This window comes from Panicum virgatum, chromosome 1N (assembly GCF_016808335.1).
Source record: "Panicum virgatum strain AP13 chromosome 1N, P.virgatum_v5, whole genome shotgun sequence".
Classification (NCBI taxonomy): Eukaryota; Viridiplantae; Streptophyta; class Magnoliopsida; order Poales; family Poaceae; genus Panicum; species Panicum virgatum.
The window spans coordinates 31,313,536-31,385,624 of NC_053145.1; the positions used below are offsets into that span (position 1 = coordinate 31,313,536).

General features: G+C 46.9%; 1 protein-coding gene and 1 long non-coding RNA gene across 3 annotated transcripts; both read left to right on the forward strand.

Moving 5' to 3' along the window:
* The first annotated feature begins 25,834 nt into the window (after positions 1 to 25,834).
* On the forward strand, positions 25,835 to 32,628 carry LOC120655631. The gene is made up of 5 exons (XM_039933549.1): positions 25,835 to 26,112; positions 27,515 to 27,832; positions 29,157 to 29,358; positions 31,399 to 31,627; positions 32,157 to 32,628. The coding sequence occupies exons 1-5, from the start codon at positions 26,008 to 26,010 to the stop codon at positions 32,434 to 32,436; spliced, it is 1,134 nt and encodes a 377-aa protein (XP_039789483.1). The 5' UTR covers positions 25,835 to 26,007; the 3' UTR covers positions 32,437 to 32,628.
* Positions 32,629 to 62,482: 29,854 nt separating this feature from the next.
* LOC120654049 lies at positions 62,483 to 64,144 on the forward strand. 2 transcript variants are annotated; one of them, XR_005666956.1, is made up of 3 exons: positions 62,483 to 62,614; positions 62,782 to 62,860; positions 63,911 to 64,144. It is a non-coding gene; the product is annotated as an uncharacterized LOC120654049 (long non-coding RNA). The 2 variants fall into 2 exon arrangements; XR_005666955.1 differs by having other exon boundaries at positions 62,495 to 62,706.
* The last annotated feature ends 7,945 nt before the right edge of the window (positions 64,145 to 72,089 follow it).

Genomic DNA, 72,089 nt, shown 5'->3' on the forward strand with positions numbered 1-72,089 from the left:
CTGGTGGTCTGGCCGGAATAACAATCCGACAGTTGGCGCGCCAGGTAGGGGACTAAGGGCTCATACATCGAGTTCAATGGCAGCCAACACCGGCGTCGTCTTCTCCGCCAGCGTCACCGCCCAGATGGAGGCGATAGTCGGCTTCTCCTTCACCTTCGAGAGCTTCCCGGAGGTCACAATTCCCTGGAACCCCGCTTTCGGACCCTCGACCGTCGGGGGCAACGTCTTCGCCGGGGTTAGATCTGATCTGACCCCCCCTTTCTTTCGTCACCTCTCGGATTCCCGAATTCGAGAACTTTGACGTGACAACTACGCCAACCAGGGTGACCCGTTGCCCTGCCGAATCTACTGACGATCTGATCTTCCACATAGATCACGTTGGTAGATCTATCGCCGAGTGCATCCAACTCGGCGAACTCGTGCTTCGCCACCGAGATGATCCTAACCGAATCCTCCGCGGACTTAGCAGCACCTCCACCAAGACCAGATCCGATTTGGTCACCCCGAGATCCGTCACACCTCGAGTTCCAAAACCCGAGGCAAACTATGTGACGATCTGTAACACCCGGTTTATAAAAGAACATAAACCGAGCAATCATATACGTGCCAGGATCAAGTCACACGTATATACAACAGAATGAACAGTATATCATAGCACATATCACGTAAAAAGATATAATAAAGCGAATACGAATGTTATATATTACAATAATGACAAAATGTCTGATACAGCGGAAGCAAAGTACAAAATACGGTAAAAGCTCTCCAAAGCTGAAGCAGGGCGCCACAGGGACGTCGACTGGGAGACGAACACCTAGAAGTCCTCGTAGTCCTGGTAGCGCTGGACGAACTCCCCCGTGTCGGCAGGAACTGAGCAGCAGTAGCGTAGCCAAGAGGAAAAAGTAGAGAAGAGGCAAGAGTGAGTACACAACCGTACTCAACAAGTATAACACAAACTATGAGGCTCTAGGCTGGCTGACTCAACTGCATTAGCTTTTAAGTGTTGGCAAGATTTTATTTAAGCTATTTACTACGAGTTGATGAATTACCATTAACCCAGTTACATAGTAATTAATCAAATTTAATCATGCTACTACTGAAAACCAAACCACGACCAAGCCACCAAGGTAACCCCGAGAAGCACCTCCCTCGTCGGAAGGAGATAACTTCACTAATCAAAAGGAGGATCTGGGCCGCTCATAACCGTGAGCACGGCTAGTATACCAGTTTTACACTCTGCAGAGGTTGCACATCTTTACCCACAAGTCGTGAGCTACGCCAGTTGTTCATCACACTTCCTTAGGTGAGATGGCCAGCGACTCACTACGAGGCCTTTAGAAAGAATCTCGTTGGTAAGGCGTAACCGCGAGAGTTAGGTCGGCGACGATGGGGCCCACCTCCGGGGGTACAAGCACAGGAGCGCAATCCAAGCACAGACCAAGCCGGAGGAGCAGGGACCATTGAAGCTTACTACTCTTGCCCCGCAGGTAAGTTACTCCAAACCAAAAAGATCTAGTTATTACGCCAAGTCTATCCCATTCTAGCCTTGTGGTAGCGCTGTTGTCCCAGGTTGTCGCTCTATGAACCGGTCCTTATGGAGAGTGGCCAACCAGGCAGTAAGCACCGTGCTGGCCCCCTAAACCATGTTTCTAAAAAAACATCTTTTAACGAGAAGTGAGCCACTCAAGCCACACAGAGTGCCACTCTCAGGATTAAATTCAAGTAAACCATTAATCAAATTAATTAAAAAGGACCAGAGTGTGTTATAGCGCAGCAACCTAGCACAACTAACCAAAATGCAACCCAAAGGTATATATAAAGGATATAAAGTGGCTAGGAAATCCTTATAGGCATACAGTATTAAAATGCAGTATGAAATTGTAATTAAAGTGATAGGTTGTTCATGTTATACTTGCCTTCCTCGTACTGCTCCTGCTGCTGCTCAAACTGATCCGAAGACGGCTGCTCCGGGTACTGGTACTGAGGCTCCTCAGATGGATCAACGTCTACTCACGAACACATGGCCAAAACAATGCACAAAATAAGCATACAGGCAAACATTAACAAAAACTAAGAAACAGTACAACAATACATGAAAACAGCGCACAAAACTATTCTAGAACTATTCTACACGTTACAACGATCGCGTGGATATAAAGAACGCTAAAAACGGAGCTAAAACGCGTTTTCTAGGCTAAAAACAAGTTCTAGGGGCTTATTTGTAAGAAAACTGAAGTTCCAGGGGCTTTTCTGCTAAAACCGAGGACTAAAACGCAATAAAACACTAATTCCAGGGTCTAACTCACAAAAACTACCAGGCTGGACGGCGGGTTCAAAATTAAAGAAGCTCAGGGGCTAAGACGTAAAAGAAAGGGCGGATCTGGAATTACTTTTCACCAGCGATGGACTGCGGGTTGATTCCTAATAAACCAAGGGGCTCTTTAACAAAAGAACCAGGGTGAACCGGTACGCGCGTATTAGGACCGTCGGATCGAGATCAAAGGGCTCCGGATGAAGGGGTATGGCGATCTATTCTTACGCGTTGATTTTGGATCGGATGGACCAGATCCGATTTGGCGCGCGGGGCGGCGGCGGTGCTCGCCGGAGTCGAGCTCCGTGGCGGCGCTGCGCCGGGGATGGCCAATCTCGGCCTTCCCGGGGTCAAAAAGGGCGACATCTGGGTTGGGAGGGGACTACGCGACACGCGTAGTCCTCCTGGGGCTTTTGCGGGCCTCGGGGAGGCTGGTTGTGGGGCGCGCTGCGTCGGCGGCGGCCCTGCGCGGCGGTGCTTCGCCGGCGCGCTCGCGTTGGGCGACTCTAGGACTGGGATCCGGGTCTGTGGGTTCTGCGTGTGTGCGCAAAGCCAAAGCAGGCCAGGGCAAGGCACGGTGAGGGCTAGGCGGCGCTGCAGGGCACCCGCCACGGCGGAGCTACGGCGGCGAGGCATCGGCGTGCGGTGCCTGGGCACTGGTGTGGGTCAAGGGCTACGACAACTCATGCAATAGGAAGAGGGGGCTGGGGTGTAGCTCACCGAGCTCAGGATTGGACGAAGGCGTGACGCAGTCGAGCCGGCGGCGAGCTCGGGTGGAGGCGCACGGACGGAGTTCGCGGTCCGGTCGCTGCAGTGGTCTTCCGAGCCTCGGATCCTCTCCAATCGACGCACCAGGGTGCTGCGGCGGCGGAACAGGGTCAGGAAGGCTAGAGCATCACCGGAGGCAAGCTATTGCTCGGAGGCGGGCTTACCTGCGGCGGCGGATCTTGGCGAGGCGAGGCAGAGCGTGGTGTGGCTCTGGCTGCGCAGGTAGGGTAAGGGTGAGGCGCTGGGAAGGCTCACAGGGCAAAATAAAAGGGGGAGGCCGTGATCCTCGGCGTGGGAGCAAGGAAGGGAATCCCAGCGATCTCGGCGAGATTTGGGCGCGGGCGTTGCGCTGGGGGGGAAATAGCGGATCGCTCCAACCGCTGGGCTTGATCCGGTCCTAGGGAGGGACTTCTAGAAGGCGGAGAGGCTCTGGATGGCCGGTCAGTGGGCCTAGGGCGCGCGCACGGAGGAGCGGGCCACGGGCAGCGAGAACCAGAGCTCGCGGAGCGGAACAGAGGGGTGGTTCGGCGGGGAAGACGGGCCTGCCAAGCGGGCCCGCACGGTCAGGGAGGGTGACGCGGTGGGTCGCTGGCGGGGTGGGGTCCAGGTGGCAGCGGGGCGACGCGTTCTGTGGGCGCGAGGCGAGCGGGCGAGTGGGGGTGACGCGGGCGCAGGCCGGGATGGGCCGGCTCGGGCTGCTGCGCGAGCGGGGGTGCGGGGCTGGGCGCGTGGGCGCTGGGCTGGGCCGAGCGAACTGGGCCGCGGGGAAAGTGGGCCGGGGGAGAGGGTTGGACTGGGCTGAGGTGGGTTTGGGGTTTGCTGGGTTTGGGTTTGGGCTGGGTTAAGGGTTTGGTTTTTCTTTTTCCTACTCTTCTCCTTTCTAAATCTAATTCAAACAAGGTTTGAATTCAAATTTGAATTTGAATTCAACCCACACTCAAATAAAATTATGCACCAGCATGAATGCAACAAAAATTTAAACCTATGGCAAAATTTTAATACTTATGAAACAATAATTAGATTAAATGCCAACTAAACACAATAAACCTTAGAGAATTTAACTAAAGCCAAATTTAATTTATTAATAAATGCTGAAATTTAAATTAGGGTGTTACATACCCTACCCCCTTAAAGAAATCTCGTCCCGAGATTTAGCTGGGCTGGCTAGCAAAGAGATCTGGATATGTCTTCTTCAACTCATCTTCTCGCTCCCATGTAGCCTCAGCTTCACTGTGATGACTCCACTGAACTCTGCACATCTTGATGCGCTTGTTCCGAGTGACCCTCTCTGATGTTTCCAGAATCTTCACCGGATGCTCAGTATAAGTCAGATCCTCCTGGACATCGACTCCATCCAGGGGTGCCTGCTCCTCGGGTACTCGCAGACACCTCTTCAGCTGAGATATATGGAAAACATCATGAACTCCTGAGAGACTGAGAGGTAACTCCAGGCGATAAGCAACTTCGCCTTTCCGCTCTAGCACCTTGAATGGCCCCACATACCGAGGTGCTAACTTCCCTTTGACATTAAATCTGCGGATTCCTCTCATCGGAGACACCTTCAGATACACATAATCACCGACACTGAAAGTCAGGTCCCTCCGTTTGCCATCAGCATAGCTCTTCTGTCTGCTCTGTGCAATCCTCAGATTTTCTCGCACGGCCTGAACCATCTGCTCTGCATCATCTATGATCTCAGGGCCAAAGAGCTGCTTTTCACCAATCTGATCCCAATAGAGAGGAGTTCTACACTTTCTGCCATACAATGCCTCAAAGGGAGACTTCTTCAGACTGGCCTGGTAGCTGTTGTTATATGAGAACTCAGCATATGACAGGCACTTATCCCAACTAGTACCGTACTGAATGGCACAAGCTCTCAGCATATCCTCCAACACTTGGTTGGTTCTCTCTGTCTGCCCATCTGTCTGAGGATGATAAGCCGTACTGAAACGCAGCTTCGTATCCAACGAATCATGGAGCTGCTCCCAGAACCGAGAAGTGAACTGAGACCCTCTGTCAGATATGATCTTCTTCGGCACACCATGCAAACAGACAACCCGAGAGATGTACAACTCTGCAAGTCTAGCACCGGAGTAAGTAGTGTTCACTGGAATGAAGTGAGCAACCTTCGTCAATCGATCCACTACTACCCAAATGGAGTTGTACCCTTTCTGAGTACGAGGCAATCCAACAATGAAGTCCATAGTGATTTCCTCCCATTTCCACTCTGGAATCTTCAAGGGCTGTAACAGACCTGCTAGCCTCTGATGCTCAGCCTTGACACGCTGACAGGTGTCACAAATAGCCACGTACTCTGCCACTGAACGCATCATCCCGTACCACCAGAAACGTTCCTTCAGATCATAATACATCTTCGTGCTGCCCGGATGAATAGAGTAAGCTGTATCATGGGCCTCACTCAGAATCAACTTCCGGAGATCCTTTACATCAGGCACACAGATCCGGTTCTTGTACCACAAAGTACCCTGATCATCCTCTCTGAAATGAGGAGCCTTGCCCTTCTTGAGCAACTCACGGATCTCCTGCAGCTTCTCATCATCTTTCTGATGCTGCCTGATCTCTGCCTCTAGAGTCGGTACTGCCTCAAACGCCGCACTCGAAGTATGATGCAAGAAGCCCAGACTCAACTGCTCGAACTCCTCGCATAACTCTGGTGGCATCTGGAAAGCAACGGCCATGTTGACATAACTCCTTCTGCTCAAAGCATCTGCTACAACATTGGCCTTGCCCGGATGATAGTGAATCTCCAGATCATAGTCCTTGACCAACTCTAGCCATCTTCTCTGCCGCATATTCAGCTCATTCTGCGTGAAAATGTACTTGAGGCTCTTGTGATCAGTGTAGATATCACACCGCTGCCCATACAAGTAATGCCTCCAAATCTTCAGAGCATGCACAACTGCGGCTAACTCAAGATCATGAGTAGGATAATTCAGCTCATGCCGACGTAACTGCCGTGAAGCATAAGCAATCACTCTGCCCTCCTGCATCAGAACACACCCAAGACCATCCTTCGAAGCATCACAATATACCGTGAACCTCTTCGTCTGGTCTGGCAGAGTCAGGACTGGCGCCGTAGTCAACCTTTTCTTCAACTCATCAAAGGCCATCTGACGCTCATCAGTCCATACAAAAGCCACATTCTTCTCTAGCAAAGAAGTCAAAGGCTTCGCGATCTTGGAGAAATTCTCAATGAACCTCCGATAATATCCTGCTAAGCCCAAGAAAGATCTGACTTCTTTCACTGTCTGCGGTGTCTCCCACTCAAGCACATCCTTCACCTTGCTCGGATCAACAGCAATGCCTCCCTGAGAGATCACATGACCGAGGAATGGAACCTCGTCAATCCAGAACTCGCACTTGCTGAACTTGGCATACAACTGATGCTCTCTCAGTCTCTGCAATACGAGTCTCAGATGCTCCTCATGCTCTTCTTCTGTCTTGGAGAAGATCAGAATATCATCAATGAAAATCACCACAAAGACATCCAGATAATCCATGAAAACCATGTTCATCAGATGCATAAAGTAAGCCGGAGCATTAGTCAAGCCGAAGGACATGACTGTATACTCATATAGCCCGTACTTGCAGGTGAATGCCGTCTTCGGAATATCCCCAGGACGGATCCTCAGCTGAAAGTAGCCCGAACGAAGATCAGTCTTCGAGAATATACGAGCACCTCGAAGCAGATCGAAGAGATCCTCAATACGGGGCAGTGGATGCTTGTTCTTGATAGTGACTGCATTCAGCTCACGATAATCCACACACATCCTCTTCGAGCCACCCTTCTTATCTACCAGCAATAATGGAAAAGCCCAAGGAGAGAAGCTGCGACGGATATAGCCCTTGGCTAGCAACTCATCAATAGTCTTCTTAACTTCTTCATGCTCTATAGGTGCCATACGGTAGGGCCGCTTTGCAATAGGAGCTGTGCCAGGCAAGAGATCAATACAAAACTCAATGGCGCGTTCAGGCGGCATACCTGGCAGATCATCCGGAAAGACATCCGGGAATTCAGACACCACGCGAATACCGTCCGTGGGTCTAGCCTCCATCTGATGAAGAAATCCAGAAGGCTCTACTGCACTGATAACAACCTCTTGGCCACTGGAAGCTGATAGCAAGACTGTCCTCTGAGCACAATCTATCTGAACTCCCCATTTGGCCAGAGTCTCCATTCCCAGAATGACATCAATGCCCTTGGTGTCTAGCACCATCAGATCAGTACAGAACTCTACTCCCCTCAAAGAAACACTGACTCTCGGGCAGTAAGTGTGAGACCTCAACTGTCCTCCCGGTGAAGATACTAACAGGCACCTCTTTAATGTGCTAGTATGAATACCATGATGCTCGACAAAAGACTGAGTAATGAAGGAATGCGTAGCACCAGTATCAAAAAGCACTGTAGCTGGATATGAATTAACCATGAACGTACCAATAACCACGTTGGGAGCCTCGGCCGCTGACTCGGCCGTCACGTGGTTCACCCTGCCCTGTGCTGGCGCCCTGGGCTGAGCTGGGCGCCCCTGCTGTCCCGCCTGCGCCTTCCGGGGGCAAGCGTTGGCGTAGTGCCCCGGCTGGCCGCAGTGAAAGCAGGTGCGAGGAGGTCCCTGAGCCTGCTGTCCGGTAGGAGCTGCCGGACGTGGAGCCTGCGGTGCCGGTGGAGCTGGTGGAGCACGAGCCGGAGGTGCCGGTAACCTCGGGCCCTGACCTGCCTGCTGCTGTCGAGGCGGGTACTACTGCGGTGGCCTCTGCTGGTACTGCTGAGGAGGCCGGTACTGAGGCTGGTACTGCTGGGGCTGCTGGAGTCGAGGACGAGTGTTGCTTCCGGAAGCGACGGGGACAACCTTCCTCTTCTTGTCCTCCATCTCCAGGTGCTTACGCTCAGTGTTGAGCGCACTGTCAACCAGATGGTTGAAGTCGTCGAAGCGGAGGTTGAGCAGCGCGTACTGGAGGTAGTCCTCAAGACCCTCCATGAAGTGCTCCTGCTTCTTGCGGTCATCCGCAACCTCGGCAGGGGCGTAGCGTGCCAGCTGAAGAAAGCGATCACGATACTCCGTGACCGACATAGTCCCCTGAATTCACAAAGACAGATAGATATCGGAAGATTAACTCAAGATTCATAAGGATAGAACAAGGGGCATAAGCTCAAAAGAAAACGCTGAATGATTATACTTAAGATTACCTGCTTCAGTGCAAGGAACTCCTTCTGCTTCATCTTCATAACGCCCGCGGGGACGTTGTGGCTGCGGAAGCGCTCCCTGAACTGGAGCCAAGTGAGAGACTCGCGGTCATGGACCGGGTGGGACTCCCACCAGTCCAGAGCTGCCCCTCGCAGCTGTCCTGCTGCGTACAAGACTGCTCACGATCATCGCACTGGGCGATGTCCAGCTGACGCTCCACTGCACGGAGCCAGTCGTCAGCCTGGAGAGGGTCGGACGTGTGAGAGAACGTCGGCGGGTGACCCCTCAGGAACTCAGCACGCCTGTCGCGAGGCTGCGGCGGTGGAGGAGGCGGAGGCTGAGTGTGAGCGTGCTGGAGAGCCTGAACAGTGTTGTTCAGGGTAGCCATCATCTGCATCTGGAGCTGGAAGTACTGCTCCGGAGTCAAAGGCGGAGGCATCGGGATCCCGGTACCCTGGTTGTTCTAACCCTGCTGCTGGCCAGAACCTGAACCGGTGCTCCTGGTGTTCACCATCTGATTTGAACAAAAGATTTCACGAGTAAGGATATTGCAGGAATAAACTCAGATGGATATGATAACTCTTTGCGGAAAAAGACTCAGCCATGATAAAGTAGACAGGATAGAGTGGACTGTTTTACCCCCAACGATCTAACTCATTTTATTAATTAGTTAACTTTAACATCTGAGTGATTTTCTTTAAACAAATTTAAGCTACTAAGCTATGCAATCATTCAAAAATCCAAATCAAACATGAAGCATAATAACAAGCAGACAATTTCACGACTTAGCCGAGTTTAACATACGACTCGACTAACACAACGCGTCGCAGAACGTGCTATCGTTTTATTATAAAAGGGTCACCTAGCTAACTCATGGTGGTCAGATGACTGATTCAGGCCAAAATCTACGAAAACTATTCTTCAGAGAGAGAAATCAAGGCAAGAAGGGTAAAAGTCATAGAAGTCAAGGGGTATAATAGTAAAATAGTTTCAGCAGTCAAGGATTGGTGAGAAGAAGTCCTAAAACTCGACTAGTTCTATCTAGGCTTCGTCCTACAGTCGATACGGCTCTGATACCACTCTGTAACACCCGGTTTATAAAAGAACATAAACCGAGCAATCATATACGTGCCAGGATCAAGTCACACGTATATACAACAGAATGAACAGTATATCATAGCACATATCACGTAAAAAGATATAATAAAGCGAATACGAATGTTATATATTACAATAATGACAAAATGTCTGATACAGCGGAAGCGAAGTACAAAATACGGTAAAAGCTCTCCAAAGCTGAAGCAGGGCGCCACAGGGACGTCGACTGGGAGACGAACACCTAGAAGTCCTCGTAGTCCTGGTAGCGCTGGACGAACTCCCCCGTGTCGGCAGGAACTGAGCAGCAGTAGCGTAGCCAAGAGGAAAAAGTAGAGAAGAGGCAAGAGTGAGTACACAACCGTACTCAACAAGTATAACACAAACTATGAGGCTCTAGGCTGGCTGACTCAACTGCATTAGCTTTTAAGTGTTGGCAAGATTTTATTTAAGCTATTTACTACGAGTTGATGAATTACCATTAACCCAGTTACATAGTAATTAATCAAATTTAATCATGCTACTACTGAAAACCAAACCACGACCAAGCCACCAAGGTAACCCCGAGAAGCACCTCCCTCGTCGGAAGGAGATAACTTCACTAATCAAAAGGAGGATCTGGGCCGCTCATAACCGTGAGCACGGCTAGTATACCAGTTTTACACTCTGCAGAGGTTGCACATCTTTACCCACAAGTCGTGAGCTACGCCAGTTGTTCATCACACTTCCTTAGGTGAGATGGCCAGCGACTCACTACGAGGCCTTTAGAAAGAATCTCGTTGGTAAGGCGTAACCGCGAGAGTTAGGTCGGCGACGATGGGGCCCACCTCCGGGGGTACAAGCACAGGAGCGCAATCCAAGCACAGACCAAGCCGGAGGAGCAGGGACCATTGAAGCTTACTACTCTTGCCCCGCAGGTAAGTTACTCCAAACCAAAAAGATCTAGTTATTACGCCAAGTCTATCCCATTCTAGCCTTGTGGTAGCGCTGTTGTCCCAGGTTGTCGCTCTATGAACCGGTCCTTATGGAGAGTGGCCAACCAGGCAGTAAGCACCGTGCTGGCCCCCTAAACCATGTTTCTAAAAAAACATCTTTTAACGAGAAGTGAGCCACTCAAGCCACACAGAGTGCCACTCTCAGGATTAAATTCAAGTAAACCATTAATCAAATTAATTAAAAAGGACCAGAGTGTGTTATAGCGCAGCAACCTAGCACAACTAACCAAAATGCAACCCAAAGGTATATATAAAGGATATAAAGTGGCTAGGAAATCCTTATAGGCATACAGTATTAAAATGCAGTATGAAATTGTAATTAAAGTGATAGGTTGTTCATGTTATACTTGCCTTCCTCGTACTACTCCTGCTGCTGCTCAAACTGATCCGAAGACGGCTGCTCCGGGTACTGGTACTGAGGCTCCTCAGATGGATCAACGTCTACTCACGAACACATGGCCAAAACAATGCACAAAATAAGCATACAGGCAAACATTAACAAAAACTAAGAAACAGTACAACAATACATGAAAACAGCGCACAAAACTATTCTAGAACTATTCTACACGTTACAACGATCGCGTGGATATAAAGAACGCTAAAAACGGAGCTAAAACGCGTTTTCTAGGCTAAAAACAAGTTCTAGGGGCTTATTTGTAAGAAAACTGAAGTTCCAGGGGCTTTTCTGCTAAAACCGAGGACTAAAACGCAATAAAACACTAATTCCAGGGTCTAACTCGCAAAAACTACCAGGCTGGACGGCGGGTTCAAAATTAAAGAAGCTCAGGGGCTAAGACGTAAAAGAAAGGGCGGATCTGGAATTACTTTTCACCAGCGATGGACTGCGGGTTGATTCCTAATAAACCAAGGGGCTCTTTAACAAAAGAACCAGGGTGAACTGGTACGCGCGTATTAGGACCGTCGGATCGAGATCAAAGGGCTCCGGATGAAGGGGTATGGCGATCTATTCTTACGCGTTGATTTTGGATCGGATGGACCAGATCCGATTTGGCGCGCGGGGCGGCGGCGGTGCTCGCCGGAGTCGAGCTCCGTGGCGGCGCTGCGCCGGGGATGGCCAATCTCGGCCTTCCCGGGGTCAAAAAGGGTGACATCTGGGTTGGGAGGGGACTACGCGACACGCGTAGTCCTCCTGGGGCTTTTGCGGGCCTCGGGGAGGCTGGTTGTGGGGCGCGCTGCGTCGGCGGCGGCCCTGCGCGGCGGTGCTTCGCCGGCGCGCTCGCGTTGGGCGACTCTAGGACTGGGATCCGGGTCTGTGGGTTCTGCGTGTGTGCGCAAAGCCAAAGCAGGCCAGGGCAAGGCACGGTGAGGGCTAGGCGGCGCTGCAGGGCACCCGCCACGGCGGAGCTACGGCGGCGAGGCATCGGCGTGCGGTGCTGGGCACTGGTGTGGGTCAAGGGCTACGACAACTCATGCAATAGGAAGAGGGGGCTGGGGTGTAGCTCACCGAGCTCAGGATTGGACGAAGGCGTGACGCAGTCGAGCCGGCGGCGAGCTCGGGCGGAGGCGCACGGACGGAGTTCGCGGTCCGGTCGCTGCAGTGGTCTTCCGAGCCTCGGATCCTCTCCAATCGACGCACCAGGGTGCTGCGGCGGCGGAACAGGGTCAGGAAGGCTAGAGCATCACCGGAGGCAAGCTATTGCTCGGAGGCGGGCTTACCTGCGGCGGCGGATCTTGGCGAGGCGAGGCAGAGCGTGGTGTGGCTCTGGCTGCGCAGGTAGGGTAAGGGTGAGGCGCCGGGAAGGCTCACAGGGCAAAATAAAAGGGGGAGGCCGTGATCCTCGGCGTGGGAGCAAGGAAGGGAATCCCAGCGATCTCGGCGAGATTTGGGCGCGGGCGTTGCGCTGGGGGGGAAATAGCGGATCGCTCCAACCGCTGGGCTTGATCCGGTCCTAGGGAGGGACTTCTAGAAGGCGGAGAGGCTCTGGATGGCCGGTCAGTGGGCCTAGGGCGCGCGCGCACGGAGGAGCGGGCCACGGGCAGCGAGAACCAGAGCTCGCGGAGCGGAACAGAGGGGTGGTTCGGCGGGGAAGACGGGCCTGCCAAGCGGGCCCGCACGGTCAGGGAGGGTGACGCGGTGGGTCGCTGGCGGGGTGGGGTCCAGGTGGCAGCGGGGCGACGCGTTCTGTGGGCGCGAGGCGAGCGGGCGATTGGGGGTGACGCGGGCGCAGGCCGGGATGGGCCGGCTCGGGCTGCTGCGCGAGCGGGGGTGCGGGGCTGGGCGCGTGGGCGCTGGGCTGGGCCGAGCGAACTGGGCCGCGGGGAAAGTGGGCCGGGGGAGAGGGTTGGACTGGGCTGAGGTGGGTTTGGGGTTTGCTGGGTTTGGGTTTGGGCTGGGTTAAGGGTTTGGTTTTTCTTTTTCCTACTCTTCTCCTTTCTAAATCTAATTCAAACAAGGTTTGAATTCAAATTTGAATTTGAATTCAACCCACACTCAAATAAAATTATGCACCAGCATGAATGCAACAAAAATTTAAACCTATGGCAAAATTTTAATACTTATGAAACAATAATTAGATTAAATGCCAACTAAACACAATAAACCTTAGAGAATTTAACTAAAGCCAAATTTAATTTATTAATAAATGCTGAAATTTAAATTAGGGTGTTACACGATCACTCCTTCCAGGGCGACCCGTCGCCCTGTCGGATCTGCTGAAGATCTTACCTCCCAGATAGATCGAGTCGGCAGATCCATCGCCGAGTGCATCCAACTCGGCGAGCACGCGCTTCAACACCGCAACGACCCGGATTGGGTCCCCATCGGACTTCGCAACGCTGCCACAATGTACTCGGATCAGATCCGAGTGTAACTCTCAGAGTCGGCCATCCCAGGTCAGATCCGATCTGACTCGGCCATCCCGGGTCAGATCTGACTCAGCTTCGGGAGAGGAGCTCGGCTGCCAAGATGCTTCGTTCACCCTCCCACCCAACTGCTCATCGGCGACGGAGCATCACCGGATCTTCGTCGTCTCCGACGACTCCGACACTCGTGAAAACGAGATCGAAGAAGAGAGGGTGCAACGACTCCACCGCAACGAGGTCCGCGCCGACATGAGGCGCAACGATGCGGCGATCCGCCGATCCGAGCATGAGATGCAGGATGCCGACCGCCGCAACCCCTGGAAAAGGCGCTCACCAATTCGGTCACGCAACCTCGACGCCGACTTCATCCTCGACTACAACGGCCAAGACGTTTTCACCACGCCATCGGCCAACCTCGCCGCGGTGTTCAAGGTGCTTGAGGGCATCAAGGAGACCCCCGAGATTGTCAAGGCTTGCGCTCATCTGCATGTGGCTGCCACGCAAGCCCAGCGGCTGCACAAGGACAATTCGGCCTACTGTGCCCAGTCGAGTCACCACTCGACACGACCCCACGATGATGACGAAGAGGAGGTCAACTAGAACGACCTTCGCCTCCAGCTCAACCAAGAAGATCTGCGCCCACGCATCAACAACTGTCATCGTGAGCGCGACGCTGCTGAGCGCGAGCGACGTTACCGGTATGATGAGGAATACGGCGTCCCCAACGCCGACCACCAAAACCGCGGCCGCCGGGGCAACAACCCTCCGCAACGACCACGTCGCGACTACTAACCCGACAACGACCTTGACAGCTTCTCCGCCTTCTCCAACCGGCTCCGGGCCATCCAATGGCCCGCTACCTTCAAGCCAACCGAGATCGAGAAGTACGACGGTGAGTCGGACCCCAAGACGTGGTTGCGCACCTACTCCATCGCCGTCTGGGCCTCGTGCTACGACAATGACATCATGGCCGCCTACTTCTCGGTCATGATGGGTCATCACGCCCTCAACTGGCTCGAAGCGCTCCCAGTCGGCTCCATCAACAGCTGACAAGATCTCTACAGCACCTTCGTCCAGTACTACCAGGCATCCTGCCTGAGTCCCAAAACCAGATGGGATCTGGCCAGCTTCATCCAACAACCCGACGAGTCCCTCCGCAACTACATCAAGAGGTACTTCGCTAACCGTAATACTATTACGGAGGTTGATGATAGAGATGTTATCCACCACCTCCACCAAGGCCTCAATAGCATTGAACTATGGGGGAAGATGTTCGAGAGCAACCCCAAGACCGTTGGCGACATGATGGCAGTTGTCAATAAACACACCGACATGGAAGACGCCGAGCAAGCTCATCGTCGGCACAAGACTAAGAATGACTCCTCTGAGCACCCCTCCCAGCAGGACAACCTATCGGAACGCCGACGCAACGACCGTCCACCTCGACACGGGAAGAAGCACGACCGTGCCGAGTCGTCCAAGAACCGGGACCGCAAGCAGGCCCCCGAGAACACCATCGCCGTCACCGAGAGGTCCCAGTTCCGCTCCACCCTCAACCAAGCGGACCTGGACCGGCTCATGGATGGCAAGTGTCCTTGGCACAAGGACGCAAACCACAATGCCCCGAGCACTCTCCAACAGCGGCATCAAGGACGATGACTCCAAGCAACCCCGCCGCGACGACCGCGACAGGCCGAGTGGTTCCAGAACCACCCGGGCGCGCCCATGGAGGCGCAACTCGCCCAGGCGAGACGACAATGAGCAGAGGGAAGATTCCCCAGAGAACTTCCAAGAAAAAGACAGGGCCATCAACTTCATATTCGGCGGCCCCAGCAAGCCATCATGCTGGCGCAAGCTCAAGCTGGATGATCGCAAAGTCAACTTGGTGTTCAAACACCCGGTTGAACCACTACGGTGGTCAGAGACACCGATCATCTTCGACCGCCGCGACCACTTGGTTCACCTACCCAGGCTGGGTGCTTACCCCCTCGTGGTCAGCCCAGTTGTCAGCCAGGTCTGCCTGGCCAAAGTACTCGTCGACGGTGGCATCGCCCTCGACATCATCTTCGCCAGCATATTGTAGAGCATGGGCTACGACATGACTACCCTGGTGCCATTCGACCAGGTCTTCTATGGCATCATCCCCGGAGCCGGGTCGACTCCGGTCGGCCGGGTTTCCCTGCCGGTCACCTTCGGCACCCATGACAACTACCGCACCGAGTACATCAACTTCGAGGTCGCCGAGTTTGAGACCTCCAACCACGCCATCCTGGGAAGACCCTCCCTCGCCAAGTTCATGGTGATCCCCAACCACACGTATCATCTACTGAAGATGCTAGCTCCAAAGGGGGTCCTCTCGGTATACAGAGACCTGCAGACCTCCTACGCGTGCGAGGCCGAGAACATCAAGCTCTCCGACACCCTGGAAAGATCCAAGAACTCGGTTCTTGTTGCCCAGGCAGCAAAGAACCTCCCGGCGGACCAGCAGCAGATCCCCGCCAAGGAATCGACTTTCGAGCCGCAGCTTGCGCCAGCCGTGGCAACCAAGACCATTGTCCTCCGGGATGATGAGCCGCACAAGACCGTCATGATCGGGGCTAGCCTCGACCCGGCATGAGAAAGTGCGCTCACCTCCTTCCTCCGGGACAACTAGGACATCTTTGCATGGAAGCCATCTGACATGACGGGAGTCCCAAGGGAGGAGGCTGAGCACTCCTTAGACCTTGACCTGAAAGCAAGACCCGTCAAGCAACGGCTCCGCCGCTTCGCACAGGATCGAAAGGAGGCTATTAGGGTAGAAGCAACCCAACTCCTTGCCGCTGGTTTTATCAGAGAAGTCGCACACCCAGATTGGCTGGCAAACCCAGTCCTTGTAAAAAAGGAAAATGGTGAATGGAGAATGTGTGTTGACTATACCGACCTCAACAAACACTGCCCTAAAGACCCCTTTCCTCTACCACGCATCGACCAGGTCGTTGACTCGACGGCCGGGTGCGTTCTCCTCTCTATTCTTGACTGTTACTCAGGGTATCACCAGATAGCCCTCAAGGAGTCAGATCAGGAGAAGACGTCCTTCATCACCCCTTTCGGGGCGTACTACTACAACACCATGACGTTCGACCTCAAGAATGCCAGCGCCACATACCAGAAGGTCATTCAGAGATGCCTCCAGGGGCAGATCGGGCGCAACACCGAGGCCTATGTCGATGATGTCGTCGTCAAGAAAAAACATAATGATCAGTTCATTACGGATCTCTAAGAGACATAAGAAAATCTCAGGAAATTCAAATGGAAACTCAACCCGACCAAGTGTGTGTTCGGTGTCTCGTTCGGAAAACTACTCTGCTTCATAGTCAGTAGCCGGGGCATCGAAGCTAACCCCACCAAGGTCAACACCATCAGGTTCATGAAGCCTCCCAGGAGCAAAAAGGACCTAATGAAGCTCACAGGGTGTATGGCCGCCTTGAGCAGGTTCATAAGCCGACTCGGCGATAGAGGCCTACCCTTCTTCAAGCTTCTCTGGAAGTCCGACAAGTTCGATTGGAACGACAATGCTTCCAAAGCATTCCAGGAGCTCAAGGATTTTCTCACCTCGCCACCCGTCCTAACAGCACCATAAGACGGGGAAGTCCTCCCCCTGTACATCGCCACCACCACCAATGTGGTGAGTACCATCCTGGTCGTCGAACAAGACGAGCCGGGTCACGTCTACATGGTGCAGCGACCAGTTTACTTCATCAGCAAAGTACTCAGCGAGTCCAAGGCATGCTACCCCCAAGTGCAGAAGCTGTTGTACGCCATCCTCATCACGTCATGAAAGCTTCGGCACTACTTCTAGGCCCACAAGATCAAGGTTGCCTCCTCCTACCCACTCAGTGACATCCTGCACAACAAGGACGCCAACGACCGAGTCATCAAATGGTCAGTAGAACTCGGCGCCTTTACATTCGAGTTTACGCCACGCTCCACGATCAAATCTCAGGCCTTGGCTGACTTCATCGCTGAATGGACTGAGATCCAAGATCTTCCACCTGACACCAGATCCGAGCACTGGATCATGTACTACGACGGCTGTCGGATTGCTATTCCAGCCAGTCCACCAAGGGTGTACCCGGCGGTAGAGTTTTAGGATTGGGATCTCAAGACCAAGAGCTCAATGGTAACACGAAGGCACAGGGACTTAGACAGGTTCGGGACGCGATGTGCGTAATACCCTACGTCCTGTGTTCGGGGTTGTATTAGGGTTTGAGGAATGCTGTGAAAAGGAAGTGTCTCTATGAGTCTTCCCACACATCCTTTATATAGACTAGGAGCCGTAGGGGTACAAGGAATGATATGCTCGGGTTGTTTTATAAGTAAGGAGGTCGGTTAAGATCCCTAGATATCCAGGCTTCTAACTGGAGCCTCTCATCCTGATCCACTGGAGATCCTTTCCACGCGCAGCCGAGTCCTATACGCCGAGTAGTCGTAGCCGAGTCACCGAGCAGGGTAGTCTCCCGGATTCAGGGACTCCACTCGGCAGGGAGGTACATAGATCTACCTCCGTCAAGCCCCCGAGCGCCGGAGGGCCGAGTCGAATTGGTCATACCGAACGAAGTCCTTTGGTGCTCATGAAAAGTGTTCGTCGTTGTTGCAGATCCAGAACGGAATGCACCCCTAGGCGCACCCGTTGGGTGTAGCCCCCGAGCCTCGGAAGGTTTCGGAGAAGCATTTCAAGGGTCAAAGAACTGATCTTTAACTTCTGTCTGTCCGAATGCCTGAGCATCCAGCCAACGTTCCTATTACACCGATCCCTTGAGGGTATTAGCCCTTAGCCACCTCAAGATAGCCATAGTGATCGAACCCGACTCGGTTACCATGACCCTGAAGCCATGGGTTAAGTCGCTGAGACTTTCTGACTAGTTCCAACGTCTGGGCCCTGAGGCCCTGGCTGAGTCATGGAGACTCGCCGGGTCATACATAGCGCCCAGCCCCCGAACAGTATCGCTGGCGGAGTCATGGAGACGCGCCGAGTCACCACGGCGTCCGGGCCCTGAGCCCTGGTTGGGTCACAGAGACACACCGGGTTTTAGGTGGCGCCCAGCCCCCGAGCAGGGTCGCTGGCAGAGTCACGGAGACACGCCGAGTAGTCACGGCGTCCGGGCCCTGAGGCCCAGGATGGGTCACGGAGACACGCCGGGTCATAGGTGGCGCCCAGCCCCCGAGTAGGGTTGCTGGCAGAGTCACAGAGACGCGCCGAGTCATCACGGCGTCCGAGCCCTGAACCCCTGGCTGGGTCATAGAGACACGCCGCGTCGTTTCAAGGAATATTCGGAGCATATTCGCATTATGGTAAAAATCCAACCGTTGTATCTCTGCATGGATCTGGCACACCTGACAGAGGAGTGGGGTTGTCAGAGGCAACGGTAAAAAGAAAGTTACCATTTATCCCGCTTCATCCGCCGTAAGATTGTCGGCCCGATCTGATCCGGCCATTGATTTCGGATCTGCCCGTTGTGCGGCCTCCGATATTTAAATAGGGGAGGCGGCGCGGAGCGGCCACCCTGTTCCAGAGCACTCCAGAGCTTTCCGCCGCTTTGCTGACTCGGCGAGTTTCTAGAGCTCTCGGCTTTCTTCCTTCTTGTGATTTCCTCTCCTCACCTGAGCCTCGCCGCCATCGCCATGGCCGCCACACCTGCCGCATCGGCGTCTTTGACCTCGGGGATCTCTGGAGAGGCTCCGCCAGCGTCGTCATCCTGGCAGAAGTGTTCGCTCTAGGACAGCAATATCCAAGACATTGTGGAGCACGGCATCCTCCCGGAGAAGCAGATCTCCGGGTGGCGATACTGCTACGGGGAGGAATTCCCATCGGGGGATATGAACCAGACGGTCATGTTCAAGTCCTTCTACGAGAAGGGCTTCGCGCTGCCCATGGGGGCCTTCTTCCGCGGGCTTCTTCACCTCTACGGGCTCTAGGTAACTCATCTCAAGCCCAACTCAATTGCCTAGATCGCCATCTTCATCCACCTCTGCGAGGGGTACTTGGGGATCGCCCCCCCATTTCAACCTGTGGCGGGCTATGTACTACCTTAAGGGGCACCCGCCCTGTTGGAAATATGGCCTAGAGGCAATCATATTTCCTTGTATTCATGATTAATAAAGTATTCCTTGAATATCCATGGATGATAACTTGTATTGATTAATGCTTATGTGAAGTGTTTGTGAAACTCTTTACTTGTATGGATATTCTAAAATGTTCCTAGTCGGAGTTCATGTGAGGACACACATGAATATTAGACTAGCACATGTATTAGTTGATTGACTACGTTTCAAAAGTCATAGACATGGGGATGTCAAACTAATAATGTGGGTTCATGTGAGACATGAGACTGAACTGACCCACCACGAGGTGATGACTTCTCATTACACAATATGTACGCTGTGTCCTAAGACCTGAGATCGTCGTATGTACACAAGATGTGAACCAACTTACTTATGAGCCATCAAACGCTACACCATAACAGGGTAGTTATAAAGGTGGCTTTCAGGTCTGTCAAGAAGCATGCTGTGAGACATAGTCGGTCAAGATGGGATTTGCCCCTCTCTACAAGAGAGAGATATCTCTGGGCCCCTCGAGTGATTCGGATCAGGAAATGCATGGCCATGCTGGGGTTAAGAGTTAACCAATAATTCCGAATCACAGGATCGAGAAAGAGTGGTCGGCTTCAAGCTAGACCAAATATCGTGAGGCAAAGGGAACATCATGTATAAGATTGTGACGGCTCGACAGATATGATTCGCACGTGCTTCGAAGTTGGCACGTCTTGCTAGAGACCGCTATCAACTATTGGCCAGTAGGAGTACTGGGCCATGTCTATTCATGCATGAGCCCATAGGATCACACACTTAAGGGCCAGAAGCTTAATGAGGATGAGATCCAAATTAGACTGGGCTTTGATGCACTGATGGGCCTCGAGAGGCCCATAGATTTGGACCCTTGGTGGGGCCTAAGGCATCCCACCTAGGGGGCGCCCAAGGTGGGAGCCAGGGCAGCCCACCTAGGCGCCCAAGGTGGGGCCCATTAAGGGCCACCTAGGGGGGGCGCCCCTAGGCCTATATAAGCAAGGGGAATGGGAGGGGCGCCCCCAACCCTAGCCCCCTTAGCTGGCCGCCGCCATCTCTCCCATGCATCAAGACCTAGTTGCTCTCGCGGATCTAGCAATCCAGAGTGCGACGCTTCTTCCCGTACGTGTGGACTTCGTGGAGGTGTTGCGCTTGCTGCACAAGGACGAGCCGTTCATGAGAAGGTTCACGCAACTGCACTGCCGGCTTCCATCTGCACTACACCGACGCGCTACAGAAGTTCCGCAACCGCGCGTCTAGTGGTAATCCCGTGATCTATAACTGCAGTAATCCTGGTTTATGCGGTAGAAAAATTTTGTTTTTGCTACCCCATATTCCTATAGCGGTATCAAGAGCCAGTGCTGTCTCATTATAGATTCGGGTATGTGCATATGGAGATATGCGTAGTTTCAGATCGATCTATGACCTAGTTTCGTAAACATGCTGCAAAGGTTGTGCAATGACATACTCCTACCGGTCGGTTTTCCGCCATCGGAGTTAAGTGATGCACATAAACCCGGTCGCTGCGGTTGGAGATTAATGTGATTGGTTGAATCGAAACTTAGGGCATAAGCCAGATGCATGAGATGCATAGGGCAGTAGATTGGATCTACTGCGAATTCCGATTTATTGCAAAAGTGTGTTTTACAGTAAAACAGTCATAACTTTTGCATACGAACTCGGATTGAGGCGAATTTTGTATCGATTTGTATGTACAGAAAAAGATAGAATTGGTTCAGAACAGCAATGCTGTTTTCGTGAAATTTAGATTTGCGAACTTCGGCCCGCAAGATAGAGCTTTCGGCGATTTAAGTTCGGACGTCGAAATCGCATAACTCTGTTTTGAAGGTTTTGTGATCGGTATGGCCCCTATGTGTATGTGATGCATGTGTGTAATTGTTTCATGACCTACGTGTCGTGATTATGACAATTCGGCCAGAGCCATATGAATTGTTGCATTTGATGTAATGGCCTGCGTGCCAACCTGTGATGATCCAATTTCTGAATGTAATTTTATTTACTAGCTATTAGGTGTAATAGCATGTTCTAGTTCTTGGAGTTTTCATCACATGAAGGATGGTGCACATGTACATGGAGATGGAGATCAATATGGTGAACAAGTTCCATGGAGATGGAGATCTACATGGCGAACAAGTTCTATGGAGATAGAGATCACCATAAGAACAAGGGCCATACTGATTCATAATTATGTGCTTGCCGTTCTTAACGTTTTACAACTACGAGAGTCATAGTAGAAGTAGAATGATCCCTCACAAATTTCGAGCTATCATGCCCTACCAACTAAACCTTGCACTGTCCCATGTCTTGTACGATTGGTGGTGGGTCTATGAAATTAGGGCGCCACTGGTTTTCCTTGACTAGACAGGCTGTATCGGATACATGCACGCATAAAGGGTTGGTTAGCTTGACAAGGTCATCTTAACGGTTAAGGACCTTGGGACATAAAGGTTGGGAGCAAGACATAGAGATGTCACCCAACAATAAGAGTCATATGAGATATGATTAGCAAGAGTTGCTTACCGATCTACCTCGTCTTCTAGCGGTGATGCAAAAGCTCACTAGTGGACGTGTTAGTTGTGGGTCATGAATCACTAAGAATCAACAGAGAGATATTGATTTTAGTGGGAGTAAATTCTATTAAATTGTTTAATGTCGTTTACTCCATCATGAATACTTTTGTCTTAGTATTTTGCATTTACTTTGTTGTAGATCAATGGCTCAAAACCAACCATTTGCTTTACGTTCCGTACTTGAGAGCAACAAATTGAATGAGACAAACTACGCGGATTGGATCCGCAACCTGAGAATTGTTCTCAGGGTAGCTAACAAGGAAGATGTTCTAGATAACCCACTGCCAGATGAGCCCGCTGCAGATGCCCCTACTGCTGAGAGGAATGCTTACAGGAGAGCGGTTGATAAAGACCGTGAAGTGAGCTGTCTCATGCTAGCTTGCATGGAACCCGAGCTGCAAATGCAGTTTGAGAATAACCATGTGGCGTACGATATGATTGTGGCGCTACGGGACATGTTCCAGACTCAGGCCAGGACTGAAAGGTTCAATGTGTCCAAGGCCTTTGCTGAAACTAAGCTAGCAGCAGGAGCACCAGTAGGGCCACATGTAATCAAAATGGTTGGTTACACATAGAGGTTGGAGAAGCTGGGCTTCCCACTTTGCCAAGAGTTGGCCACTGACTTCAATCTTGCCTCTTTGCCTCCGAGCTATGGAAACTTCGTCTCAAACTACCACATGTACGGGGCTGAGAAAGGCTTGAATGAGCTGTGTGGCATGCTCAATACGGCAGAGAGTGACATTAAGAAAAGCACAAGTGGTGGCCATGTGATGGCTTTCCAGAATAAGCCTACTTTCGAGAAGAAAGGTTCTTCATGGAAGAAGAAGAAGGGCAAGGCTAAGGTTGCGAACCCCAAGCCAAACCCTACACCCAAGGCCAAACCTGGGCCAGCTGCAGACAAGGAGTGCTTTCATTGTCACCAGCCAGGACACTAGAAGAGGAACTGCAAGCTGTACCTAGCCTCATTGAAGAATCGTTCTTCCACTTCAGATACGCTTGTTGTTCATATTACAAAAATATTTCTCGCTGACTCTTATGTTAATTCGTGGGTATTTGATACCGGATCGGTTGCTCATATATGCAAATTCGATGCAAGGAATGACAAAGAGTAGAAGCGTTGAAAGGGGAGAAGTTGACTTCCGCGTCGGCAATAATGCAAGAGTTGCTGCTTTGGCCGTCAGGATGATGCAACTACACCTACCATCAGGATTTGTCTTGGAGCTTAATAATTATTATTATGTTCCTAGTTTGAGTCGAAACATTGTGTCTCCTTCATGTTTGATGAAGGATGGTTATTCTTTTTCGAGTGAAAATAATGGTTGTGTGATCTCTAAGAATAATATTTTGTGGCTTTGGCGACCATTAAAAATGGGCTATTCATTTTAAATCTTGATGATTCTCCTGTCTGTAATATAAGTGCTAAAAGGCCTCGGCTAAATAATTTGAATCCTAGCGAGAAACGCATGAAGAAGCTCCATGAGGATGGACTTCTAAGTTCGTTTGATTTTGAGTCATACGAGACATGCGAAGCTTGTTTGCTAAGCAAGATGACCAAGACGCCGTTCACAAGTTTTCCAGAGAGAGCATCGGATTTGCTGGAACTCATACATACTGATGTGTGTGGACTAATGAGCTCGACTGCTAGAGGAGGATATCAATACTTTATTACTATTATTGATGACTTAAGTAGATATGGCTATGTCTGCTTGATGAGGCATAAGTCTGAAACCTTCGAAAAGTTCAAGGAATTTCAGAATGAAGTTGAAAATTAGCGTCGCAAGACACCCAGTTTGTCTTTTCAAAAAAGCAACGTAATCGAACTCTGTTGGACATGGTTCGATCAATGATGAGCCAATCAGACTTACCATTGTCATTTTGGGGTTAGGCTCTAGAAACAACAACTTTCACACTGAACAGGGTGCCATCAAAATCCGTAGACAATACACCATATGAGATATGGACTGGCAAGACACCCAGTTTGTCTTTTCAAAAAATTTAGGGTTGTGAAGCATTTGTCAAACGACTCCAGTCTGACCAGCTTGCACCCAAATCGGATAAGTGCATATTCGTGGGATACCCAAAGGAGACCTTAGGGTATTACTTCTACAATCGATCTGAGGGCAAAGTGTTTGTCGCTCGAAACGGAGTTTTCCTAGAGAAAGAGTTTCTCAAAGGAGAGAAAAGTGGAAGAGCGATGCAACTCGAAGAAGTTCAAGATGAGCCAATAGGACAAGACTCTACAAGTGATGCTATTGTAGCTGAACAAGTTGAGATGCCTATGGCAACAGAAGCACCTCCGCAACCACGAAGGTCAGCAAGGCTCCGCGCAGCGCGGGAATTATTATTGTTGGACAATGATGAGCCTGCGACATATGCAGAGGCGATGGCAGACCCTGACTCTGAGAGATGACAAGATGCCATAAAATCCGAAGTAGAATCCATGAAGAAAAATCAAGTTTGGAACTTGTTAGACCCGCCTGATGGTGTGAGAACCATAGAGAGCAAATGACTCTATAAGAAGAAGAAAGATATGGATGGAAATGTTCACATCTATAAAGCTCGACTTCTCGCAAAAGGTTTTCGACAAGTTCAAGGAGTTGACTATGACGAGACTTTCTCACCTGTAGCGATGCTTAAATCTGTTCGGATTATTCTAGCTATTGCTGCATATTTCGAATATGAAATATGGCAGATGGATGTCAAAACAGCTTTCCTTAATGGAAACCTGACCGATGACATGTATATGATGCAGCCCGAGGGTTTTGTCGATCCGACCAATGCTGGAAAGATATGCAAGCTTCAAAAATCTATTTTTGGATTAAAGCAAGCATCTCGGAGTTGGAATATTCGTTTTGATGAAGTAGTCAAAGGTTTTGGCTTCATTAAAAACAAAGAAGAAGCTTGTGTTTACAAGAAGGAAAGTGGGAGTTCTGTTGCATTTCTAATCATGTATATAGATGACATACTGCTTATTGGAAATAATATTCCTATGTTTGAGTCCGTAAAGACTTCACTGAAAAATAGTTTTTCGATGAAAAAAAGTGGAGCGACCATGGAACTATCCAACGATCCATTCAGTGAGGCAAGGAGCACCATGTGATCTGTGGTTGCACCAATGGTTCTGGTGGGTCGAACCTTTCAGTGATGGAAGAAGCTGCTGCACCTCTGGACAACCTCTTGAGAAGCAGGACGGCATCGCCGCCGCAGGTCTTGTTGCTGCAGTTCTCGACGAGGACAGCAACAACAAGCTGTGGAAGGCGGACGGCTGACGGCTCGTGCGCCGCGCCACCTCCTTCGCCTTCTCTGCCGCGAACTGCCGCCCATCCTGCTCCTACTGCCACGCCGACTCGTTCATCTCGCCCTTCCTTGCCACGGCGTCAAAGGCCAGCGCCCACACACGCTTGTCGAACGGGCTGCATACGGGGAGCAGGAGCTCGCGGTTGCAGATGTGGCCGAGCTCCTGCAACAGGGTAGCAGGAGGCAATGGCCGCGGGAGTCAGCGAGGACCACGCCGAAGTGGCGCGGCGGCGTGTGGAGGCACGCCGCCTCCGCGCCGGCGAGCGAGGCGCCGCCAGCGGCGGCACACGGTGGCACAGCAGATTAGGAACCTGGAGCTCAAGTTCTTGCGGCAGCGGCGGCGTCGTCCGAGCTAGAGGCTGCGGCGGCATCGGGACTACGTCGAAGGGGTGGGTCGACCCGCTGACCCTTTGGTTCGATAGTTTTTGGGGCTATGATATTAGAGGGGCCCATTAGGATTATTTTGATTGGCTGTATCGGCGATCCATTGGTTTGATCTGCTCCAATGCCCATCTTTAGTTATTTAACTTTAGATGCTAATAATAAAATAAAAATGGGATCAATAGAATTTTAGAATCTCGTAAATGAGAGTAGGTCTGAGTAGGTAGTCAGCAAATCCTTCTTTTTTTTTTGCCCTTTCTCCGCAAAACCCTCGTAATTCGGAAAAGACTTTCTAGCTTCTATTCATTTCACGTCAAAAGGGTTGCGAGCCGAAGCCTCAACCCCCAATTTTTTCGTCGAAATTGGCCGTGAGATCCGCCCGGTTCGCGCTCGGATCCGGCGCCCTCCGTCGGGGTAAGGTTCCGCCTCCCTCCGACGAGATGGCGGGGAAGGGAGCCAAGGCCACGGCGGCCAAGTCGGCGGACAAGGACAAGGGGAAGAAGGCCGGCGGTTCCGTCTCGCGCTCCTCCCGTGCCGCACCTCAGGTCAGCTAGTTCCCTCCGCTCTGGTTAGCTCGTCGCTTTGCCATCCATGTGGCTTTTAGATGCAGTCGTGCCGCGCAACTTGGTGTGTGTGTGTTGTTGGGGTTGGGGGGGGGGGGGGGTCTTAGATTCATCTCTTGTTTACTCCCAATGACTCGAATATGCGATGCGGTTCTGCGGAATTTCGTGAATGTTTTCTTGTAGTTGTTGGACGCTGATCAAATGTCTTTTCCTTCTACAAGGGTTTGGTGGATCTGGAGAAGCTCGTAGTAGAAAATTTTCTATTTTTACCACTATAAATATTGAGCTTTGTGTGCCTGCCGAAACGCCACCGCGGATTGCCTGACCTCCTGCTTGCCGCAACTGCTGTGGGCCGCGATCACCAAAAGACCGCTGTGTGCCCGCAATTGCCAATAGGCTGCCAGAGCCAGAGTCGCTAGGGGCTCCAATGCCTTTTTTGTCAATCTGATACACAACCACCCGCAAGAAGTAGCTATACATTCTCTTGGCTTGAAGCACCGGACAATTTCTCCCTGGAAAAGCAGAATCACTGAGTATTTCAGCAACAATCACAATAAAACTCTGCACAAGCATTAGTTGTCGCATCCTCTTCACCAGCAAGCGCAGCTCAAGGTCCATCCAATACAGATTCAATGCAGCACGAGCGCCCCATCTGTCTCCTTCGCGCTTGACGAAGCCAACTGCAGGACTTGTTGGTGGCAGTAGCTGTGGTGGTGATGTTGCACGAGATGCTCGAGCAGGCAGCAAGGCCCTTGCCACCAGGTGGTGGTATCCATCGGAAAGGTGGGGGAAGCTGTGGCCAATAGGCTGGGGTGGCGGCGTCAGCAGGCTGGCAACAGCGGCGACGGTAGCGAACCATGTAAATAAACTGAATAGGGAAAGGTATTTGATTCAATCGAACCAGGCAGATAACAGGAGACTCTTAAGGGGCAGATTTATCATTTCCTGTGCTAGTAAATGAAAAAAGGAATTACAAAGCAATCAAAGAGAGAAAATGATAATAAATTAATGTGTCAATGTTATAAGTGGTGATTTTGTGAAGCCCAATATTTGTGATGGCAAAAGTTCAAATTTCTCGTAGTATGCGTAGTAGGGTGCTGTGGATGAAATAGTTGTTAGAAGATTTCGTTTCCGCAGGCCTGGTCATGAACGCTCACAGTTCTCGTTGGTTAGAAGTGTTTTTTCCTGTTTGATTTAGATTAGGAATTAGTTTAGTATTTTGCTTGCCCTAGCCTTGAAATTAATTTTCTCTTCTTCAACGTCAGGACAAATGAAACTTCTTGAGATTAGGTCCCTTTGCTTCACATTGTATGCAATGCTGAAATTTTTTGAAATATACTCTAAAGCTGGTGCACTGATGCAATAATGCTGTTGTATCATGTAGGAGAAATCTGCTCCGAAGAAAGATGTTTATCAATTGTTTGCTGAGAAGGTTAGGGATAACAAACAACTGGAATCAAGATGGGCAATCATGCAAGAAACTCGAGTGGAGTATTTTCGTGGAAAATATTTCACTACCTTCATAAAAAATAATCCAGAAGTCAGAGAAATTTTAGGGCCGGATAAAGATTTAGAAGTGGAGGACATTGTTAACACTTTGCTGACCAAGAACCTTGTTATAAGATGTGACCGAGTTATGAAAACTGTCAGGCCTGGCAAGAAAAAACTATCATCCTGGCCTGCTCATTTGGAGATACATAATGTAAGTGTTGTATGCTATTTACATAAAACGTACCAGAATATATTTTCTGATTCTGTTGGTTAAGATAACTTGTTAATACTGTAGCTGTGCCCATTTTTTATTCTTGGACTCTCTTACTGCACCATTTACATTACACTGCATTATCTCTAAGCTAATTGTCGTAATCAAACTCCATTTGTAATACTAAAACCAGATTTTAGATACTTCTAATATGCTACAATTAGAAGTGTTTTATCTGAAGTGACAGATGTTTTTGCAAGGAAAGTCACCTGATTATGCTATTGCAAGGAAAACCACCCAATTATGCAAAGGCAGATTTTCAAGCCACTATAGCAGTTATAAATAGTTTAAAGTTATTAATAGGTGATTAGACATTGCATGAGCAATCCACAGCAAAGCCAGAGTGATATACCATTGACATACTGCCCTGGAAGTTTACTTAACCGTTATCCACACTTTCAGTATTTCTACTTGAAAATTGCACCTTTTGCATTGTTCTCTTGATGTGACATTATGTTGAAGTTTACCTAATCATTGTCCACAGTTTCAGTAATTCTACTTGAAAATTGCACCTTTTGTATCAATGATGTCAAGTAAAAGTTTCTTATGATCAAGTAATGGTTATGTTCTTTAATAGTCCTGAATCGTGATATATCTGCTTGCTACAATTACTTTGAAATGCGGTAATATGAGTCTAAAGGAAGGTGCAGGAAGCAAACTTTTATCATCTGTTTTCTTCATAATTCATTCATGTAGTTTCCTATAGCTGCAGCTACTAAAAATTGGCAGTAAGAAGTACCTAGAATGAGTCAAAATTGTTGGGTTTTCAATATAAGATGACTAATTGAAAAATATTTGTTCGATATAGTAAGACCCTTTAATGCTGATAATTATATTATCTACTTTCTCTTGTATGATTTTTCAATTCTAACTAATTCAGTCTATTCCATTATTCTCTTCATATTGAATTGAGTTGAGATGGGTTTGGAGTTAGTTAATTAGGGTTGATCTTGTATCATTCTTCATTTTATTTATCTTTTGTGTTATTGGATTGATGTCAAACTAAAACATTGTTATAGCTCCAATATGTACTCAAAGTTTTTACTGGGTTCATATGTTCTAAGTGTTGCAATTTTTCTGATCTTTTTGTTAGCTGTACAATTAAACGAGGTATTTGCTTTACAAAATGTCTTTGTATGTCATATTCTGTATCTTATGTTTGATAAAATTAGATTAGGCATAACAGTTCACTACAGAATATGTTATGATGTTATTTTCTTCTTGTGGTTGTTCTTATGTAAGTGGGTTTGATTTGTACTTACAGGAACAAGTGTTTACTGAAAATGATGGTTTCTTTGCTTGGATGTTTCTAAAAAGGCGGACCTTGTGGCAGACAATTCTTTCATTTGTTTGGCCTCTTTTTGCACTGGCAGTCTGCTTATTTCCAGTTTACCCATATCAATGCAAGATTGTTGTACTGTACTCATGTGCTGGAGCTCTACTTTTCATCGTCTCCATTCTTTTGCGTAAGATCTCTCTCCCTCGTCTGAGTGCGCTTTCATTCAAAACTGTTGTTTAATCATTGAAAGTTGTCTACCACACATATGATGAACGACAGTTGTTTGCCTGTGTTATGCACTGACACCTACCAACACCACATAAACACTTTGGTCATTACACTTCTTTGAGTAATTCATGACAATTGTTTTCCCGTGTTATGCATGCTCACTTCGAATTATGTTATTTGCATGTTCTTTATAAGAAGTTGGTCTTGACTCCGCCAGTAGAAGTTTATAATATATATTGATGCTTTTGCAGTTGGAAATGGCACTATAGAAATATAAAGTGGACCTGCCTATGTACTGTGAGCAAATGCTGCTGCATTTATATACTCCCTGAGATCTAAAACATAAGTCACTTAGGACATTGATGCAGTCTATAAGGTGATACTTTGTCATTGCTAGTAATTTCTATGAAAATGAGCTATCTCACTAAAAAAGGATTACACATTATGAAAGTTTTTCATGGTGGGTCTAATTTCAAACTTACCTTATTCTATTAGATATGACTCATGTCGTGATGGTTAAGGCTGTAGAAGTTTGACCAACATGAATCCGAAAGCACCTTATATTTTGTATGGAGTATTTTAGAACCATAGATAGCTACACTAAGTCACTACTAGTAGTAGTAGGAATGCCTTGCTGTTGTATCGTTAAAACGAATGCTACATTAACTTCCATTTCCTTGTAGCGACACAGTTGTGGTTGGAGTACTTGTGGTTGTAGGCAGGTTCACTCTCAGTACATTAAGAAATTTACCAGATGTCACTGGAAAAGTTTGGAATGTTTCTCAGATTTTTCAAACAAACTTTGAAACAAGATTTTAGATTCAAATTCATGGGCACAATACAATAAAGTTACAAAGATTCACACTTTAACTAAAAGCGACACAGCTAGCTCAGCTGATAGGAACTACCATGTGCCAGATGTTGTGATTTTGGTTATCGTTATGCTATTTGCACCACACTTTAGGGTTGGACCCAAACTTCAGTGCATCAGTTGTTAAAAGTAAATAAAAACGGGGGTAGTTTTCAAACTCAAGAATTTATACGTGGGAGCCATGAGCTCAACAACTTAACTAGCTATTCACTTGTTCTGTCACAACAGAATTTCAGCTGTTTTAACCCTTCCAACTCAAATACATCCAAACTTTTTTTACTTTGACCGGGTGGATTTTTTTACTGAATCTACGTGATAAACTAGGTTTTTCAGTGGTATCTGTCTGGTGGTCTATTCTATTCTTGTGGTTGAGAGTCTGTATTTGATACTATAATTGGTAGATGTGGAGTATTGCGCATGAATTTGCTTGGAACTCAAGACAATTTATGTTTGGTTTGGATGACTGTTCTGGAGTCGGGTAGAAATCATTAGTTTGTTACTTTCATATAATATGCCATTGTTTTAGGAAGCCTATGATAAAAGTATATTTTTCCTGCAAGAAACTATTTGCCAAGAGAATGTGATAATAAAATATTTTGTTAATATTTGAAATCGGTTTATGCCTCTGGTTTGGTTTCATTTCCCACTGAATATTGGTTGATGAGGATTGACCACTGCTTAAATTTTAGGTGACCTATAAACAGGTATCCCTATTTTTTGGTGAACTCGTGTCAATTGTTCTATATTTAAAGAAATTATGAATTTATGTAAATCAATAAACAACCTTCAAATTCTTCATATTTGCTGTCTTGGGCTATATGTTGATTTTATTTTTTGTCCTAGTAGAGGGCAATGAGCGATTGATTGCCAGTAATATTCTGTTCCACGCATAATAAGTCTAAAATTTTACTAGTTGCTTTTCTGTTATTCTTGCTCCTTGTGCTTGTTTTTGCTGAATTGCTGATAGTATGGTACTGGAGTTGCATGCGCATGCTAAAGTTCCTTATATTTTGTTAAATATCTATCTTTTATTGTTTTATGCATCCAGATAGCTTTTTCCCTTCTTATTACTTAGCATTTTGTTTTGTCCCTAATAACCCATTGTCTTCTGTTTCCATGGAATTGCAGTAAGAGCTGCTATCTTCGGCATCTTATGGGTCATTTTTGGGAAACGTGTATGGTTTTTCCCCAATATAAATGCAGAGGAGACAACATTTAGAGAACTCGTTCGTTTTTGGCCTGAAAAGGATGAAGGAGAGCGGCCAAAGTGGACATCAAGACTTTTCTATGCTCTTGTCGCTGTATTGGTGATATTGCTCCTTAGGCACCATGCTCCAGATGAGGCAGCTAGAGCCAGGTAATATGTTATCTGCAAAGATTTTCTTATTTCATGTTTTGACCTAAGATAACATCTGCCATATTAGAAATCTTAGTTCATTGTCTTCTACTCGTTAGGAGGTCTAGTCTTTTTTATGAGTAACCATCTATGCTCACACAATGTCCACCCTAATTAATAATCTGATAGGAAGCACAATTTTTGTTGGCTGATTGCTCTATCCCCATGGGAATTTCAGTCGGTTAAGTTGAGTAACCCAAAAACTAGAACTGCACTTCCAATTTTTCTGGCCAATTGGAAAGCAGTCTGTCCAATTCAAAATGTTGCTTTTCAAGTAAGGATTTCAGCCTACAGTAATTCATGGATCTGTCATTTAATTTTAGATGGTAGCACCTCTTGCATGAGCTCATCAATGATTCCTTTAGTGTATGTGTCAGGGAATTTATACTGCTGTGTCAAGGCAAAGTTCGATTGCATGTTCTGAATCACTTTACTAATCTTTTCATCATTGACACCCCCCCCCAACCCCCCCCCCCCCCCCCTCTTCCAGGTACCAAAAGAAGGTTTCTAACATAATCGATGATGTTCTTGAGTGGTCTCCAAAGTTGGCGATTTCTGGAATGATTGAAAAGCATACTGGGGCTAATATGACGGAAGCTAGCAACTACACCAGCAGTGCTGGGAGCAGTCATACCGCTCCCTCTGCCGAAGGCAAGGCTACACAACCAAACCCAGATACGGATGCAGATGGGGATACCCAGGCTGACTCAGATGAAATCCGAGATAGCGGATATGCTGACGATACAAGAACAAGATCAAATGAAGCTTAAAACGACATCAAGTTTATCATGTAGTTCTTTTTTAGTACTCTTCATTGCTGTTCATCTTCCGAATTAATAGATAGATTACTGACAACAAAAGATCCAAGCGCTCATGTTTTGACCATGTTCCATTCATATATTGCCAACAATGGCTGTATTCCAAGGTTCTCAAAGAATGTGTTCTCGTAGAGCGTGACAAAATTTTCAAATGGCTGCACCTGCGTTCATGCTTTGAGCTTAATGACTCTTGGTAAACTGTGTTGCATTTACGCTGAAAAAACAAAAGTCGGCTGCAAAAGCTACATGACAAGTCCTAGTCGGTCCTCATCCAACCATGAAATCAGGAGTTAGCAGCAAGCAAGTAGTCTGGCCGCCGGAACTGGGAGCCATTCCCTGGACGACTGCTTGCAAAATGCCCAAATGGCGCTAGCCTGCATGCCAAATGCCCAAAACACAAATAAAGGTCCTGCGGCTAGCAATCCCCTTGTTGGAAAAATAGACAATTGTAAGTTTAAATTCCAAACTAGATTTAACATGACGAGAATTAAACCTAGCATGCAAGAATCTAATATACTAGACAATACGAACATCATAAACATGATTTCAGAAAACATGATTATGAACTAGATCTGATCACGAAATACGTGCTGAGCCGGAGCTGCCGGGAAGACGAACGGCACAGTCGGGGTGACGATGGTCCTTCAAACGGAGCGTAGCAAGTTGTAGACGATGGTACGCCGCAACACCAGACTTGGACGGAGGACGAGGCGTGGCGAAGAAGACGAGCAGTCGCGCTTGAGGCTTCCCAAAAACCTTCGCCCTCTCCCGGTGCAGGATCAAAAGAGTGTGGTTCCAAAGACCTGCTCTCGCGTTCGCCGGTGCACGCTGGGGCTAGGGATGGAGCAAACTACAAAGGCGGCGCAACAACGAGGAAAGGCAAACTCGATTAGATGTATTTTGGTAAAGGCCGACCAGTCAGATATATAGAAGAGCCCACGACCTCGCGTCGTGATCACAAAATTAGGAAACCGATTAGATAACATATCTCCGTAGACTTAAAGGCCAAGTAACCCAAAATAAAAACAGCAAAAGAAAGCAGCGCCCCCGCAAGACGAGGGTTAGGATTTCGGCGGACCATTCACACGGACGTCGTGCGCCCGCCCCGCCCTGCCCGCCCACCTGGCCAGGCGCGCGAGTGCGCATGTTGTAACACCCGGTTTATAAAAGAACTATAAACCGAGCAATCATATACGTGCCAGGATCAAGTCACACGTATATACAACAGAATGAACAGTATATCATAGCACATATCACGTAAAAAAGATATAATAAAGCGAATACGAAAGTTATTTATTACATTAATGACAAAAATGTCTGATACAGCGGAAGCGAAGTACAAAATACGAATAAAGCTCTCCGAAGCTGAAGCAGGGCGCCACAGGGACGTCGACCTGGGAGACGAAACACCTAGAAGTCCTCGTAGTCCTGGTAGCGCTGGACGAACTCCTCTCGTGTCGGCAGGAACTGAGCAGCAGTAGCGTAGCCAAGAGGAAAAAGTAGAGAAGAGGCAAGAGTGAGTACACAACTTGTACTCAACAAGTATAACACAAACTATGAGGCTCTAAGGTTGGCTGACTCAACTGCATTAGCTTTTAAACTTGGCAAAATTTTATTAAAGCCTATTTACTACGAGTTGATGAATTACCATTAACCCAGCTACATAGTAATTAATCAAATTAAACATGATACTACTGAGATCCAAACCAAAACCAAGCCACCAAGGTAACCCCGAGAAGCACCTCCCTCGTCGGAAGGAGATAACTCCACTAATCAAAAGGAGGATCTGGGCCGCTCATAACCGTGAGCACGGCTAGTATACCAGTTTTACACTCTGCAGAGGTTGCACATCTTTACCCACAAGTCGTGAGCTACGCCAGTTGTTCATCACACTTCTTTAGGTGAGATGGCTAGCGACTCACTACGAGGCCTTTACAAAGAATCTCGTTGGTAGGGAGTAACCGCAAGGTTGGATCGGCGACTATGGAGCAGGTCTAGTGGGCGTCAAGACACGAAGCACAGACGAGGCCACTCAGCACGAGGGCCATAGAAGCTTACCGCCCCTGCCCCGCAGGTAAGTTACTCCAAACCAAAGAGATCTAATTATTACGCCTAGTCTATCCCATTCTAGTCCTTGTGGTAGCGCTGTTGTCCCAGGTTGTCGCTCTATGAACCGGTCCTTATGGAGAGTGGCCAACCAAGCACTAAGCACCGTGCTGGCCCCCTAAACCATGTTTCTACAAAACCATATTTTAACGAGACGTGAGCCACCCAAGCACGAAGCACAGAGGGCCACTCTCAGAATTAAGTTCAAGTAAACCATTAATCAAATTAATTAAAAAGGACCAGAGAGTGTTATAGCGCAGCAACCTAGCACAACTAACCAAAATGCAACCCAAAGGTATATATAAAGGATATAAAGTGGCTAGGAATGTCCTTATAGGCATATAGTATTAAAATACAGTATGAAAATGTATTTAAAGGTGATAGGTTGTTCATGTTATACTTTCCTTCCTCGTACTGCTCCTGCTGCTGCTCAAAGTGCTCCGAAGACGGCTGTTCCGGGTACTGGTACTGGGGCTCCTCAGATGGATCAACGTCTACTCACGAACACATGGCCAAAACAAAGCACAATAATAAACATACAAGCAAACACTAACAAAAATTAAGAAACAGTACATCAATACATAAAAACAGCACACTAAACTAGTCTAAAGCTATTCTACGTGTTACAACGATCACGTGGATATAAAGAACGCTAAAAACGGAGCTAAAACGCATTTTCTAGGCTAAAAACAAGTTCTAGGGGCTTATCTGTAAGAAAACTAAGGTTCCAGGGGCTTTTCTGCTAAAACCTGAGGGCCTTAAACGTAAATAAACATTAACTCCTAGGGTCTAACTCACAAAAAGGACAGGGCTGGACGACGGGTTCAAAATCTACAAAGCTCAGGGGCTAAAGTGTTAAAATATGGGCCTAACTGTAATTACTTTTGAAAGGCACAGGACTGCGGGTTGATTACTCAGAACTCGGGGGGCTCTTTAGCAAAAGGGTAAGGCCGAACCGGTATCTACGCTTACGGGCCAGTTAGATCGGGATCGGGTGGTTTGGATCTAAACGCGGGGCGATCTAATCTCAGCCACAGGAAACGGATCCGACGGCCAGGACGGTTCGGGCGCGTGGGGGCGGCGCGGCTCGCCGGGAACGCAAGCCCCGCGGCGGCGCATCGCCGGAGAAGTCCGAATCCGGCCTTTCCGGGGTCAGAAACGACTGAGATATGGGTCGGGAGGGGACTACGCGACACGCGTAGTCCACCTTGAGGCTTTTGCGGGCCTCGGGGAGGCTGGTAGCGGGGAAATCGGGTGGAGGAGGAAGACGAGGCTGACGGTGGGCCAGCGTAGTCAGTGAGGGGAGCGGGGAGCGCGACGCAGCGTGGGCAGGTGGGCCGGGGCGTGAGCGGAGGCGCGCGCGAGCTGCAGGCCGAGCGGGAGAGGAGGGGAGGGGAACTGGGCTGAGCGGTAGCGGGCCGAGCTAAGCGGGAAAGGGAGCGGGCCAGGCTGATGGGCGCTGGGCCGCGGGGAAGGGTGCTGGACTGGGCCGGCTGAGGGTTTGGGCTGGTGTTTTGGGTTTTTGGGTTCCTTTTCTATTTCTTTTTCTTTTCTATTTCTAATTCAAACAAAGTTTGAATTCAAATATAAATTTGAATTCAAACCACACTCAAATAAAAGTAGGCACGAGCATGAATGCAACACAAATTTTTTTAAACTTAGACAAATTTTTAATTACTTGTGAAACAAAATTAAATTAAATGCATGGCTAAACACAATAAACCTTAGAAATTTAAATAAAGCCAATTAAATTTATTGATAAATGCTGAAATTTAAATTAGGGTGTTACATACCCTACCCCCTTAAAGAAATCTCGTCCTCGAGATTTAGCTGGGCTGGCTAGCAAAGAGATCTGGATATGTCTTCTTCAACTCATCTTCTCGTTCCCATGTAGCCTCAGCTTCACTGTGGTGACTCCACTGAACTCTGCACATCTTGATGCGCTTGTTCCGAGTAACCCTCTCTGATGTCTCCAAAATCTTCACCGGATGCTCGGTATAAGTCAGATCTTCCTGGACATCGACTCCATCCAGGGGTGCCTGCTCCTCGGGTACTCGCAGACACCTCTTCAGCTGAGATATATGGAAGACATCATGAACTCCTGAGAGGCTGAGAGGTAACTCCAGGCGATAAGCAACTTCGCCTTTCCGCTCTAGCACCTTGAATGGCCCCACATATCGAGGTGCTAACTTCCCTTTGACATTGAATCTGCGGATTCCTCTCATCGGAGACACCTTCAGATACACATAATCACCGACACTGAAGGTCAGATCTCTCCGTTTGCCATCTGCATAGCTCTTCTGTCTGCTCTGTGCAATCCTCAGATTTTCTCGCACAGCCTGGACCATCTGCTCTGCATCATCTATGATCTCAGGGCCAAAGAGCTGCTTCTCACCAATCTGATCCCAATAGAGAGGAGTCCTGCATTTTCTGCCATACAATGCCTCAAAGGGGGATTTCTTCAGACTGGCCTGATAGCTGTTGTTATATGAGAACTCAGCATAAGACAGGCACTTATCCCAACTAGTACCGTACTGAATAGCACAAGCCCTCAGCATATTCCTCCAACACTTGGTTGGTTCTCTCTGTCTGCCCATCTGTCTGAGGGTGATAAGCGGTACTGAAACGCAGCTTCGTATCCAAAGAATCATGGAGCTGCTCCCAGAACCGGGAAGTGAACTGAGATCCTCTGTCAGATATGATCTTCTTGGGCACACCATGCAAGCAGACAATCTGAGAAATGTACAACTCTGCAAGTCTAGCACCGGAGTAAGTAGTGTTCACTGGAATGAAGTGAGCAACCTTCGTCAGACGATCCACTACTACCCATATGGAGTTGTACCCTTTCTGAGTACGAGGCAATCCAACAATGAAGTCCATAGTGATTTCTTCCCATTTCCACTCTGGAATCTTCAAAGGCTGCAATAGACCTGCTGGCCTCTGATGCTCAGTCCTTGACACGCTGACAGGTGTCACAAATGGCCACGTACTCTGCCACCGAATGCTTCATCCCATACCACCAGAAGCGTTCCTTCAGATCATAGTACATCTTCGTGCTGCCCGGATGAATAGAGTATGCTGTATCATGGGCCTCACTCAGAATCAACTTCCGGAGATCCTTCACATCTGGCACACAGATCCGGTTCTTGTACCACAAAGTACCCTGATCATCCTCTCTGAAATGAGGAGCCTTGCCCTTCTTGAGCAACTCACGAATCTCCTGCAGCTTCTCATCATCTTTCTGATGCTGCCTGATCTCTGACTCTAGAGTCGGTACTGCCTCAAATGCTGCACTGGAAGTATGATGCAAGAAGCCCAGACTCAACTGCTCGAACTCCTCGCATAACTCTGGAGGCATCTGGAAAGCCACGGCCATGTTGAAATAACTCCTTCTGCTCAAAGCATCTGCTACAACATTGGCCTTGCCCGGATGATAGTGAATCTCCAGGTCATAATCCTTGACTAACTCTAGCCATCTTCTCTGCCGCATATTTAGCTCATTCTGCGTGAAAATGTACTTGAGGCTCTTGTGATCGGTGTAGATATCACACCGCTGCCCATACAAGTAATGCCTCCAAATCTTCAGAGCATGCACAACTGCGGCTAACTCAAGATCATGAGTGGGATAGTTCAGCTCATGCCGACGTAACTGCCGTGAAGCATAAGCAATCACTCTGCCCTCCTGCATCAGAACACACCCAAGACCATCCTTCGAAGCATCACAATATACCGTGAACCTCTTCGTCTGGTCTGGCAGAGTCAAGGACTGGCGCCGTAGTCAACCTCTTCTTCAGCTCATCAAAGGCCCTTTGACGCTCATCAGTCCACACGAAAGCCACATTTTTCTCCAGCAAAGAAGTCAAAGGCTTCGCGATCTTGGAGAAATTCTCAATGAACCTCCGATAATATCCAGCTAAGCCCAAGAATGACCTGACTTCCTTCACTGTCTGCGGTGTCTCCCACTCGAGCACATCCTTCACCTTGCTCGGATCAACAGCAATGCCTCCCTAAGAGATAACATGACCGAGGAATGGGACCTCGTCAATCCAGAACTCGCACTTACTGAACTTGGCATACAACTGATGCTCTCTCAGTCTCTGCAACACTGAGCCTCAAATGCTCCTCATGCTCTTCCTCTGTCTTGGAGAAGATCAGAATATCATCAATGAAGATCACCACAAAGACATCCAGATAATCCATGAAGACCATGTTCATCAGGATGCATGAAGAAAGCCGGGGCATTAGTCAAGCCGAAGGACATGACCGTATACTCATATAGCCCGTACTTGCAGGTGAATGCCGTCTTCGGAATATCCCCAGGACGGATCCTCAGCTGAAAATAACCCGAACGAAGATCAATCTTCGAGAATATACGAGCACCTCGAAGCAGATCGAAGAGATCCTCAATATGGGGCAGTGGATGCTTGTTCTTGATAGTGACTGCATTCAGCTCCCGATAATCCACACACATCCTCTTCGAGCCATCCTTCTTATCTACTAGCAACAACGGAAAAGCCCAAGGAGAGAAGCTGCGACGGATATAGCCCTTGGCTAGCAATTCATCAATAGTTTTCTTGACCTCTTCATGCTCTATAGGTGCCATACTGTAGGGCCGCTTCGCAATAGGAGCTGTGCCAGGCAAGAGATCAATACAAAACTCAATGGCGCGTTCAGGCGGCATACCTGGCAGATCATCCGGAAAGACATCCTGGAATTCAGACACCACGCGAATACCGTCCGTGGGTCTAGCCTCCATCTGATGAAGAAATCCAGAAGGCTCTGAAGCACTGACCGTCACCTCTTGGCCATCAGATGCCGATAAGTGAACTGTCCGCTGAGCACAATCAATACGGACTCCCCATCTGGTAAGTGTCTCCATGCCCAAAATCACATCTATCCCCGAGGAGTCAATAACTATCAAGCCAGTGCGGAATTCTACCCCCTTTATGACAATACTAACTCTGGAGCATATAGAGCATGTACGAATCTGACCCCCAGGTGAGGTAACTACCATAGTTGTCCTCATACAAGAAACCGGTATACCATGCTGCTCGGCAAATGACTTGGAAATGAAAGAATGGGTAGCACCGGTATCGAAAAGCACTATAGCGGGGTGAGAGTTGACCATGAACGTACCAATAACCACGTTAGGAGCCTCGGCCGCTGACTCGGCCGTCACGTGGTTCACCCGACCCTGTGCTAGCGCCCTGGGCTGAGCTGGGCGCCCCTGCTGTCCCGCCTGCGCCTTCCGGGGGCAAGTGTTGGCGTAGTGCCCCGGCTGGCCGCAGTGATAGCAGACGCGTGCAAGTGTCGAAGCCTGCTGTCCGGTAGGAGCTGCCGGATGTGGAGCCTGCGGTGCTGGCGGAGCTGCACGAGCCGAAGGTGCCGGTAACCTCGGGCCCTTGACCTGCCTGCTGCTGCTGTCGAGGCGGGTACTGCTGCAGGTGGCCTCTGCTGGTACTGCTGAGGAGGCCGGTACTGAGGCTGCTGGTACTGCTGGGGCGGCTGGAGTCGAGGACGAGTGTTGCTGCCGGAAGCAACGGGGACAATCTTCCTCTTCTTGTCCTCCATCTCCAGGTGCTTACGCTCAGTGTTGAGCGCGCTGTCAACCAGATGGTTGAAGTCGTCGAAGCGGAGGTTGAGCAGCGCGTACTGGAGGTAGTCCTCAAGGCCCTCCATGAAGTGCTCCTGCTTCTTGCGGTCATCCGCAACATCGGCAGGGGCGTAGCGAGCCAGCTGAAGAAAGCGATCACGATACTCCGTGACCGACATAGTCCCCTGAATTGACAAAGACAGATAGATATCGAAAGATTAACTCAAGATTCATAAGGATGGAACAAGGGGCATTAGCTCAAAAGAAACCGCTGAATGATTATATTTAAGATTACCTGCTTCAGTGCAAGGAACTCCTTCTGCTTCATCTTCATAACGCCCGCGGGGACGTTGTGGCTGCGGAAACGCTCCCTGAACTGGAGCCAAGTGAGAGTCTCGCGGTCGTGAACTGGGTGGGACTCCCACCAGTCCAAAGCTGCCCCTCGCAGCTGTCCTGCTGCGTACAAAACTCTCTCCCGATCATCGCACTGGGCGATGTCTAGCTGACGCTCCACTGCACGGAGCCAGTCGTCAGCCTGAAGTGGGTCGGACGTGTGAGAAAACGTCGGCGGGTGACCCCTCAGGAACTCAGCACGCCTGTCGCGAGGCTGCGGCGGTGGAGGAGGTGGAGGCTGAGTGTGAGCCTGCTGAAGAGCCTTGAACAGTGTTGTTCAGGGTAGCCATCATCTGCATCTGGAGCTGGAAGTACTGCTCCGGAGTCAAAGGCGGAGGCATCGGGATCCCGGTCCCCTGGGTGTTCTGACCCTGATTGTTCTGCCCCTGCTGGTCAGAACCACGCCTGGTGTTCACCATCTGATTTTGGACAAAAGATTTCACGAGTAAGGATATTGCAGAAATAAATTCAGATGGATATGATAACTCTTTGCGGAAAAAGACTCAGCCATGATAAAGTAGACAGGATAGAGTTGACTGTTTTACCCCCAACGATCTAACTCATTTTATTAATTAGTTAACTTTAGCATCTGAGTGATTTTCTTTAAACAAATTTAAACTACTAAGCTATGCAATCAACCAAAAATCCAAATTAAACATGTAGCATAATAACAAGCAGACAATTTTGACATCTTAGCCGAGTTTAGCAAAAAGACTCGACTAACACAACGCGTCGCAGAACGTACTACCGTATTATTATAAAAGGGTCACCTAGCTAACTCATGGTGGTCAGATGACTGATTCAGGCCAAAGTCTACGAAAACTATTCTTCAGAGAGAGAAATCAAGGCAAGAAGGGTAAAAAGTTAAAGAAGTCAAGGGGTATAATAGTAAAATAATTTCAGCAGACAAGGATTGGAGAGAAGAAGTCCTAAAACTCGACCAGTTCTATCTAGGCTTCGTCCTACAGTCGATACGGCTCTGATACCACTCTGTAACACTCGGTTTATAAAAGAACATAAACCGAGCAATCATATACGTGCCAGGATCAAGTCGCACGTATATACAACAGAATGAACAGTATATCATAGCACATATCACGTAAAAAAGATATAATAAAGCGAATACGAAAGTTATTTATTACATTAATGACAAAAATGTCTGATACAGCGGAAGCGAAGTACAAAATACGAATAAAGCTCTCCGAAGCTGAAGCAGGGCGCCACAGGGACGTCGACTGGGAGACGAACACCTAGAAGTCCTCGTAGTCCTGGTAGCGCTGGACAAACTCCCTCGTGTCGGCAGGAACTGAGCAGCAGTAGCGTAGCCAAGAGGAAAAAGTAGAGAAGAGGCAAGAGTGAGTACACAACTTGTACTCAACAAGTATAACACAAACTATGAGGCTCTAAGGTTGGCTGACTCAACTGCATTAGCTTTTAAACTTGGCAAAATTTTATTAAAGCTATTTACTACGAGTTGATGAATTACCATTAACCCAGTTACATAGTAATTAATCAAATTAAACATGATACTACTGAGATCCAAATCAAAACCAAGCCACCAAGGTAACCCCGAGAAGCACCTCCCTCGTCGGAAGGAGATAACTCCACTAATCAAAAGGAGGATCTGGGCCGCTCATAACCGTGAGCACGGCTAGTATACCAGTTTTACACTCTGTAGAGGTTGCACATCTTTACCCACAAGTCGTGAGCTACGCCAGTTGTTCATCACACTTCTTTAGGTGAGATGGCTAGCGACTCACTACGAGGCCTTTACAAAGAATCTCGTTGGTAGGGAGTAACCGCAAGGTTGGATCGGCGACTATGGAGCAGGTCTAGTGGGCAGTCAAGACACGAAGCACAGACGAGGCCACTCAGCACGAGGGCCATAGAAGCTTACCGCCCCTGCCCCGCAGGTAAGTTACTCCAAACCAAAGAGATCTAATTATTACGCCAAGTCTATCCCATTCTAGCCTTGTGGTAGCGCTGTTGTCCCAGGTTGTCGCTCTATGAACCGGTCCTTATGGAGAGTGGCCAACCAAGCACTAAGCACCGTGCTGGCCCCCTAAACCATGTTTCTACAAAACCATATTTTAACGAGACGTGAGCCACCCAAGCACGAAGCACAGAGGGCCACTCTCAGAATTAAGTTCAAGTAAACCATTAATCAAATTAATTAAAAAGGACCAGAGAGTGTTATAGCGCAGCAACCTAGCACAACTAACCAAAATGTAACCCAAAGGTATATATAAAGGATATAAAGTGGCTAGGAATGTCCTTATAGGCATATAGTATTAAAATGCAGGATGAAAATGTATTTAAAGGTGATAGGTTGTTCATGTTATACTTGCCTTCCTCGTACTGCTCCTGCTGCTGCTCAAAGTGCTCCGAAGACGGCTGCTCCAGGTACTGGTACTGGGGCTCCTCAGATGGATCAACGTCTACTCACGAACACATGGCCAAAACAAAGCACAATAATAAACATACAAGCAAACACTAACAAAAATTAAGAAACAGTACATCAATACATAAAAACAGCACACTAAACTAGTCTAAAGCTATTCTACGTGTTACAACAATCGCGTGGATATAAAGAACGCTAAAAACGGAGCTAAAACGCATTTTCTAGGCTAAAAACAAGTTCTAGGGGCTTATCTGTAAGAAAACTAAGGTTCCAGGGGCTTTTCTGCTAAAATCGAGGGCCTAAACATAAATAAACATTAACTCCAGGGTCTAACTCGCAAAAAGGACAGGGCTGGACGGCGGGTTCAAAATCTACAAAGCTCAGGGGCTAAAGTGTTAAAATATGGGCCTAACTGTAATTACTTTTGAAAGGCACAGGACTGCGGGTTGATTACTCAGAACTCGGGGGGCTCTTTAGCAAAAGGGTAAGGCCGAACCGGTATCTACGCTTACGGGCCATTAGATCGGGATCGGGTGGTTTGGATCTAAATGCGGGGCGATCTAATCTCAGCCACAGGAAACGGATCCGACGGCCAGGATGGTTCGGGCGCGTGGGGGCGGCGCGGCTCGCCGGGAACGCAAGCGCCGCGGCGGCGCATCGCCGGAGAAGTCCGAATCCGGCCTTCCCGGGGTCAGAAACGACGAGATATGGGTCGGGAGGGGACTACGCGACACGCGTAGTCCACCTGAGGCTTTTGCGGGCCTCGGGGAGGCTGGTAGCGGGGAAATCGGGTGGAGGAGGAAGACGAGGCTGACGGTGGGCCAGCGTAGTCAGTGAGGGGAGCGGGGAGCGCGACGCAGTGTGGGCAGGTGGGCCGGGGCGTGAGCGGAGGCGCGCGCGAGCTACAGGCCGAGCGGGAGAGGAGGGGAGGGGAACTGGGCTGAGCGGTAGCGGGCCGAGCTAAGCGGGAAAGGGAGCGGGCCAGGCTGATGGGCGCTGGGCCGCGGGGAAGGGTGCTGGACTGGGCCGGGCTGAGGGTTTGGGCTGGTGTTTTGGGTTTTTGGGTTCCTTTTCTATTTCTTTTTCTTTTCTATTTCTAATTCAAACAAAGTTTGAATTCAAATATAAATTTGAATTCAAACCACACTCAAATAAAAGTAGGCACCAGCATGAATGCAACACAAATTTTTTTAAACTTAGAAAAAATTTTAATTACTTGTGAAACAAAATTAAATTAAATGCATGGCTAAACACAATAAACCTTAGAAATTTAAATAAAGCCAATTAAATTTATTGATAAATGTTGAAATTTAAATTTGGGTGTTACACATGTGGAGCTCTCCTTCTCTCCCCACACACATAGCTTGAAGAGGTGAATACAACCTCCATATTTAAGTTGGTCAGACTCCACTTCAACTAGCAAGGTGGGACTAAAGGATTGCACAGTAGCTCACTTCCTCATGCACTACATGGGCCTTGAGATTTATTTAGAATTTCTGAAATTGCTCATGGGCCAAGCCCAAATTTCATCAATCCCCCACCAAATTTCAAATACCCATCAGAGATTTTGCCAATTTCTCACTACTGTTTATATACCAGTGTGTCAGCTAGTACTGTTAAGTTGAACTCTCGCTTAGAGCTTCAAGCTACACTCATTCACAACTTGAACAATGGACTAAGCCTTGAATTGCAAGTTTTGTGCAAACAAGATTCACTCAAAGCCTGAACCAGTACGCGACAGCCAGTAGCCTACTCCGCAGGTGGAGCATATACGTCGTACTCCCTGGTCTCTTCATGAGCTTACTAGAGATCACCCAAATCTCACAGACGCGACATTGGACATTCAGACATATATAGGTGTGTTCTTTCAAGAATGCTATGTAGAACAACATCTTTGCTCATCAAAGCCAACAGAAACACATTAAGGCAAATAGCCAACCTGCCTTACAGCAACTGAGAGTATTATTGCATCTTCACTCAGAGAGGGTCTAATCATTACTCTCCTCAGTTCAATGTCAGCTTGTTCTTCCCGAATCCTAATTCACATAGGTTGCGTTACCACTATGTCAACTTATACAGGTCTCATACCCATCTCCCTTGATGCATTATCTATCACATTCCGTAATAATCCTTTTGTAAAGGGATCTACCAGGTTTTTGTCTGTTTGAATATAAGTCCACTTATCAGTCCGGAGTTTCTCAACTTCCTGACAGACTTCAATCGTCTTTTAATATGTCTTGATGACATTGCATTATCCTTAGCACTGTTCATTTTGATTATTACCGTTTGATTGACATAGTTCATAAGGATAGCCGGCACCGATTTCTCAACTACAGGCAAGTCCATCAAGAGCTCACGCAGCCACTCTGCCTCAACAGTGGCTGTGTCCAAAGCAGTAAGTTCTACCACCATGGTTGACCGCATCAAAATGGTCTGTTTGCAAGACCTCCATGATATTGCACCACCTCCAAGGGTAAACACATACCCACTCGTGGCACATAGCTCATCAGCATCAGAAATCTAGTTCGCCGAATCACTATATCCCTCAAGCACAGTAGGGTTCCCAGAATAGTGAATCCCATAACTCATAGTACCTACTAGATACCGCATAACCCTTTCAAGTGCATGCCAATGATCAGTACCCGGGTTTGACATGAACTTGCTCAATTTGCCCACAGCAAAAGATATGTTGGGTCTCGTTGTGCTAGCTAAGTACATGAGTGAACCAATAATCTACGAATATCTCAGTTGATCTTTGGCAATTTTTCTGTTCTTTCTCAGCATCACGCTGGGGTCATAAGGTGCTGGAGAAGGCTTGCTGTCGATATAGCCAAAGTGGCTCAAGACCTTTTCCACATAATGGGATTGTGAAAGAGTAATCCCATTCCCAACCTTAATAAGCTTGATGTTCAGAATAACATCAGCTTCACCCATATCCTTCATATCAAAACTCTTTGATAGAAAGGACTTGACCTCATTGATCACATCAATGTTTGTGCCAAAGATCAGTTTGTCATCCACATATAAGCATAATATAACTCCTCCACTTCTACCATAGTGATAGTACACACATCTATCTGCCTCATTTATGACAAAGCCCGCAGAAGTTAAAGTACTGTTGAACTTCTCATGCCATTGCTTAGGTGCTTGTTTCAAGCCATACAAAGACTTCAAAAGCTTACAGACCTTGTTTTCTTGACCCTTCACTACAAATCCATCAGGCTGATCCATGTAGATCTCCTCATCCAACTCTCTATTTAGGAAAACTATCTTAACATCCATCTGATGAATGATAATACCATATGAGGTAGCCAAGGAAAGTAGTGCTCGAATAGTGGTCCATCTAGCGACAGGTGAGTAAGTATCGAAGAAGTCCTCGCCTTCCTTTTGTGTGTACCATTTGGCAACAAGCCGAGCCTTGTACTTGTCAATAGTACCATCAGGCTTAAGCTTCTTCTTGAATATCCACTTACAACCCACTGGTTGCAACCATAGGGTTGTTCAGTGAGCTCCCATGTCCCATTAGAAAGAATTGAGTCCATCTCACTTTGGACAGCTTCTTTCCAATCATCTACATCTGGAGATGCAGATGCCTCTGCAATGGACGTGGGAGTATTATCCACAAGGCACACAGTTGTGGCAGAACCACCCAAAATACTGGGCCCGGGTGCACTGATCTTCGTTGCTAGGCAACTCTGACCCAATTTGGCACGCACCGGTAGTTCCTCGAGTGAAGCCTCGATAAAAGCCACACTATTCCAGGATCGTACAGACAACAGTCACACGAAGGTGAGCTCAGAGATTACAACACAGATCATCTCATACATCTTAGAGTTTGCAGCAGAAAGGAAATTTATTACAAACCATGTTCAGAGTAGCAAAGTATTACAGAAGTCCAAACTACGCAAATTATTCATGTCTCATTATTGCAGCGGAAGAAGTAAACGACTACTAGAGAAACATGTGACGCATCGATAAAGCCCGTACGAAATGCGTCACTCAGTGGGAGGGTGGTCAGCACCAGCTGAAGGGCCATCCCACTCAACAAACCAGCTCGGAGGCAAAGTACACGGCCAAGTCAAACCAGTTATCGAATCCTCAAAGTTAGTACTTGAAAAAAACTGCCACAAGCAAGGCTGAGTATACTAATACTCAGCAAGACTTACCCGTCACCAGATATACCATAGTCCGATAACTAGATATGCAAGGTTTTTTGGTTTGTGGGGTTTGTTTTGCCAAAAAACGCCACTAAGAGTTGATCCTTATTTTCAGATTTTAACTTTGTCATATTCTAGTTGAATTAACCGTTCTAAGTTTGCATTTAACTCTACACAAACATGGTAGAGCAATCATTTAATCATACAGCAGTATTATCATCATCATGTTCCACTTATTACTCTATGTGACCGAAAACGTTAAGCAATCTCATGCCGTGAGAGGCGGACGATTCTGAATCGAATTTCAACCTGGCTAGGGAACCTAGACCACACACATGGGGATCGACTTCGCTCTCGCCCACGCTACTGTTCCCCTTTCTTTCCAGTTCGTGGACCAGGACACCCTCCCCGACTACAGAGTCCGACCACTCTGCACCCGTACGTCCGAACAAAAAATAAAACCTACTTCTACCAAGAGGGTGCAGCCTCATTCCACTCACTGGTCCAATCAGGTACTTAAGCTTACCAATTACCATATTTCTAGATATGTGGCTAGTACTTTTAAACGCTTAACAAAATGAGCCACACACCGCGACCTTAGCCATTTTACCTACACCAGCGGGGTATCACAACTACACAACCCCGCCCGTTGTCCTTATATTTCAGCGGAAGGTAAAGTCAGTCAATTCCTATATGCTCGCGAGAGGCAGGAAACCACTCGACTTCTATCGTTCCTAGTTAGCGGGGCAACTAGTTGATAAAAAGATCTGGATGTCAAACATAGGTTCCTAGGGATCATGCATCTAAGGTTTTCAATCAACGCCTAGAAAACGTAAATGCGCAAATAAAATTATTACAACATATACAAATAGTTAGATGAATATTAACGCGGAAAATAATGGGTTTTGCACCGGGGCTTGCCTTCTTGGGCACTGTCAGGCTAAGATTCATCTGGGGCTTGGCCTAGGTCTTGAGCTAAGTTAGTACAATTAAGATTAACCTCCGACGCAGCAAGAGGGTCCGCTGGAATCGGTTCATAATATCCGTCGGCAAGATTAACCGCGTCTATATGCAATGCAAGATTCTCATGGTTACAAAGTGATAAATGATTTCTTTCCTTCACGATAAAATTGTAGTCCCACAAAATTAACTTAATGATGATCTTTGTGAGTTCATTTACTGGGCAGTCATTTATGGAGTAGTAATTACCACTATGTTTCTTCATGAATGAGTGTGTGGGTTGGTTTTCATTTTGAGCATTAAAACATAGCATGTTTTCACAATTTCATAACAGAAAATCTACTCATGATCTAGTGATGAAAAATTTAATGTACAATAGCTCAGATACTTTAGCATCTACTATATAAATTTCAGCATCTAACCATAATGCATTTAATCATGAAAATTCATGCAAATAGATCACTATAAAGACTTCACCAATTTGTACAGAATGGTTGACAAGGTTTATGGTGCTACAAAATTTACAGGAGCATCTAGTTATCATCTACTCAGTGCTGTAAGTTTTTTAGATTTTATTTCCTTAGTCATCAGGGGTTATAAAATTCGCAATATCATCAAGCTATTAGACAAGATAATTTCCACAGAGAATTATACAAGGAATATGGATCTCAAAATTTTATCAGAACCTAGATATTGTCTAAACATGTTCCAGAAAAATTATCAAGCCTTAATTCTACTAGATGTATTAATTATGCATTTAACTTAATATGACCTTTTATAATAATTCAAGGTTGAAGATGACCAATACTGCATACTCAATTTTTGTCAAAGGAAGAATCTACTTTGACTAAGAGCATTTCCAAAAATCAGGATCAAATATGATTTATTTCATCCAGAACAAAAATAGCAATCCTAGTCATGATTTACTAAGCATGATTTATCATTGAAGCAAAACTCAGTAACTATATCCCAAACTTTGCAGGCATGATTCCAGAACGAAAACAAGGCTCCCGAAATAAATCTAGATGTTTCTAGGCAAAATAACTATATATGGTGAATTAAGTTGACTACACAAGAATTAAACATGGTATATAGCAAATTAACACTAACATTTCTGAAATTTGTATGGCAGCAAGGATTCAGTAGCATGTTCATCCAGAAAAAGTTTCAGAGCTAAACCATTTCTTGGTTTACCAGCATTAATTCAAGAATTTGACTAGTAGATCTAGGAATCTTTATTATTTAAGCAAGTAAATAATTTCAAACTGGATTCATATTTTTACCATAGTCTACTCTAAGCATGACCTTATTCCAGTACAAATATCAGCCTTTTTCTATAGCAGAATACTTAGTATTGCATTTACTTAATTTAGCATATGCATATTTGGTTGAGCTAGTTCTTTTTAAGTAAAACATCCTAAACTTTTTGGGTGATTGCTATACAATAATAACATGGTTCTGTACAAGTTTCATGAATAGATACATAGTACAACAACCAGAATGAAATAAATATTCTATACCTTGGATATTCATGGGTTAAATGTATCTCTGTTTCTACTCAGAATTTAGTTGTCAAACTTTATATACTGGTTCATCTATTCAAGTATAGGTGCTGCTACAAGTTTCAGATTTTTCCAGATGATAAAACTATTTATCATGATATAGTATCACTATAAATGGATTAAATCAAAACCTTAGATATACAGTTGAAATGGCTTCTAATTTTTTACAGTACTGTTATTTTATCATCTCAAGTGCACTGAAAAAGTTTCACCCAAAAATATACTATAGAACAGCAAGAACAAATACATAGTATTTAACCTTAGATTAAACAAGATTCAATGAAACACCTAATTATATTTGGTTTCTGGTCATGAAATTTTGATGCAAGACTCTATTTATAGAAGTGAAGCTACCACCCAAAAATCAGAGGTAGCATTGCTTTAGAACATGAGATACATTTATGAGCTATTTAATTTAATCTTTAATATAGATTAAAATAGAAGCAGAAACTGAAAATGTGCATGTAACAAAAGTTGTAGATTTTGTTCCAAGATTCCAGAACAGTTGAGTTTGCATTTTTAAGATTTTTTTATGAATTGTTATGTATTTTACAAGTTCACTGTTTCAGGTTCTTGAGTTCATGGATATTTTTCAATCTAGTCCCTGGACTTTGGTTTCTTCTCAATGGAGGTCCCTGGCGGACTGAAACAAAGCAGGGGAGGTTTGGCGGCGCTGTTTCCGGTGAGGAGAGTCTCCGGCGGCAAGGGTAAAGTGGGCAAAAAGGATGATGGGCTCGAGAGCTACCTTTGGGTGGTCTTGGATCGTCGAGAGAGGGCCGGAGGAGGCGGGTCCGCGGAGAGGGGCGGCCGGCGGTGGCTCTGGTCGCTGGCGGCGATGCTTCGGTGGGGATTGGATGGAACGGATGGGTCGGAGAGCTTTAGGAGGCCGAGGAGCTTCCGTTCCAGGGGTTGGTTTGCGCGGAGGAAGGCCGGAGATGGGGGTTCATCATTGGGCGCATCTCGCCGGCGGTAATAGCGGGTGCGGCCTCCTTGGAAGTGAAAGCAGGGGCGATGGGAGGGGGTGATTGGTCTGGGGAGGATTAGTATGGCGTGGAGAAGGCCGTGAGCTGCTTGGATTGGAGAAGGTGGGGGCGGAGGAGGTTGTTCCACGCTGAACCGATCTCGCCAGAGTTGAAAGAGGTGGGGAGGCGTTCTGGGCAGATAGGGGCTCGGGCGCGCGCGACGGCCCGCATTGCCTCTTATAGGCAAGGGAGGATGTGGAGGGCTTTCTGGGCTCGGCACAACAGGGGGAGGACGCGGCTGGAGGTGAGGCGTGGCATGGATGACCGCCGTGGCGTGCGTGCGCAGAGTAGCCCCCGCGTGTCGAGCGAAGGTAGGGCGAGGTGATTTCCTTCGGGGCTAAGGGAAACGGAGGTCTGGGCAGGTGGCAAGGCAACGCAGCTGGCCGGGGCTGGGCATGGCACGTGGGCAGCCAGGTGGCCGCGCCGGCATCTGGACGCCGTCGTGGGCACAGTGCAAGGAGGCAGAGGTAGGAGATGCTGGCAGTGGCAGTCTCGTAAATAGTCTGAAGTTCAAAATGCAGTTCTGTAATTTCAATTTTTCCTCCCTCTTCTTGGCATCAAATGAAAAAGTGTTGAATACCATTTTTGTTCAGTTTTTCGAGATCTACAACTTTTGTGTTATGCACTTTTACATTTGAGTAATGGTTTGAAAACTATTTTCAGATTACAAAAAGACTTAATGATTAAGGAACTTATCATTTCATGTGATTTTTGTCACTGTCACCTCTAGGCTTCAACTAGACTTTTGTTTTAACATGACATGGTGAATGTACCTATAAATTTTTGAGGACTCATTTGATTTGGTTTGAAAGGTTACTTTAACTGCCTTGCTACTAGAATTTGAACTTCTTTTTATTTAATTTGTTTACATTTTGAATTTGCTAAAAGCCTTTTAAATTAAAATATGTGTCCCAAAAATATGAGGGTGTATTCATACTACATTTTTGTGACAAGTTGAGCATGAAAGTTTTAGGACTGTTAAAGGAACAAGTTTTATATCCTCACATACTCATATACAAGGATGCATTCTTGTTTTCTATAAATATTTATTATTATTGTGTTCTAAAGAAATGTTTATGGTCCCTTGTTCAAAATTTCAGTTTGTTCACAACTCTAATTTGTCATTTAAGGAAGAACTAAATATTTTCTTACTAGACCTCCGAAGTAAGTATGTTTTATGTCTTCTTTTTCTTAAAGGAATTTCAAGATTTCAAACTACTTGTGTGTGTTGAATATTTGTGGCCTCATTTTATTATTTTTTTAAAACTAGTAGCTCTTCATAAATCAAAGAATGGTTCCATTAATCATTTCAACTGATGGTTTTCCAATTTAAATTTGATTTGCATAGAAAGTTTATAGCTCATTATGAAAGGTTTATTTTATTGCCTTATTACCACACATGTCAAGCCAAGTTTAAAAAAAGTGTATCAAACATTATCTTCAAGCAATTGCACTCCAACACATTCACACATACATTTGCACACAAGTTTGCAAAAACTAGATATAGGATTCTTATTTAAGTTTTCTTAGCTCATTTAGGTATGAGGTTATGCTAATTGTCTGGCTTTGGTTATACTGACACCAGAGGTGTCACAGCCTACCCCCTTAAAAAGAATCTCGTCCCGAGATTCAGATAAATATGCTAAGTGTGGACAGTGTGTGTGCCTTTGTTTGGTGAATCCCGAAATTAGACATGATTACCAATTTCAAGTTGCAAGGGCTTTCTCTTTTTATCAAAATAACTCATTTGGCTAGAGTGGTTAGCTCTAAGGTTTCTTATATTATCTTTGGTTGTTGTTCTACCTAATGCTCAAGTCTGGTCCAACTATTTTGTGGTCTTCAGTTTGCGACAAACTCAAAGGAGTTCGACACCTTTGACCATACGAGGTTTTAAATGGTGCCATTTTCAAGCTTGCTTGATAGCTGGGTGAGAACTCTGCTAAAAACGGGCATTTGTCTTCATGGTTGTCATAATGAATGATGTAAGATCTTAGTATGTCTTTTAAGATTTGGTCCACTTATCAGTTTGGCCGTCGGTTCAAAGATGTTGAGCTAATCTTAGAATTGGTTGGATTACACAGAAAAGATTGCAATTGGTTCCCCAAAAACGTGCTAGGAATTGAACGTCACTATTGGAATTAATTCTATGTGGTGTGATATGTAGACCACAATGTGATCAAAATGAATACCAGTACACTTCTTGGTAGTATGAATAGTGTGTAATTGAAGAAAAGGTCGGTTGTCGATAATGATCCATATGGAATCAAGTCTTGGAGAGGTGCTTGGCAAAGCAATCATGAAATCCAGCATTAGCAAAAGTGAGAGTGTAATGGCTATTTATAAGAGGTCTCGATATAGCATTAGGAGATATACTCAGCGAGAAATTTTACCAAGGGTCTTGATATATTTCGTTAATACGCAAGTGATTGGAAAGCTTTGGAAAGGGGTGACCTCTCAAGAATTGGTTTTCAGAGATCACGATTCAGTTGATCCACTATGGAGATTCGTACCATACAACTCTATCCTTGTCGCAGTAGGCTTCTCCACTCTTTAAGAGAGCTTGTAGTTGATGATTCTTTTGCAAAACAGATTCTAGGTGGTTGATAAAATTGAGCGTAAATGATGAATACAAGGTCGAAAAATTCTCAAATTTTTACTGGGGGTGCCTAAGATAATTGTGATCATTTCCTCTAGTCTACTCCAACTCAAAAACAGAGGTTACGATAGTCAAATCCTTAAGTGTTTGCAGGAAGGTTGACCCAGATTTCAGACTGAACAGAGGGCTAGTATTTTGAGTGTACGTACCAAACCGCTTGAACCCAAATTCTCAAAAATTTTCAGTAGCTTATAGACTCAGTTACCCACAACATTCATGTTGAACGTTTTCTCATGAAAAGCTTTTAAGTGGTTTGAAAAATTTAAATGGCCAGACTGCTACAAGTTGACAGAATTATAGGGGCTTACCAAAGGACTGAATTTCGTGGGTTACACTTCTCTAAAAATTTTCAAAATTTTACAGAAGTAAGGAGATTTGTTTTACTACATTTTGTTCCACAGGATCATCATATTTTGAGGTAGATGGACAGGTCTAAAAATTTGGATGTTCCTTCTGTACGTTCCATGGGTCCGCTTACATCTGACAGCTTTCTCGGATGGAGATCTTATTCTTCGGAAGAAAAAGGTTTTCTCAAGACATTCTTGTGCAAGGTTGATCCTATTCGATGGAGTTTGGTACTTATGTGGAGAAAGATGCACCATTGTTCAAAGTCATGTTGTATTGTGGAAATACCCACATACCATGAAATTAATTTTTATCATGTGGCAATTGCGGTTACAGATATGGGGTTGAATAAGTTAAAGCATTCATGGGATATATGTTTACGATGATGGAACATACGGATATGATGACTCATACTTTCACAATATGATGCACACGGCTTGGTGTTGTGTCCAATGGTAGTTAGTTGATGTGTGGGTCATGGTGTGTATCTGATGGTGCACATGGTTTAGGCGCATAATATAGTGTGATGACCATGTACGTGGGCATATGGTGCACATGTTGCAATGCAGGGTACTTAGTACTGACCTAGATAGTTTTGCTAGTTCTCTCTATTTCACTTGGCCCGAATTTATTACTTAAATCAACACATTATTTATCCTTGATATGCTAACTAGTGAGCCAGGTGAGTTGGGAAAATAGAGAAGGTATGACAGGTACCTTCAGGAATTCCTATAAGAGTGGTGGAATTGATCCTTCCTTGTTCGACCTGATCAATCTGTTTCTTGCGCTCATCCCGCAATCTTTTGCACTCCTTTCTTTGCTCTTTGCGTGTGTTCCTCCGTCTTAGTCTTCTGCGCTTGCTTTTACTGGTTTGGCTAGAATCTTGGTCCTGATTTTGCTGTGCATCCCGGGGGCATTTTGGAGCGAACTGGGTAGGATTTCCACAGTTGAAGCAACCTTTGGTTTTCCTCCTACGGGGAACGAATTTTGTGCATGTAATTTCCCATCCCGTCAAGTCTATGTCACTTGGGCCATGCTTGAGAGTTGAACTCTTTACTTGGTCATCCTTAAGTTTCATCGGAAGTTGGGATGGTGGCATTAGTGAGTCAGAGTAGACATCCCTTATTTCCTGGGTCTTCTCATTGAGCTCTTGTAAACCGACAACCTGAGGTTGGGGAACATTGTGCCACTCTAGTTGAAAGTATTGTTGCTGTAGGAATTGTCCAATTGCTAGCTGTCCCTGGAGAAGCTGTTGAAGTAACTTATTTTGGGTGGCAAGTAATTCCTCGATGCTGGGTGGCGGTGGCTGTATTCCGCTACCACTAGCACCGAAATCTTCCGAAGTACTATGGGTTACTCCCACCATCTGAAACATGGAAGCTTTTAGTTACAAATGATCCATACTGCTGCGGTGGTTCAATCGGACAAGTGTGGAAAGACATGGGGTTCAAGGAAGCATCAATATGATATGGACAGATTCTGGTCAGTTAAAGAAATTGACTAAAACGATGGATAACAAACTCCAAAAATTCTCAAACATGTACAGAGGGTTTATAAGGTAATGAGGAACATTTCATCTAGTTATTGCTAAGGCCAGTTCAGATCCTAACAAGGTGATATGTTCAGGGTTTTGAAGCGATGTCAAACCAGAAAATAGATTGTCCAGAGGGTGTGTAATTTGACCATATCTACCAAACCAGTTGACCAAGATAATTCAATTATTTACAGAAAGTTCTTCATTAAGATACCTACAACTTTCGTGTTGTACGATTTTGCAAATAAGCATCTTAAGGTGGTTGAAAATTTTGGTTTAGACTGACTGCTCCGAGTTGACTGATTTGCCGAAGGTTACTCTAAATTCGAAAACACTAAGTTAGGGAGCTTCAAAAATTCTCAAATCTTTAAAGAAGTTTGGTAATTTAGGTAGTTATATTTCATATTACAGACCAAACTCGATTTGAGGTGATCTTCATATTTTAGAAATTCGAGGAAACAAGAATTCCAGATTTCACCGATTACCTAGATGATCCTTAAGAATGGGTTTTTAACCTTTTCGATTGCGATTTCTTTTAAACATTTCTTTGATGAAGATTTAAGGATGAATGCAGATCCTAATTGTCCTCACCAAAGAAAAAATTGCCAAGTAACCTTGGACTTACGCAGTTAGTTTACGGTGGCATACATATTACGTCTCTCACTATATAACTAGTCGATATAGCTAACTATCCTAGGATTCGGTTTCGAGTTAGCGTACCTACAGAAAATTGACAGTATATAAATGAACCTTCTGTGCCAGCACTCACGAAAGCGTTCCCATACATTACTGATCACTATAGAACCGGCATCCATACAATTACCGCCGTATGGACAGCGTTAAACATACGTCATCGAAACAACGTATTGACTGAGTACCATCATAGACGGGGAATTGAATTCCAATTTCAAACCATTACTCCCCATATATTCAACCGAAGTTGGTATATGGGAAGCAGCTCAAGTAGGCCACTGCTTGAGCTCTAGCGTTCGGCTCGCATCACCGACGGGAAGGTCAGACTCCCTCAGCTGACTGAGTAAGCATACCTCCGCGGCGATGATGTAGTTACAGAATTTAAATATTGAATTTAAATACTGAAATGTAATGTGCTGGAAGTTAGCCATACGATATAAGCCACCTGATTATACCCATAAGATCCCATAGGGCTTTACGTTCTAGACTTGTCCTTGGAGATCCTAAACATTTTCAAAAACCTTAGTAGTTTTGAAGTCAAGTTTTAATTTGTTGTTTAGAAAACAAGGGTTGCCATATCTGGTAGGCTGTCTGCGAGCTATAATGCCAGCTGTGGCGGAACCACCCAAAATACTGGGCCCGAGTGTACTGATCTTAGTTGCTAGGCAACTCTGACCCAATTTGGCACACACCGGTAGTTCCTCGAGTGAAGCCTTAATAAAAGCCAAGCTATTCTAGGATCACACAGACAACACTCACACGAAGGTGAGCCCAGAGATTACAACACAGATCATCTCATACATCTCAGAGTTTGCAGCGGAAAGGAAATTTATTACAAACCATGTTTAGAGTAGCAAAGTACTACAGAAGTCCAAACTACGCAAATTATTCATGTCTCATTATTGCAGCGGAAGAAATAAACGACTACTAGAGAAACGTGTGACGCATCGATAAAGCCCGTACGAAATGCGTCACTCAGTGGGAGGGTGGTCAGCTCCATCTGAAGGGCCATCCCACTCAACAGACCAGCCCGGAGGCAAAGTACACAGCCAAGTCAAACCAGCTATCGAATCCTCAAAGTTAGTACCTGAAAAATAGTGCCACAAGCAAAGGCTGAGTATACTAATACTCAGCAAGACTTACCCGTCATCGGATATACCATAGTCCGATAACTAGATATGCAAGACTTTTTGGTTTGTGGGGTTTGTTTTTGCCAAAAACGCCTCTAAGAGTTGATCCTTATTTTTAGATTTTAACTTTGCCATGTTCTAGTTGAATTAACCATTCTATGTTTGCATCTAACTCTACACAAATATGGTAGAGCAATCATTTAATTATACAACAATATTATCATCATTATATTCCACTTGTTACTCTATGTGATCGAAAATGTTAAGCAATCTCACGCTGTGAGAGGCGGACGATTCTGAATCGAATTTCAACCTGGCCAGGGGAACCTAGACCATACACATGGGGATTGACTTCGCTTCCGCCCATGCTACTGTTCCCCTTTCTTTCCAGTCCGTGGACCGGGACACCCTACCCGACTATAGAGTCCGACCACTTTGCACCCGTACGTCCGGACAAAAAATAAAACCTACTTCTACCAAGAGGGTGCAACCTCGTTCACTCGCTGGTCCAATCAGGTACTTAAGCTTACCGATTACCATATTTCTTGGTATGTAGCTAGTACTTTCAAACGCTTAACGAAATGAGCCACACACCGCGACCTTAGCCATTTTGCCTACACCAGCGGGGTATCACAACTACACAACCCCGCCCCTTGTCCTTATATTTTAGCGGAAGGTAAAGTCAGTCAATTCCTGTATGCTCGCGAGAGGCAGGAAACCACTCGACTTCTATCGTTCCTAGTTAGTGGGGCAACTAGTCGACAAAAAGATCCGGATGTCAAACATAGGTTCCTAGGGATCATGCATCTAAGGTTTTCGATCAACGCCAAGAAAACGTAAATGCGCAAATAAAATTATTACAACATATACAAATAGTTAGATGAATATTAACGCGGAAAATAATGGGTTATGCACCGGGGCTTGACTTCTTGGGCACTGTTAGGCTGAGATTCATCTGGGGCTTGGCCTAGGTCTTGAGCTAAGTTAGTACAATTAAGATTAACCTCCGACGCAGCAAGAGGGTCCGCTGGAATCAGTTCATAATCTCCGTCGGCGAGATTAACCACGTCTATATGCAATCCAAGATTCTCATGGTTACAAAGTGATAAATGATTTCTTTCCTTCACGATAAAGTTGTAGTCCCACAAAATTAATTTAATGATGATCTTTGTGAGTTCATTTACTGGGCAGTCATTTATGGAGTAGTAATTACAACTATGTTTCTTCATGAATGAGTGTGTGGTTGGTTTTCATTTTCAGCATTAAAACATAGCATGTTTTCACAATTTCATAACAGAAAATCTACTCATTATCTAGTGATGAAAATTTAATGTAGAATAGCTCAGATACTTTAGCATCTACTATATAAATTTCAACATCTAACCATAATGCATTTAATCAAGAAAATTCATGCAAACAGATCACTATAAAGATTTCACCAATTTGCACAGAATGGTTGACCTGGTTTATGGTGCTACAAAATTTACAGGAGCATCTAGTTATCATCTACTCAGTACTGTAAATTTTTCAGATTTTATTTCCTTAGTCATCAGGGGTTATAAAATTAACAATATAATCAAGCTATTATTCAAGATAATTTCCACAAAGCATTATACAAGGAATATGGATCTCAAAATTTTATCAAGAACTAGATATGGTCTAAACATGTTTCCGAAAAATTATCAGGCCTTAATTCTACCAGGTATATTAATTATGAATTTAACTTAATATGAGCTTGCATAATAATTCAAGGTTGAAGATGACCAATACTGCATGCTCAATTTTTATCAAAGGAAGAATCTACTTTGACTAAGATCATTTCCAAAAATCAGGATTAAATATGATTTATTTCATCCAGAACAAAAATAGCAATCCTAGTCATGATTTACTAAGCATGATTTATCATTGAAGCAAAACTCAGTAACTATATCCCAAACTTTAGAGGCATGATTCCAGAACTAAAATAAGGCTCCAGAAATAAATCTAGATGTTTCTAGACACAATAACTATATATGGTGAATTAAGTTGACTACACAAGCATTAAACATGGTGTATAGCAAATTAACTCTAACATTTCTGAAATTTGTATGGCAGCAAGGATTCAGTAGCATGTTCATCCAGAAAAAGTTTCAGAGCTAAACCATGTCTAGGTTTACCAGCATTAATTCATGAAGTTAACTAGTAGATCTAGGAATCTTTACTATTTAAGCAAGTAAATGATTTCAAACTGGATTCATATTTTTACCATAGTCTACTCTAAGCATGATCTTGTTCCAGTAAAAATATCAGCCTTTTTCTATAGCAGAATACTTAGTATTGCATTTACTTAATTTAGCATATGCATATTTGGTTGAGCTAGTTCTTGTTAAGTAAAACATCCTAAACTTTTTGGGTGATTGCTATACAATAATAACATGGTTCTGTACATGTTTCATGAATAGATACATAGTACAACAATCAGAATGAAATAAACATTCTATACCTTGGATACTCATGGGTTAAATGCATCTCTGTTTCTACTCAGAATTTAGTTGTCAAACTTATATACTGGTTCATCTATTCAAGTACTGGTGCTGCTACAAGTTTCAGATTTTTCCAGATGCTAAAACTATTTATCATGATATAGTATCACTATATATGGATTAAATCAAAACCTCAGATATACAGTTGAAATGGCTTCTAAATTTTTACAATACTATTATTTTATCATCTCAAGTGCACTTAAAAAGTTTCACCCAAAAATATACTATAGAACAGCAAGAACAAATACATAGTATTTAACCTTAGATTAAACAAGATTCAATGAAACATCTAATTATATTTGGTTTCTGGTCATGAAATTTTTATGCAAGACTCTATTTATAGAAGTGAAGCTACCACCAAAAAATCAGAGGTAGCATTGCTTTAGAACATGAGATACATTTATGAGCTATTTAATTTAATCTTTCATATAGATTAAAATAGAAGCAGAAACTGAAAATGTGCATGTAACAAAAGTTGTAGATTTTGTTCCAAGATTCCAGAACAGTTGAGTTTGCATTTTTAAGATTTTTCTATGAATTGTTATGTATTTTACAAGTTCACTGTTTCAGGTTCTTGAGTTCATGGATATTTTTCAATCTTGTCCCTGGACTTTGGTTTCTTCTCAATGGAGGTCCCTGGCGGACTGAAATAGAGCAGGGGAGGTTTGGCGGCGCTGTTTCCGGTGAGGAGAGTCACCGGCGGGGAGGGTAAAGTGGGGAAAAAGGATGACGGGCTCGAGAGCTACCTTTGGGTGGTTTTGGATCGTCGGGAGAGAGCAGGAGGAGGCGGGTCCGCGGAGAGGGGCGGCCGGCGGTGGCTCTGGTCGCCGGCGATGCTCCGGTGGGGATTGGATGGAGCGGACGGGTCGGAGAGCTTCAAGAGGCCGAGGAGCTTCCGTTCTAGGGGTTGGTTTGCGTGGAGTAAGGCCGGAGGTGGGGTTTGTCGTTGGGCGCATCTCGCCGGCGGTAATGGCGGGTGCGGCCTCCCTGGAAGTGAAAGCAGGGGCGATGGGAGGGGGTGATCGGTCTGGGGAGGATCAGTATGGCATGGAGAAGGCCATGGGCTACTTGGATTGGAGAAGGTGGGGGCGGAGGAGGTGGTTCCACGGTGAACCGATCTCGCCGGAGTTGAAAGAGGTGGGGAGGCGTTCTGGGCAGATAGGGGCTCGGGCGCGCGTGACGGCCCGCATTGCCTCTTATAGGCAAGGGAGGAGGAGGTGGAGGGCTTTCTGGGCGCGGCACAGCAGGGGGAGGGCGTGGCCGTAGGTGAGACGTGGCATGGATGACCGCCGTGGCGTGCGTGCACAGGGTAGCACCCGCGTGTCGAGCGAAGGCAGGGCGAGGTGATTTCCTTCGGGGCTAAGGGAAACGGAGGTCTGGGCAGGTGGCAAGGCAACACAGCTGGCTGCGGCTGGGCATGCCGCCTGGCCGGCCAGGTGGCTGCGCCGGTGTATGGACGCCGTCGTGGGCACGGTGCAGGGAGGCAGAGGTTGGAGATGCTGGCAGTGGCAGTCTCGTAAATAGTCCGAAGTTCAAAATGCAGTTCTGTAATTTCAAATTTTCCTCCCTTTTCTTGGCCTCAAATGAAAAAGTGTTGAATACCATTTTTGTTCGGTTTTTCGAGATCTACAACTTTCGTGTTATGCACTTTTTCATTTGAGTAATAGTTTGAAAACTATTTTCTGATTACAAAAAGACTTAATGATTAAGGAACTTATCATTTCATGTGATTTTTGTCACTTTCACCTCTAGGCTTCAACTAGACTTTTGTTGAACATGACATGGTAAATGTGCCTATAAATTTTTAAGGACTCATTTGATTTGGTTTGAAAAGTTACTTTAACTGCCTTGCTACTAGAATTTAAACATCTTTTTATTTAATTTGTTTACATTTTGAATTTGCTAAAAGCCTTCATACTACATTTTTGTGACAAGTTGAGCATGAAAATTTAGGACTGTTAAAGGAACAAGTTTTATATCCTTACATACTCATATACAAGGATGTATTCTTGTTTTCTATAAATATTTATTATTATTGTGTGCTAAAGGAATGTTTATGGTCCCTTGTTTAAAATTTCAGTTTGTTCACAACTCCAATTTGTCATTTAAGAAAGAACTAAATATTTTCTTACTAGACCTCCGAAGTAAGTATGTTTTATGTCTTCTTTTTCTTAAAGGAATTTCAAGATTTCAAACTACTTGTGTGTGTTGAATATTTGTGGCCTCATTTTATTATTTTTTTGAGCTAGTAGCTCTTCATAAATCAAAGAATGGTTCCATTAATCATTTCTGCTGATGGTTTTCTAGTTTAAATTTGATTTGCATAGAAAGTTTATAGCTCATTATGAAAGTTTTATTTTATTGCCTTATTACCACACATGTCAAGCCAAGTTTAAAAAAAAGTGTATCAAACATTATCTTCAAGCAATTGCACTCCAACACATTCACATATACATTTGCACACAAGTTTGCAAGCTAGATATAGGGTTCTTATTTAAGTTTTCTTAGCTCATTTAGGTATGAGGTTATGCTAATTGCCTATCTTTGGTTATACTGACACCAGAGGTGTCACAACAGTGAAATCGTCACCAAAGGATTTCGCAATCCATTGTCTCTTGCTCCTTCAAAGAGCTTTACTGTCATCCTTCTTTAGGACATGCTCAGGTGTAATATCCCAAATAAAATAAAAAAAAGTGGGTTGATCAATCTAATTAGAAAGAGTAAAAGGTTGACTTTTTGAACGACAACCGGGATAGTCGATCGGGCACCGTGGACGCGTAGAGCTTGTAGAATTGATTCCGTTTGACTACTCATATGTCACATTTGGAGATCGGATGAATTTATGGCAAGCAAATCAATCTAGACCGTCGGATGTGGCTTATGTTTTCTTTTTCCTTCTCCATCACGTTCTTTTCCTCCCGACTCCTATTCTAGCAGCAATAGCACCGCCACCCCTTCCGGCCCAGCGCTGCCATCTCGTTCGCAACCTCTCCGCTCACGCCGTCGCCCTCTCCCTAGCAAGTCATCACTGCTCAACCTCCGATTGGTCCTCTCAGGTGTAGTATTGCTGTGAATTTTTCCTGCAACTTGTCCCTGCCGACGTCTGCCGGCTGCTGCACATCAAGCAACTGGTTTCTGATGCTTGGGGGTAAGATTGGTTCTTCCATGTACTCCCTGTTCTGCTCTAAACCTGAAGGTTCCTTGCTGTGTGCGTGATCTGCAGCTACTCGTTAGCTCTAGGAAAACAGAGGCAGCACGGTGAAGGGAGAGGAGAAATTAGAGAGGGAGGAAAAAGGAAGAAGGTTAGGGTCTCTAACTTCATTATGGTTCTTTCGGATTGGGCGAGTTTTTCCCTACAAATCCCTGCAACCAGTAGTTAGATGTAGTGTCTAAAGTACAAAGTCCGTTAAACTGGTGATCCCATTGTGGTTATGTCAAATCAATTAGGTTGATTTATTTAATGAATTTCTGGAATTAATTGGTGGGGAATTTGATCCTGCTCTAATGACGAAAGTTGTAGGTTTCGTCGTTATCTTTCCAACAGCGCTGGTTTCATCCCAATCCAGCTAACGCTTTAGGAGTAGTCAACAAAACAGTGTTGCTGTCCAGTAGTTGTGAATCCTGCCGAGTCTGTTTATCTATTTTCGACCTATCTAGAAGCAGAATTTGTTCTGGCCTCCGAAAAGGAAGTTGTTGGAAATTTTATCTAGATACCCGAGATGTATTTATTTACTGCATTTGTTTAAGAGAATCAAAAGCTATGGTCCAAACAGTGAGCCAGCATCTTGTAGCTGAATTTCTGGATACACCCAAATTAGACTAGATGGGGAAATTAATTCCAGCTATGATACTAAAATCTATAGTCATGTATTTAGTGCTAGATCCTAAATGTGGATTGCTGCACAGGTTTACAGAGTTCCAGAGTTGAGAGCGATATGCTGGGTTTTTGTCGAGGTTAAGGCAAGTGCATGACGAATTGTTTGTTGGCAAGTTGCTTGTCATCTCTTTTCTTATGATTTCTGAATGCTTCACCATGTGTTTATGGTATTCAAGTCCATGATTTGTTCATGTTTCATGATTCAAGTTTCAAGTTAATCCCTTAAATTCCGTTCATGTTCCGGTGGATCTGGATGTGCAATTTGGTTTTTTTATTCATGTTCCTGTGAGTAAGTGCTGGCCCCACTTGCTCGGCTTTACCGGTAAATGCTAAGGATGTTTCAGGTTGTGTCCGTTTCAGATGGAAACTATTGTTTCATGGTTATTCATTCGTTCATGGTTCATATATGTTCCTTTTGGTTCTAATTGTACTTGCTGATTATTATTACTCACTCTTGTGTTTTTTTGGTTTTTAGGTACCAAATGAGTGCGGCATGCATGGGAAGTGGGAGTAGCATAATCTGCAAGAACACACACTTTCTTTTAGACTTGCTTAGTCTATCTTAATTAGTTCTTAGAGTATAAATGGTTAAACTGGGTTGTTTTATTCCTTTAATGGTGAGACATCTTATGGTTAGTTGGGTTAATTTATTTTCCTGCTGGTATGGGCTGTGATACTTATTCTATCAATCATATGCTATTTTGTTAAATGGTTGTGTTAAATGCTTGTCCAGTACGATCTATTTACAGGGAAAACTCAGCCGAAATTTTGTATAATCTTTATACTTGTATTTTTATTACTTTTTAGTAGCCTCTGGATTGTGGTTACATTCGGGGTATGGCACTTAGAACCTTTGACAATGGTGAATTTCGGAATTGAACACATGCTCGAAAGCCGAGACATCAAACCAAAATTAACATGACACAAACGTGAATGCTAAACACTCGCATCATCGCTAACGTTGCCACAAATATGGTTCACCGACTTATTATAGAATTCAGCAAGAGAAAAGTGGAACAAGCCTCCGCAATCATAGCCTTTACCAACAAATTGTCCATGTTTCGACACGATAAATTTATTGGACTCTAACACTACCTTAAAGTCGTCCTTGCATAGGACTGGCCCGCTGACAAGATTCTTGTTGATAGTGGGCACATGCTTCACATTCCTCAGCTGCACGATCTTTTCCAAAGTAAACTTCAGATCTACCGTGCCAACACCATGAACAGAAGCATGTGACCCATTCCCATCAGCACGGAGAAGTCCTGGATGGTCTGACAAGAAGAAAACATGGAGATGTCAGCACACATATGAACATTAGCACCCGTATCAAGCCACCAACTTGTGGATTGAAAAACTAAAAGAACTGCAGGAAAATTACCGTACCCATCTCCAGTGTTGCCCATGGTCACCATGTTGACATCTTTGGACTCATTTGCCTTCTTAGCTCTGCGGTCTGCCCGATCTAGGCATTCCTTGGAGAAGTGTCCAAGCTTACCACAAGCATAGCATTTTTCCATAGCCTTGTTCTTCTTCTTCTTGAAGGTAGTGGTCTTGTTAGGCTTGTTGTTGTTCCCTTTGTTCTTGCCACGTGGGAACTTCTGGACCATGTTGGCGCTGGACTGGCCTTGATCTCCTTTCTCAGGCACGTCCTTCTTTTGAGCCTTCTCCTTAACATCAAGTGTTGCTATCAAGTTTTTAAGTGATATCTCTTGTCTCTTGTGTTTCAGAGTTGTGGCGAAGTTCCTCCACTGGGAAGGCAACTTTGCAATAATGCAACCAGCCACAAACTTGTCGGGAATAGGACACTTAAGGAGATCAAGATCCTTGACAATGCTCTGCACCTCATGTGCCTGTTCTACCACAAAACGGTTATTAACCATCCTGTAGTCATGGAAACTCTCCATGAGGTACAGTTCATTGCCCGCATCTATTGTATCATACTTTGCAACCAGAGCATCCCACAGCGTGCGCCTCTGTCTCATCAATGTACACACGGACCAATCTGTCTGACAGATTGCTAATTATACATCCCACAAAGAGATTACTAGCCTCATCGTACTTCTTCTGCTCTTCAGCAGTAAGTACGACCTCAGGCTTGCCAGGTCTCATGTCCCAAATGTGCATACCAGTAAACCAGAGGCGAACCTTTGATTCCTAGATCTTAACGTTCACACCAGTAAACTTTTTTGGCCTTAGTGACTTAGCGAAACCAGCCGTTGTTAAATCAATAGATTGCCTATAATCAGGTTTTTGGATTGTTGAGAAAATAGACAACTGTAAGTTTAAATTCCGAACTAGATTTAACATGACGAGAATTAAACCTAGCATGCAAGACTCTAACATACTAAACAGTACGAACATCATAAACATGATCTCAAAAAACATGATTATGAACTAGATTTGATCACAAAATACGTACTGAGCGGGAGCCACTGTGAAGACGAACGGCGCAGTCGGGGAGACGACGGTCCTTCAAATGGAGCGCAAAACTGGCATTGCAGACGACGGTACGCCGCAACACCAGATTTGGATGGAGGATGAGCCCTGGCGAAGAAGACGAGCAGTCACGCTTGGCGCTTCCCAAAAATCTGATTCGCCCTCTCCCGGAGACCTACTCTCCCATTCGCCGGTGCACGCCGGGATGGAGCAAACTACGAAGGCAGCGCAACAGCGAGGAGAGGCAAAAACCCTAACTCAATTAGATGTATTTTGGTAGAGGCCGACGGGTCAGATATATAGAAGAGCCCACGACCTCGCGTCGTGATCGGTTCCGCAAAATTAGGAAACTCATTAGGATTCCATATCTTGGTAGACTTAAAGGCCAAGTAACCAAAACCAAAAACAACAAAAGAATCAGCGCCCCCGCAAGGGGAGGGCCGGATTTCGGCGGACCATTCACGCGGATGTTGTGCGCCCGCGTATTTCGCCCCGCCCCACCCGGCGAGGCGAGCGAGCGGGCGTGTGGAGCTCCCCTTCTCTCCCCACACACATAACTTTAAGAGGTGAATACAACCATCATATTTAAGTTGGTCATACTCCACTTCAACTAGCAAGGTGGGACTAAAGGATTGCACATAGTTCACTTCCTCATGCACTACATAGGCCTTTGAGATTTATTTGGAATTTTTGAAATTGCTCATGGGCCAAGCCCAAATTCCATCACCCCTATCCCCTGGACGCCTGCTTGCAAAATGCCCAAATCACCTAGCCTGCTTACCAAATGCCCGAAACACAAAGCGCTCGCCATAACACTGCCTCGCCCACCGAACGGCGAGCACCATTCACTACTGCAATACAGTGAAACACATTCAACTACGTGTTACAAAGAAATTCCAAAGTAACACAATGCTCACATACGCTTGTTTTGTAATTTTATGTTACAAAAAATAATTAAACACAAATTAATGCTATAACTATAATGCTACTAAAAAAGTAGTATGTGACATTAGTACATATTCTATATTCTATACTCTATAGCAATAGAAAATATAATGTTATAGACATATTGTGTACATTGAATGTTGATGCATCATCTCTATCTCTATCTATATCTTTTCTCTATCTCTATCTCTACACTATAAATTCACCTAATTTTCTTTTCTATGGTGTTAGGTACCATGATTAGGGGCACCGTAACCAGGGGACTAAATCACTATTAAGACGCAAACATATATTAGGCAATCGGGCCTACAAAGGTCCACAGCCTCCCTCCGATCCAAAGGAAAGGAAAGGACTCAAAGAAGCCCAGTCCACGGCCCAAGAACACAAAGTGGTCCATCCAAACCCCCTCGAACCCGTGGGGCAATCTCCGCCTCGCTCTTGGGCTCCCCGCCGAGACCCTCGACAGCACTCTGCGTCTCCGCCTCGCTCGAGGGTAGCGAGCCTACCCACGAGCAAACGGATCGACTCCGCCTCGCTCGAGGCCATCCCTCGACTGAAAGGACAAAACAGAGGCATTAAACGCTAACCACTCCGCCGCAGCACCCGGATCAGACAGCGTCAGGCTCCCACTCCGCACAGTAGCAGTGACCAGGGTCTTATCCGCCAACTCCGGTCACTGCACAGCCATCCCCGGCGTTGTGGCGCCACTATCTTGATCTGGTCAAGGTCCGGGCCTGTAGGACCCTCGAAACGCCGCCACATCGAACGTAGGGGACGGTACCCTCTACAGCGACCACCACGCCCCCACTGGAGCTACCAGGACGCCGACGCGATCTCCGCAAGGCCAAGGATGACCGCCGCACCCGGTGCCTCACTCTCCAGTGTAGCACAATGTACATCCTACAGTAACTCGCCACTGCACGCCCCCGATTCGGGGAAGACGGCGACTTCTAACCCCCTCCGTACATGTACCTCACCACTCCTAGTGTCTATAAAAGGAGGAGGTGAACGCCTTCGTTCAGACGTTGGCTGATCCGCTCACACGACTTGTAGAACACACCCGCTCATCTGAGCCTTGATATTGGCACTTGTCTCAATCAACCTCTCCTCTAGCAGAAACTTGGGAGCTTCCCTCCCTCTCTCGCCTCGCTTGTTTCCCCTACTACAGGCACCCCCCGGTGCAAGATAATACAATACCCTCGCACACCCCCTTGCTGGACGTACGGCCCTGTGGCCAGAACCAAAATAAACCGTGCGTTCTTGTGTTGCCTCTTGCATCAACCATCCAGGAAGAGAGATCACGCAGCACTTTACTAGTTGGTGCTGGACCGCCGGGTCAGGACACCGATAGTTGGCGCGCCAGGTAGGGGCTGTGCTGTGTGACTTTTGTCTTCGTTCTCTTTTTGTTTCTGGATGGCAAATGAGCCACACCCACTTCCGGCGGGCACGGTGCTTCGGTTCGGGAGCCTGGACTTTGTCGCGACCAGCAACGGTTACGACATGGAGCTTCTCCCGGCCGGGGCCAACATCGACACTCCGGCTCCACCGCCCCAGCACAGGAGGTGCTCGGGCCAGCACGCGCGACTAGCGCCCATGGAGCGGAGCAGGGCGGCACGCCTCAGCTCCCCCATGTGGGTCGAGGCTGGTGTATCGCAGCTCAGCGTCGCGATGAACGGAGCCGCCACTTCGTCATCACGTCTTCCGGCACCATCTCCGCCGGTATCACCACCAAGTGCAGTTCCGGAGCCTCTCAAGGGGGGTGCGACTGCGCCTCGCCCTTTCCCTTCGGGATGCGCTCCAATGCTGTGATCTACGCATCATCAGTCAGCACCAACATGAGCGCGTACGAGGAGCTGCCGGGTCACCACCTCTTCGCGATCCGCAAGCTCATCACGTCATCCCCTGACGACTCCTACCCCGAGACGGCGGGTTCGATCGCCGACGACATCAACTTCTTCATGGACAACTTCACAACCTCGGAGTGGGACTTCTCCGGGGTCTGTGACCACAACGCCTTCCGCTCGTTCCAGCTCGCGGTGGCATACTGCCTCACCTGCTTCGAAGATTCCAGCGAGGGGGATTACGATCCCACTCGGGAGTGCTTCATGGCCGAGCTAGCGGACGGGGCCGTTGGGGAAGCGTCGGACGATGGTGAGAACCATGGGGAGCCCCCACCAGTGAACCAAGTGGTGGCACCCCCTCCGAATCCCACCGCTTCATCAAGCTCGATGGCGCGACAGACGTAGCTGGCGCAACTCACGGAGCTCGAGAAAAAGCTCGAGGAGGAGCATCGGCAAACGCGACTTCTGCGTTCTGCGCTTGAGCAGGAGCGTACCGCGCGTGGTGCGCGAGCTTAGGTGGTGGGACGCGTCGCTCGGGAGCGGATCCTGGCCGACGACAACGTCGACAAGCCGCTGGACCTGCAAAGGGCCAGCCAAAAGCTCGTCGCTGCGGCTTACCTACTCCAAGCCATGCCGGAGCCCTCTACGACCAAGGGACGCAACCTGCGCAACGAGGTGAAGGTGCTCATCAAGCAAGCTGCAGTGCAGCAGGCTGAGAGCTCGGCATCTCGCATGCGCTCAGCAGCTTCAAAGCCCAGAGGAGCGGCACACCAGGGCCACGAGGCCTCGGTGCACAATCCTCCGGGAGGAAAGGGCAAGGCGGCCACCGCCGACGACGCAAGAAGACCTTCGGAGCACGACTGCATCAAGAGGACTCCTGTGATGGACCGCCTCCACGACACGCGTGTGCACGCCGATGACGACGACGACACCCGCTACATCTTCAACGGGAAGAAGTACACCCCTCGACGGGGTGGCCGCTTCGACCCCGAGCACGACAGGGGAGTGACATCGGAGCCCCCGGGCACCCATGTGTTCAGCCGGGAGATGCGCACCGCTCCCTTCCCCCCACGCTTTCGACAACCCACCACTCTCGTCAAGTACTCAGGAGATATGGACCCCGCGGTCTGGCTCAATGACTACCGCCTGGCATGCTAGCTGGGCAGCATGACAGATGACGCCGTGATCATCTGCAACCTTCCCCTTCAACTTTCCGACGCCACACGAACGTGGCTCGAGCACTTGCCCGCGGATCAGATCTACGACTGGGCCGACCTGGTCAAGATCTTCGTGGGCAACTTCCTGGGCACTTATGTGCGCCCTGGAAACTCCTGGGACCTCAAGGGGTGTCAGCAGAAGCCCAACGAGTCCCTGCGCGACTACATGCGATGCTTCTCCAAGCAGTGCACTGAGCTCCCTAGCGTCACGAACGTCGAAGTCATCAACGCCTTCCTCGAAGGCACGACGTGTAGGAACTTGGTGCACGAGCTTGCGCGAAGCCGCCCCGGCACCACCACCGAATTATTCGATGCCGCCACCAACAATGCCACCGGCGAGGAGGCAGTTGGGGCCATCTTCGATGGCAAGGCGAGCAAGCGCAAGGTAGACGCGCCCGCAGAGGGCAGCAGCAAGCCCAAGGCCCCCGCCAAGAAACAAAAGCGGGGGAAGAAAGGAGAGAAGTTGGCCCGACCAAACCAGCGCGGACAAGGGCAGGTGGAGGACTCCAACGAGGCCTTCGTCGCCGCCCACCCCGTCACCATGGTCTCGTCTTTCCCCCTCGGGGAGATAGCCCACAACCGGGAGGTCGCGGGTAGGATAGCCAAGTGGTCAGTGGAGCTGATGGGAGAGACTCTTACTTATGCCCCTCGCAAGGCAGTCAAATCCCAGATCTTGGCGGACTTCATAGCCGAGTGGACCGACACTCAGCTGCCCCAACCCCAGATTCAAGCGGAATGCTGGCTCATGTACTTCGACGGGTCGGTGATGAAGACTGGTGCGGGCGCGGGCCTGCTCTTCATCTCACCCCTCGGAGAGCACATGCGCTACGTGGTGCGTTTGCACTTCCTAGCATCCAACAACATGGCGGAGTACGAGGCCCTCCTCCGCGGCCTCCGCATCGCCATCGAGCTCGGCATCAAGCGCCTCGACGTTCGGGGAGACTCCCAGCTCATCATCGACCAGGTGATGAAGGAGGCAAGATGCCACGACGAGAAGATGGAGGCGTACTGCAACGCAGTGCGTCGCCTCGAAGACAAGTTCGACGGGCTCAAGCTTAACCACATCGCGCGCAAGTACAACGAGGAAGCGAACGAATTGGCCAAGATCGCGTCCGGCCGGACTCCTGTTCCCCCAAACATCTTTGCCCGCGACCTCACCAAGCGATCCGTCGACTTCAAGAACCCTATGGAAGCCGTCGGAGCAGCACCCGAACCCTCGGGGGCTGCGGCCGTCGAGCCATCGGCCAAGGACCCCTTGACAGAGGAGCCAGGCCATGGACACTGACATCGAGACCTCCTCGGCGGACGAGGCTGAAGCAATGGCGATCGACGAGGCCCCGCCAACGCGAGACTGGCGCACCCAGTACCTTGACTAGATGATTCGAGGGGTCCTACCCTCGGACCGCGCTCACGCGTGGCGCATCGCCAGACGAGCCAAGTCCTTCGTCCTGATCGACGACGAGCTATACAAGCGCAGTCCCTCAGGTGTTTTGCAATGATGCATCCCCATTCCTGTTTTTCCTCGTCTACGGTGTTGAGGCCATCCTCCCTACGGACTTGGACTATGGATCGCCAAGGCTCAAGGCTTATCAGGAACAACAGAACCAGCAAGCCCGCGAGGACTCGCTGGATCAAGTAGACAAGGCTCGAGACGTGGCGCTCCTACACTCCGCGTGTTATCAGCAATCCTTGCGAAGATACCAAGCGCAGAGGGTTCGACGCCGAGACCTCAACAAGGGGGACTTGGTGCTAAGGCTTCGACAGGACAGTAGAGGATGCCACAAGCTCTCACCGCCGTGGGAAGGCCCGTATATCATCGCTGAGGTGCTCAAGCCTGGCACGTACAAGCTGGTGAATGAAAACGGCGAAGTCATCACTAACGCTTGGAACATACAGCAGCTACATCGCTTCTATCCTTAGAATTCCAAGCTCTTTGTACATAGCTTGTATTCGTATTTAAATTTTCCCGAAGCAATAAAGAGTATGCTTTACTTGTTTATTTTTTGGGAATTTTTCGAACCCTCGGGGGCTCGGATGCGCACGAATACTGAGGTACGCTTGGCTTTACCCTCGGCAAAACCAAGCCTCCCTCGGGGGCTACTACGGGGGAAACCCCCGAACGTCCCCAAAATCGTCAACGTTTTTTCGAAAAATTCCCATGTTTCTGGTATGCTTAGAAAGGTAGACGCAAGGTATAAGCAACTAAGGAACG

Bases quoted from the DNA above. Each gene is read 5' to 3' on its own strand.
- LOC120655631 (XM_039933549.1), top strand. From the start codon at position 26,008: ATGGCGGGGAAGGGAGCCAAGGCCACGGCGGCCAAGTCGGCGGACAAG. The intron at 26,113-27,514 runs GTCAGCTAGTTC...TGTATCATGTAG, and splicing joins CCTCCCGTGCCGCACCTCAG to GAGAAATCTGCTCCGAAGAA. The intron at 29,359-31,398 runs GTAAGATCTCTC...ATGGAATTGCAG, and splicing joins CATCGTCTCCATTCTTTTGC to TAAGAGCTGCTATCTTCGGC.